Source organism: Notamacropus eugenii, chromosome 6, assembly GCF_028372415.1.
Source record: "Notamacropus eugenii isolate mMacEug1 chromosome 6, mMacEug1.pri_v2, whole genome shotgun sequence".
NCBI classification, from domain to species: Eukaryota; Metazoa; Chordata; class Mammalia; order Diprotodontia; family Macropodidae; genus Notamacropus; species Notamacropus eugenii.
Window position 1 is genome coordinate 229362819 of NC_092877.1, and position 72089 is coordinate 229434907.

The 72089-nt window shown below is 37.8% G+C and overlaps 1 protein-coding gene across 1 annotated transcript; it reads right to left on the minus strand.

Moving 5' to 3' along the window:
• Window positions 1-4078: 4078 nt before the first annotated feature.
• Window positions 4079-35681, minus strand: RAP2A (RAP2A, member of RAS oncogene family). The gene is made up of 2 exons (XM_072622084.1): window positions 35248-35681; window positions 4079-5470 (listed from the first exon to the last, which is right to left on the minus strand). The coding sequence occupies exons 1-2, from the start codon at window positions 35559-35561 to the stop codon at window positions 5233-5235; spliced, it is 552 nt and encodes a 183-aa protein (XP_072478185.1). The 5' UTR covers window positions 35562-35681; the 3' UTR covers window positions 4079-5232.
• Between the last annotated feature and the right edge of the window lie 36408 nt (window positions 35682-72089).

A 72089-nucleotide genomic window follows, 5' to 3' on the forward strand; every position in this document is an offset into this window, starting at 1 on the left:
AGAGGTTTTTGGCCTGAATACTTTTGGCCACACCATCTCTTGAAGAACCATCTATTAAGGTGGAAAGATGATGTCAATTATTCCAGTGGAGAAAACACCTGTATGTGGATCTTTTGAAGTCTTTTCCTATGAATTAGATTGCTTAGGACAAATGAGGAAAACAGACTGTGTTACTATAAAAGAGGATTAAAATAATTAGGCTATTGTGAAATTTCCAGAGTTTCACACATGGGTGCAAAATATCAACTTTTATAAGTTATGTTGTAGGTTTTATGAAAGGTTTCAGATTGAATGGAAAAGTCCTTATTAAATAATTTTGTGTGCCAAATACCGTGCTGGAAATACAAATAGATGCTTTTAAAATTGCCTTGAAATTATTCATCTGATCAATACTTTTTGAGCCTTCTAAGAGCCTGGCATTGTTCTTTGTTAGGATTTGTCTGCCAACCTCTTTGAGATTGTTTTTCATTTAAACAAGCAAATTAAGTGAAGTTCATTAATTTGCTCCCTTCCCTCCCTTAACTATTCCCTTAACTTACTGCTGCACGAGCCTTGGGGGTCAGTTGGCACTCATTCTAATCCAACGCTAAACTGAGTGAAGTCACCTCCTCCTGTTCCTTCTGCTGCTAATGTTTCCTCCTGTAGTTGCTTATACATGCCTCTGTAATTCACCAAAAGTTACTGAGCATTACATCTGAAGTTATTTGTAAGTTGGGTGAGTTCCAAAACATTCTTAGTCTCAAAACCTTCCATTCAGCACAACTTGACACGGTATACTCAAGTATTTTTAAACACCTGAAATAATATGAAGCTAACCAACTTTAAAAATACTTAATATTGCATTAAAATATTTATAGTTGCATTTTTGCTGTAAATACCCTAAAGTTTTTCTATAGTGCTTCTGTTACATCCTTGCAATTATTCTCTTATACACTAAAACAATGAAACTACTAAACTAGTGGAATTTTGCCAAGAGCTTTCAACATAGTCCAATGGCCACATAACCAAAAGGCACAGTTTAAATTGGTTTACAGAATGAATGAGCTAGTTATCAGTGTCTAGAGCAGCTGAAGGCTGGGTACAATTAACAGCATTTGTCAACATTCACAGAATCCTCTATAGAACAAGCAGTCCCTACAGAGGACCAGCCTCCAGCTTCTGGCACCTTAAGATCCACATGACCTGGAAACAAAAAGCCAGCCTGAAGTCCATCACCAAGGAGCACAATGGTGCATTTTAGTGGTATTGGCATGACTATAATGCAACCTCTAATCAATGTCAATTATCTAGAACAATCCTGTTAACATGAGCATCATGAATGTTCAAGCTATCACTGCTAGGATGTATAATCAGGCTTCTTTGGAACACTGACATTTTCCAATTCAAAACCTTAAAAACATTACAATTTTAGGATGTTGATATGAAAAAGCCTGGTTTGTTTCATTTTGAAATCTAAAAAGTTAAAGTACATTGGAATCTGTTCTTTTGTTATTTGAACATATATCCAGTACTAACCACAAGCACTTTTAAATAGGCAGGTTGTTTAGAAACTAACTCAACAATTTCTTCACGGAAATAGAACTCATGTATACGTCAAACAACTGCACAGCCCATGCAAGTTCATTTTGGGATGCTGATAGTACAAAAGAAATCCAAAGGAAGTTTCATTAAATAAATTTATTTGTTAAAATAATTTAACTCCAAATACAACTGTTGAATTTGCATTGAGTTCTATGTACAATTCTTGTTTTATCCCAAACAGTGAGGTTTAACAACTGACATTGTTACAAAACAATAAACCGTTGTTCAATTTTAAGTGGTCAGTTGTATTAGAGCTCAACAATTAACTGTGAACTATATTTAATTAATCTCTGGGGAAACCCCAAATCAATAATGTTAAGTCTGTTTCCAAAACCCACTGCAGTCACTCTTGAAACCCTGATCAAGATTTAATGTATGCACAATGACACAGATAAACAGAAAACAAAAACTCCCATCATCTTTTAACGTCTGATTGGTTAGGGAGTTTCACAATTAAAGCCTAATCAGAGCCAAGGCAGGACACTGATCAGAACAAAATAATAACAGTAATAAAAATCCACATACATACACACATGCACACATCATCTCACGTACATACAATCCTCTGAAAAACAAATGGCAGACATCTTTAGGCAACATTCTTTACACAGGAGAGCAGATACCAGTAGTTTTCCCAAAAATAAGTGATGGCAACTGTGGTACTACCAGTCGGAAAAGCTAATTCTAATTGTATAAACCAAAGAAAAAAGTAACCAAAGCACCTTTCAAACGTTTAAGAAAGACTCTTGTGTAACACTTTTGAGCAGATGCTGGCTTGTTTCGCACAGGCTGAACAAAATGAAAGGCAACAGTTACCATCACTATTACAGCTCACAAGAATTAAAGTTGCAACATTGAAAGGAAAAAAATCAGTAAAACAAAAAAAAAAATGCTGCTTTTGTAAGAAAGTACAAAACCCTACAATAACAGCTAAAGTAAAAGTGGGTCTTTGGATCAAACCATAATATTTTTAAGGCATGTTAGAAAAATTTCCATTGACAAGAATTGCTAGTCTGATCAGGGTACAAAACAGAGTGAGCCAAGGTACTAACCTTTGCAGAAAGAGGTGGCCACCAAATTCTTTCATGTGGCCCTTCAAGGTTAGTCTTCCTGTTCTCAAACTTTTTGCCAACATTTCAACAAATGTAACTATCATTCAATCAAGTATGTTTTCACCAGATGAAATACCAGGAAAGCATCAGAATTTGAGAACCACAAGACAGAGAGCACAACAGCATTTACATTTTTTTGTGACAATAGGTGTTGCTTTGTCACTAAAACATGTAGAACTGTGATGAAACACACAACCAGGTGGCCAATTCACTGATTACTAGGATGTACACATTAAAAAGCCCATCTGACTGTTTTACGTAACAAATTCTTAACTACATGATTGAAAATCTTTGATAAGAGTTTGCAAGACTTTTGCCCATTTCTATTGTCTGCATAGCAATCCATGGCATAAAACTGTAGGATCTTTAACAATGCACACTTAAATGCATTCTGAACTATCAATGCTAGCTGAAAATCTGAATCTGGAAATATGTAAGAGGGAAATTTTAGAAAGTTATAGGATGTGAAATCTAATTCACTGACAGATATTTCTATTGCAGGAGACAAGTAGTATTCTTTACACCTTCAATTCTCCTGGATACTGAGGTCTTAAAATTGGGTTTAGCATAAAGGGCTGAAATTTTATATGAACAAGGTGCTTCAGAATGGAGGATGATCAAAACTACATGAAAGAAAGCAATTTGCGACTAAAAGTTCAGAAAGACTGATTAGACCTAAATACTGATTTTGACACATGCATCTCCTCTTCCATTTTCTGAGAAGAGAGGAAGTCTAACTGAGAATAGTCTGACCAGGTCTTTTCTATCTGCTGAATTTTGGCCAGTCACTGAACACTCTGATATAAATTAATTACATGAAACATGGGAGTATTTTTATTCAAAAATGTTCTAAAATATTTTAAGAAATAAAATTAATATAGTCCTTGAGACAAATCTAAAAAACAGATTTTTAGAAGACACTAGTGTCCTTTGTGTCCAATTTTGGAAGGCAAATAATATACATATGCACGCATACAAGCACACATCCTCTCAATTACCCAACAGAAAACTAGTTACTGCATGAGATTGTGACACCAATGAAATGCAGAGTGGCATGCAGACCACAGGCTCAGTGATTTTGCAGTTTTGAAGGCCAAATTTCTCTACAGAGGGCCAACTCAAGATAATCTCTTCAGCATTTAGAACTCTGAAGTTTAAATTGAAAAATCACTTATACTTGATTGTAAAACTTTGAATAGGTATTTCTGTGCCATTAGTCATGCAAATGATAAATACTTCACGGCTATGAAAACTAAAAATGTCAGAGCTTGAGCACCTTTTCAAAACAAAATATTCACTCCCATTCTATTTGCCACTTCAGTAATCAGGGCAAAACTGATGCAGGAGAACCTTGGTAGCGTATATCAGGAACTGGAGATAAAAGGTTTTTCGTCCCTTGCTCGTTATCCTATAACTTATATATCCTACCTTTAAGCCAGAATTGTTTCATATGGTCATTCAATTTTTTTAAATGTCAACATTAAAGCTCTGAAATAGCAAACTTGATTTTGAAAGAAAGTTAGCTTGGGATCACACCAAAAACCATAGCCCTTCAAGGCAAAAAGGAATTTGTTGTCTTAACAAACTTAAAAATGCAGAATGTTTGTACTGTCCCATGAGGTTTCTGCAAATGGGAACATCTGGATGCAACATGGCTTCATTTTCCTTACAAGATGGTACTAGTTAATCTACTAAAATGCTCCTTGTTAGTAAGGCTAAGCAATTTCTTTTCATCATAGTTGCTTCCTCCATGTTCAGTAAAGTGATAAAAATATTTCCTGCTTTGTAAACAGAGGTTTGTTTGCTTATTTTTTTGTTTGAACAAAACATGAAGATATCTTCCATTTTCAGTAGCAAAGCAGATGAATTAACACATTATAAAACCAGACTGCATTTTCCACAACCTGTTCAGATCTCTTCATTTTCAAGGATTGGTGCAATGAGTTCCATGTCAGAAACTAGGATAAAATATACAACTAACAGCATAGATTTTGCAAACAAGAAATAATGACAGCCTTGTAGAGAATGTCCCCTGTAATGCTGTTAGCAGTATGGTTGATCCTGCTTTAACTTGACTGAGTTAACTGGCCAGAAGCACTATTACAAGTCCTAAAATTCTGTATTTGTGTATGATTTCTCTCTTAATTAAAAAAAAAAAGAACAAATATTTTAATTGTGAATCATCATTGCAGGTCTTCTCAATCTCCCTCAAGAATAATTGCAATTTATGCAACAGTTGCTGCTGTCTGGGACAATGCCAACATATCTTTCAAATGAAATCACCCTGTAGATTAATTGGCTATGCCATTGAGTTGCAGGTGCATAAGGGAGACTGAGGATGGTAGTGAAAAATGTAGTTACTGAACCCAAATGTATTCAGAGACACTGACTGACAATCACTGCTTAACTCTGAATAAGTACTGTAACTTCACTGTAGATTCATTCCACACATCCTTGCAAACTGGGCAGTAAGCAGACAAGATTTTACCACCTACAAAAGTTGAGTAAACTGTGTCCAAGATATGTCCATTTTTAAATGCTATTGTATGTTACAGGCAGAACAGCATGGATCATCTTTGTCTGGCTGAGCGGCATAGTTCATTTGTCTAACAATTTCAGCAAAGAGCTCATCCACCATTGTTTTACTTTTAGCAGACGTCTCCATAAAGGGACAACCCCATTCTTCAGCCAAGGCTCTTCCCTCATTTGAAGATACTTCTCTCTCACTTTCCAGGTCTACTTTGTTCCCAACCAAGATCACCGGAACCTTCTCATACCTATGAAAAAAACAAAGAAACATACACCATGAATTAATAAAAAGTTACACAGAAAAAGTAGGTTTTATTTTTTTCCTGCTTCAAATTAACCCTCTTAACTACACTTAACAAATATCTTCGAAAAAAATGTGTGGAATCAGGTTCTTCCAAAACCTTGATTTAGTGAATATCTGCAAGTTGCTTTATAGTAAAATTTATGAAACCTATTGCTATTTAAACAATGAACACCTAAAATCAGCCGTTTGTTACACTTCCAATGTACAATAAAAATTCTCAAATCCTATTATAAACTAATTTCCCCTCAACCTAGAAGTAGCCAGCTCAAAACATAAAAAGTTAAACATCTCCGCTCATCATGAATCAAATGTGTCATATGTAACTGGTCCTTTACAGCTGACTAGTGTTAGCTGATATTCTTCACAGAAGCTTACTGCTTGTTACTTGAATATAGCTCCAAAAAACTCCTAGTACCAATTCTTATTACAACGTAGAAGTGACTGGATTTTCCAAGGCTACGGAAGTAGAATGAAAATCTTGACAAGTTTTAGCAAATTGAGCTGAGTTTGGCCACTGTGACAGATCGTTATTCAAGAACCACCCTAGTTTAAATGGTAAGAGGTTCATTTAACAGCAAGTTAGCTATTGGGTGACAAATGTTTTGACCATGACATAGAATAGTAACATTACTATTATAGAATTAATTTGATGGATCTTCATCCATTCCATTGAGTTGCTACGGAGAGATACAAAAGTATGTGTTACTCCAATAATACAATTCAGCAAACAGTAAGTACCTATTATGTGTGGGGCCGAGAGTAAGATGACAAAAAAAAAAGGTCTCTGGCCTCAATTACCATTCTGCTAGAAGGCCATAACACGTACAATGCATGTTTAAGACAATACTAAAAAGTGAAGAAAGTGGGGACATCAGGAAGGGTCCAAAAGAGAAAAGGGGGTTGGGGAGGGGGAAGCAGAACCTGAGCTGAGCAGCAGACCTACACAGGGAGGGCCTTCTGAGAATAAATACATCTTGTATTAGAGATAGAATGCCAACTTCAGAGACAGTAAAGAGGGATAGCAGGCTAACCTGTCTATTACAAAGAGTGAATGACGTCATGTAAAATATTTGGAAAGGTAAGTTAGAGCCAAAATGTGGAAAGCATGAAATACCAAGTTGGTAAGTTTTGTAATTTATCCTGGAGAAAAAAGTGAAATATGGGAGGGTTGTTTTTCTTTTTTTAAAAACAAGGGTGTGATCTGGTCAGATCTAGGCTACAGGAAGATTACTTTGACAGCTATGTGAAAGATGTATTTGAGAGAGGAGAGAATCAAAGTAAGAATACCAATGATAAGGCTATTTTAATGGTCCAGTCTAGAGGTGATGAGCGGTGATTGAGGTAAAAGTGAGGTACCTCAATCTAAGATCCTATGTTAAGGAAGTAAATAATTATGTGAAAGAATCATTAGGAATGACATCAAAATTATGAATGAGTGATAAACAGGGAAATTCAGAGGAAGAGCGCATTCTGGGGACAGGGTTAAGAATTTCTGCTGGCCAGGTTCACTCTGAGAGGCTGGTGGAGATGCTGAGGTGTAGCTATCATGCATGCAGTTGGTGACAAAGGGACTGAATTCGAGATTAGGGCTGGACATACAGATTTGGGAGTCAACTACACAGAAATGATCAATGAGTCCTTGGGAGTTAATAAAACCACAAAAGAAAGTGTGAAGTCTTAGGGTACCTCAGATAGGAGGGGCAGGAGACGGATGACGAAACACCAAAGAAAATAGTGAGACAGGTAGGAGCAACAATACCGGTCCGAGGAATCATGAAAGTAAACTAGAATGCAAGATGTTTAGAAGTGAATGGGAGAGGAAGAAGCAGTGGTAGCAATAATAGATGGTTCTCTATACAAGACTACAGAAAGTTAGCCCAAGGGGATGGCAGGATCAAATGAAGGGTTTTTTAAGAATGAGACAGGACTAGCTATGTTTGTAGGAAGCAAACAATGAGAAGAAAATAAAGATGGGGTCATGAGGTCATGATAAAACACTTTAATATCTAGTCTAAGCAAAGCACTATGTTATGGATATAGGAGAAAGAGATAGAAGAATCCTGCTTTCTAGAACATTACACTGATCAAACTAAGACATACACATACAAAAGAAGGAGACAGCTGCCACTGACTGTACCTAGGATGCATGGGCATATAGAGATTTAATAATGGTATTCTGAATAATAACCAGGCCAAAGACAGATCACAAAAATAATTACTGCATGAAACTGAATAATATTGTGTCATAAGAAAAGATAATGAGAATTCAGAAGCATTAAGAAGACTCAGATGAACTCAAGTAGGAAAAGAAAAGCAGAAACAGAAAAACAATATACATGACAATAGAATGTTAATGTAAAAAAAAACTCCACAAAATGAGACTTAAAACTGTAATTACAATTACCAAACTTAGCTATGGAGAAGAGTTAAGAAAATGTACCAATTTCTACCTTTTTTTAAAGGTGAGGACCAAAAGAATGGATCAGAAAAAATGTGCAGATAGATTGTTTATTTTTGCTGAACTGCTTTCTTTTTCTCCCTTAAAAAAAAATTCTTTGTTACAGGGAATGGCCTGCTGGGAAGGAGCTGGAGGAAGGTCTTTACTTGGAAATGAAGGTGATATAAAAACAAGATATCTTTACATTAAAATAAATAAAGTGAAGTGTGAGGGAGGAAGCAAATAACTGGAAATCAAGCAGGTACCTACTGATCACACATAGTTACACAAATCAAAGTATATGAAATGACTGTGCTATAAGAAAGGACACATATAATTCAGAGAAACATGGTAAGACTTGGATGGACTGATAGAATAAAATAAGCAGAATCAGAAATACACAGCATCATAAATGAAAAGAATAAGATGAAACTCAAAAGACTATATAATTAGGATGACCAAACTTTGAACCAGAGAAAAGCTGAGAAAATGAGCTCTCCTTCTCCTTTAGAGGTAGACTATGGGTGTGGAACATTATATATACTTTCTGACATGAGCATTATATTAGCTAGTTTTACTAACCTATTTTCCTTTCTTTTTTTTTTTAAATGAGGGATGAGGAAAATGGGGTGGGGGCAAGAAGGTATATTCTTGAAAAGAAAGGTGATGTAAAAAAATTGATGTTTTTTAAAAAAAGTATTACGTTCTCTGAAAAACTTAACTAAAATTTTTATAAACTGGCATATAACAGGTTTTGTAAGCAAGCAATAGAAGAGAAATCCAGTTTTAATAATAAGTATAGCATAACTCTGAAAAAACAACTTGTGGCCATTGGTTGATGATACAGATCCTTCCATGATGTACACACTGGTCAATCCTTGGATTTCATGATTCATTTGCCTTAATGTGTAAGATGGCTTTACAAACTTAAAGGTGTATTACTATTATCAAGGTTAGGAGCCTGTAGCAGATGACTTTTTGAGGTGCCTCCACAACTAGAATGAATGTTACAATAACACTTATAAAGCATATTAGCAAAAATTGCATATGGCTTTATCTCCAAAAACCCAGAATGATCCTACTGCTATACAAAAAGTAACTTACTCTCTGTTTATATATGTATATGTTGGTGTATGTACACATGACATACTATTTTCTGGGAAAATCTAAGTGCTTACTTTATTCAACAATAATGCTGAAAAGCTTTTATGTATGTAACATTTCAGCATTATTATTTCCTTGCTTTGATATCACTAACACTCTCAAACACATTAATATTTTGGTGTTGATCTCTGTTTTGTCTAGTTTTTGTTTAAAATGCTATCCTTAAAGACTTAAGTTATATGAATGAGAAGTTCTCATTACTTAAAGACTAAGGAATATACGTGGGTCCCATTTAGCATTTTGAAATTTTTCTTTTTATAAAGTATTTTACTTTATAGGGTTCAAAATGTTTTATCCATATTTTATCTTCACAAGACAGACAAAACGCAGGCTTCGAAAATAAATGTCAGTCAATCAACCAGTCAGCATTTGCTAAGCACCTACTATGTACCACAGTGCTAGGGGTTGGCTACAAAAAACCAAAATGAAAAGAATATCCACACTTTCAAGGAACTTGCCTTATAATAAATTAAAACAAAAAACAAAAAACCTGTGTAATATCAGACTTGAGTTAATGGAGACTTCCGATTTTATAGCACAAATCCACTTCAGGAATGCTAACAAGCTGTTTCCCCCACACCAGTGTGCTATTGTTATTGTGCTTTACTTTTCACCACCTAATTTAATGTCTTTAACACAGTCATTTTTCCTATATTATTGCACTGGTTATATTTATACATACACCTATTTGTGACGAGTTTATGAAATTAATTTAAAGAGGCTGGCTTAACAGAAAAAAAGTTACAGCACAAATAAGCTTATGGAAACAGAAGTCCTGTTTTATAAATGTATGTAAAAAATTAAAATGAATTGTGAAAAGGAAACTTAAAATGTGATTGTTTAAAAAAATCTACTTTGGCAGCGAAGGACTTTGCTTGCTGGAATATCCTTAAAGTTTTTGTTTTGTGACATGTCACTTTTTCCCCTTAGATTAAAGCTTCTGAAACTTGAAAAAAAAGTTAAGGCTGTTGGTTGGTTAAATCATTAACACTGGGGAGAACACATCAGAGTAGGAGCTCAAGCCAATGGCATTAGAAAAAGAGATCTCCAGTCCCCTTAAGGCTACCCTTGTTCCCTGAGGGAAAAATGTAGCCCAGAGAACACAACTTGCTAGTGTGTATGCATGCAGGCTGGGAGAGATCTGGACTAGACAACCTTAAAAAGACCTTTTCCAACTTTAATTCAAAGATCCTCTGTACTTACAAAAGTACTCAACAAATTTAAGCTAGAGAAAATTTAACCAAATTTCTATAGACAAAAGGGGTGCTGAATGCCAGACTCCTTGGACATACTTTCTAAATCTAATATCTGTACTTCCTTCTTCATTTTTTCCTTCCCAATCCCTTGAAACCTGCTTTGTCTCAACCATCCAAATGGAACTGTTTAATCAAGGGTTCCAACAACATCTTTAAATTCCATGTCCCCCAGCCCTCTTCTGATCTCCCTTGATACTTCTGCATCTGTAATGACTACTTTTCACCATCTTTTTTACATTCTTCTCTTCGTTGGCTTTTAAGACACCACACTCACTGAATCACAGAATTTCTAAAGTTGGAAAAGATCCTAATGGCCATCTAGTTCAATCCACATGAAAAGAAATTTCCAAAATAGCACACTTGACAAGTGGTCATCCCGCTAGAATCAGATAATTTGAACACTGAAAAGAACCTCAAGCAGCCATCTAGTTCAAAGTATGCTCAAAACAGGCTTTCCCATGACAATATCACGGACTTCCACTGAAGAACTAATTACTACCCTCCTGAGACAAGCACATTTTGACTAAAAGGTTAAACTAAATCTTCAGAAGTCTTTTCTGATTTCAAGTTTAAATTTGTCTCATATAAAATGCTCTTCAAATTTTAAGGTGCCTTGTAAATATCAGTTATTATCATTATCTATTTGGTGCTAAAAGTCACTCAAATTATTAGGAGTCACAAAATTTTATTTTGTTAAATCAATCACCAAGTGCTAAGTGAACACTTGCAAAAAGCTGAGTACTTTGGGAAAACAACAAAACACCCTAAATTATGACGACTTGATCTCTATGTGTAGAATTCTAGTTGGAGAGAAAAATTTAGAGGCAGTGGGGTAGTACAAGTACTTATTTTGTAGTCAAAGGGTCTACATTCAATACCTGTGTCACCATGGACAAGTCAGATCAACTCTTTGCGGCTTAGTTTCTTCATCTGAATATCTTAATCTATATATAGACTTTGTACTCTTTATATCACAGATCTGTTTGTGAGGAAATTACTTTATTGACTATTTAACTTAAGTGCAATTTACTTTTTTTTTTTTAAAGATCTATACCTTTCATTGGTGATAGGAAGTCCATATGTGAAAACGTCCTCTGCATGACTTAAAAGTTACATAGAGAGCTGCTGAGGGCACTTAGAAATTAAATGACTTGCTGCCTATGGATCTCAAAGAAGGTAGCCTTCCTCTCCTGGCTCAGCCCCCTCCATTCATTTTTCAGTTCCATTTATGTGACTCCTAAGGGTTAGGATTATCTTCCTTTTTGTTTGTATCTGAATCCTCAGCTCTCAGCACAAGCCTAGTAAATGCTTGGTAAAAGTTTGTTGATTTTGTCAGCCTTGGAGTCAGGAAGATGTGGGTCCAATTTCTGCCTGTGACACATACTACCTACCATGCTACTTTTCCTGTTCAAGACTACACATGCTCTACAGGTCAGAAAAGGGAGCAATCAATACTGTGACCACAGAGTGGTAAAGACTTGTCTAAGGTCACACAGATCAGAGCTGCCATGAGAACCAAGATCTGACTCCTAGTCTGGTGTCTACTGCAGTGCTTCCTCTCATGTAGAATTGGAATAAGCCTAGAAACATGGGTGTGATCTGTATATAGGAGTTTCAGCAAAACAAAAGCAGAAAATTAGGGAATATTGAGAATAACTTGGTTCACCTACAAAGTGTATCTGAGTCATCACTAAACATCCAGCACTGGAAAGATGTGCCCTTATTCTGACATTCTAGACAGGTTTCACAATTTGAGCACTGCTTAGAAGAAGCAACTGAAAGGTGAAGTCCCTTTCAGTGCTAGGAGTCTATAACTAGAGTGCTAACTATTTTGAAATATTATTTATATTAATTTATGTTGAACTATTCCTTTATCAGTAAAAATATAGGTCCAGTAAAAAAAAAAAACCAAAAAACTATTGTCCTATTTGAGAAGGTAATGGTTCTTATCTACACATTGTTATTAAGTTCAAATTTTACTAAAATTCTTTTTGAACGCAGGTACGGGGAGGGGGTGGAGGCCCTGTGATTTATGTGGCGTAAGAAATTTCCAATGACAATACAGACTGGCATCTGCAATTACAGTTTTAGAGGTGAGTGGGGTGACTTGGTATGGGAGAAAGTGACTTGTTCAGTGTCAAAGAGCCTGTGGGGTGAGGAATGAATTTAGGTCTTCCTTTGACTACAAAGCCAATTCTCTATTATTAACACCATTAACAAACACTATAATTAAAATCTAAAGAGTTCCAAAGACTAGCCAATGACCCAACTGTTAAATCATACAATATTTGATTCAACAAATGTCAGTATAATACTAGAATTTCAACAGTCCCTTGGAGTTTTTCCTAATGGAATCTCAGAGGTAGCAATCTTTGTCTTCTGAACTTTCATTCTCCATTAGTGACAAGCACCCTAAATACAGGCAGTCAATTCATTATGAAAGCCATTTGGCCTCAGGGAGGGCAAGTCTCAGCATGAATGGTACTCCATCACAAAGTACCACATATGAGCTATTTTACTAGCAAGACCTACTGAAAAACTGAACACAAGAGAAATATGGCATGGGAAATAACACTGTCAATAGTGTCAAGTCAGACAACTCTAGCTACTGATTTATGTTCCACTAGCAAGGATATAATTGCATTTTATTTGTCTAATGAGAGCAGTACACTTCACATACAATGTACTTAAAACGTCCTGTTGTGCAGGTGAAATGAATTACAAACCTAAATACAATAAGGTTGATTTTAGTAGTTGATTTCTGGGATTCAAGTAAACGACTAACTTCAATCTGTTTAAATGATTAAAAATTGGCTTTCAGCAGGAAAGGAAAATTTCTAAATTATAATTTCAGAATTTAGGATCGAAAAGAATCTTAAGGATCCTTTTCTAGACCAACCCCTTGTTTTACACCCAAGGAAAAAGCCCCTGAGATGACTTATCTAAGGCTTAGTGACAATTAAGACTTGCTACATCAGGTCTCATAAATCCCAGTCTATTCCTCAATTCCATTACATCATGTTGCCAACCTACCTCCCCAAAACAGTTACTTTCAACAGTTTCTAGGATGGAGAGGTGGGGAATAATACACAAACTAGGGAATACTCCTCAATAGTGGCTCCCAACTACCCTCCAATTCTTATCACACATCTTATTTATCCTTTCATTTATCCCTTTGAATGCACACATATACAGATATTCTTGGGGGGAGGGGTTGAGGGTCTCATATTGTCTTCTTTCACTTTCCCCAACTACAGTTTCTCTTGGTATGCCATATGAAACTCAGCTTTTGAGCTTAAGAATGGTATATCATACATCATAAAACCACACTTCATACCTAAAGGAGATACCCTATTAATTAAAATAAAAAATTACAAGATGAAATGTCAGCTGTTCATTTTCAATATTACCATAACAGAATTTCAAATCATTAAAATGGCATGGTTTACATGAGATACTATTAGTATGGATGGTTGCGCATGCACTTTTATAAACCTTAACAGCATCCTGTTTCTAGAAAGGGCAACTAGGCAATTGCAAATTTAGGGCCAACCATGATGGTTTTTTAACAATTCATCCTAAAGTCTTTGGCCTATGCAAGGCACCCTCTGATTGAATCCATTAAGTTTTAGGGAACTTGGCCAGACTACTGGCTCTGGTTGACAATGCCATCTCTTCTGATTTAGAGCACTTTTTTTGGAAGCAGCTGGGGTTAAGTGACTTGTCCAGAGCCACATGGCTAGTAAGTGTCTTAGGCTGCATTTAAACTCAGGTCCTGCACGCTCCAAGGGCAGTGCACCACCTAGCTGCCCCTGGAGTGCTTTAAGATCTTGAAAAAAAAATTATGTTGGTGGTTTTAGAATATTACAAAGTTTATTTTATCATTAGTTTTCAATATTGTAATATTATAGAAGCCAAGAGACATGGGTTTCCCTAACAGTATTACCAATTTCTCAAAGTAATGAAGAACAAGGACCCAGACACAGAAGTGTTGTTATTGTTGTTATCACACCTCAGACACTTGACACTCACTAGCTGTGTGACCTTGGGCAAGTCACTTAACCCCACCTGCCTCATCCTGGGTCATCTCACCATCCTGATGAATATCTGGTCACTGGGTTCAGATGGCTCTGGAGGAGAAGTGAGGCTGGTGACCTGCACAGCCCTCCCTCCCTCAAAACAAAGTCAAGTGCAAGTCATGTCATCATTTCTCTGATGGCACGGTCTTCAGTAACGAAGGATGAACACACACACATATTATTATTGTCGCTATTATTATCTCTTGCTTTGTTACCAACAAGTTGTAAATGATTTTAAGCAATTTTAGCCTCTCAGTCTTGGCACACGTGAATAGTTTTTATGAAGGTTAGGTAATAGTGATTAACACATATAACACTTTAAGATTAGCAAAGTAGTTTACAGTAAATATTATCTAATTCATCCTTTTAAGAAAGCTGGGGGGGGGTAGATGCTTTTACTATCACCCCCATTTTACAAATGAGAAAGGAACCTAAAAAAAGAGGTTGAGTGACTTGCCTAGGCTCACATAACTACTAAGTGTCTATTGTTCAGTTGTTTCAGTTGTGTTCAACTCTTTTTCTAACTCCATTTGGGGTCTTCCTGGTAAAAATACCAGAGTGGTTTGCCATTTTCTTTTCCAGCTCATTTTACAGATGGGGAAACCGAGGTGAACAGGGTTATGTGATTTGTCCAGGGACACATAGCTAATAACTGTCTGAGGTCAGATCTGAATTCAGAAAAATGAGTTTTCCTGATTTGAGGTCCAGTGTTCTATCCTTGCAGCCTTTAATGTCTCAGATGAGACTAAATGAAATTAAGAGGCGAAAACAGTTTGAAAAGTACAGGTCACAGTGTCTAGAGTGCTAGAGCAGGAGTCAAGAAGATTTCAGTTCAAATCTCCATCTCTTGACTGAACATTTTTACTGGCTACGTGCCTCTCATGCTTCCAATATTCTCTCTCCGCATCTCTGCCTCCCAAAATTCCTGGTTTCCTTCTAGAGTCAGCAGAAGCCCTGCTTCTTTAAGAAACCTTTCCCAGTCTTCCGTAATCTTAGTGCCTTCCCTCTGAGTCTTCCTCCAATTGATTCTGTATATTCATTATTTGTATGTAGTTATTTTACTGTCTCCCCCATTAGATTGTAAGCTCCTTGAGAACAGGAACTGTCTTTTGCCCTTTTTTGTACTTCACTTATCACAGTGTTTGGTATGTAGTAGGCACTTAGTAATTGCTACTCTGACTGTAATATACTATAATACATGGTGGAATTATCCTCAAGGGTGAGATTCCAACTTCAAATGGATACATTACCTAAATATAAAGTCACACAGACAAATCAGAAAGAAAAGAGAGATGAACTTTCACAATTACACATGGGGTGAATTCTTAAAATAAGGTATAGTAATGATCATAAAAGTAAAAGATACTTTCAGCTACACAAAGATCAGACAAAAAAGTCTAATATCTAAGACATACAGGGTGTCCCAAAAGTCTTGATGAAGTTCTAGGCTATTAAAACTTGACTCAGGATAAAAGCTAGTAAGTGTCTCAGATGAGATCAAACTATTAAAACTTCAATTGTACTAAGATTTTGGGGAAAGTATAGAGACGATATAAATGCATAAGAATAAGAGTCATTCCCCACTAAGTAAGTAATTTCTTAAAGGACATGTTCAGACGGTTTTCAAAAGAAGGAATGCAACTATCAACAAGTATACGAAAACAATTCTGTAAGTCACTAATAATGAAAGGCATGCAGATAAAAACAAATCTGAGGTTTTGCCTGATTCCCATAAATTTGGCAAAGGGTATTAATAATTGGTGTTGATTGTGGAAAGCCTGACACATTGATAGAACTGTGAACCGGTCCAATCATTCTGGAAAGCAGTTTTGAATTATGCCAACAAAGTTATTAAATTGCTTATACTCGTTTGAGCCCAATATTCTACAGCTGGGCATGTACTCCAAAGCAGTCAGTGACAAAAAGAAAAGTTCCATATAAACAGAATCAGATGCCCTGATGCTTATCAATTGGGGAAGGTCTAAGCAAGTTATGGTATATGTATATGTATATATGTATATATATGTATATATACACACACATACACATACACATAAAGTTTTACTTTTTCACTCAGTAAAATTTTAAAATATACTCGTGTGTGAAAAAAAGTCCCTGAAGTTAAAAAACCCTTAAGTTCCACCTCACCATCACCATGAACTAGACTGACAAAAATGACAAAAGAGGAAAATGGCAAGACATACAGACCACTGCTCTGCCAGAAGAGCTATTAACTGGAACAATCATTCTGGAAAGTCATTTAGATCTAGAACTCAATTTCTCTAGTCAATAAATAGTACCTACTTTGATCCAGCAACATCATTGATAGTTATACATCCCAAAGAGGTCAAGGACAAAAGGAAAGGATCCAAATATACCCACGTATCTATGGCAGCACTTTTTGTTGCAGAGAACAACTGAAAACAAAGTGAGTACACATTCACTGGAAGATGGCTGAACAAATTATGGTACAGGAATGTAATGGAATATTATTTCACTGTAAGAAATTATAAACCTGGTAGATTCAGAGAAACATGAGATGTAGAAGAACTGATGGAGAGTAAAGTGACCAGAACCAGGGAAACAAAACAATATTAACCGTGATAATATAAAGGAAAACAACTCTGAAAGACTTCAGAATGCTCAGTGCAGTGACCATCAAGACTTTAGAAAACTGATGGTGAAGCATGCTTCTCACCAGTGCAAAATGAGACCTACATTTTTGGACATGGACAACGTGTTGATTTATTTTGCTTAATTGTAATTACTTGATAAAAGGAGGATGTTTCTAGTTTCAGAGAACTTCAGGGAAGTTGGTGGGTAGTGACCATAAGGATAAAAAGGCATCAACGAAACATGAAAAATTACACAGAACAGAAGGAAGTTCAAAAGGGAGCACATGTAGGGCAATTCTGCCACTAGTGTGTTAAACTAAATACACACTAACAGAAGTGATTATAGTTCCATTAATAAATCAAGAAGAATTCCTTAAGCACTTACCATGTGCAAGCCACTAAGATGGAAAGAAACAAGCATTTAAGTGCCTACTATGCGCCAGGAACTGTGCTAGAAGTTTTACAAACATCACATTTGAACTTCACAATAACCAAGGAAGGTAGGTGCTGTTATTAACCCATTTTATAGGTGAGGAATCTAAGGCAGAGAGGTTAAATGACTTGCCCAAGATCACACAGCTAGTAAGCGTAAGAGGACAAATCTGTACCCATAGTTTCCTGAATCTAGGCCTAAAGCTCTATCCGCTGTAATCTCCTGGCTGCTTTTTGCCAGCTGGGAATACAGATACAAAAAAGAAGCTACCAAATAATCTTTTCTGGCCTTTTGTGTAAAATATAAAGGTTCATGTTTGTTGATATCTAAGTTCATCACTTTATAATAATAAGAACTAGACTGGTGAGTGATTTCAATGGTATAAGTAACTCCACAGTAGGGAAACACCCCCCCCCCCCCCTCCACCCCCACACACTTGAATATCTCCTCTGAAACTTAGAGCCTTAGAGAGTTGCCTAGAACATTGAGAAGTTAAGTGACTTGCCCAGGGTCACAAAGGCAGTATGTATCAAAGGCAGAAGAATATGAACTCAGGTCTTCCTGATTTTAAAGTCAGCAGTCTATCCACAATGGCTTGTTTCAGCAATCACCAAAAAACCTGAAAGACTAGAAACACACATAAGATTTTTTATAGTATGATGAAAACTATTCAGTGACAAACATAAGATACCATAAGATAAGGTGACACTCCAGGACATGGTAAGCATGTGGAGCCAGGTATGACCCAGAGCAGGCTCATGATGTGCACCATCAAGACTCTTTTACAGACAATGGTTCCATTTCTGACACTTATTATTGGGGTCTCTTTCATCTGTCATTTAACTTCTCTAGGCTCATTGTTTTCCCCTTTGGATTCTCATATCTTTTTATTGATGCTCAAAATATTGATTATTCTTTATTGAGCTGTCTATTGGTATTCCTCCTTCAAGTTCTTGGTATCATAATTAAGTGATTATTAATCCTCTGCTGCCACTCCAATCTCTTATTTCTGCTGATTCACTCTTTCTCCAGTGCTGTACATTTTATGCAAGTCTATGTATCTTTATAAATTGCTTTTGTAAATTGTAAAATTAATCAAACATTTCAATATACAAAGAATAAGAAAGACTGCAGAAGTAACTGTGGACTGCTGAATTTTTTAAAAACTATTTTAAACAAAATATATTTTAGCATATATTAAACAAAATACTAACAAAATTGTTCTGTTGTATCTCCTGGCGCATTTTTTTTTTTTAATTTTTATTGATACTGGGATTTTTGACATACTCTTAACTATCCAGAAAACTATCACTTTCCCTCCTTAATTCCCAACAGAAGCCCTGCCTTGTAACATATGCATAGTTCAACAAACCAAATCACCGTAGTCACATCTGAGAATGCATATCTCATTCTACAACCATCACTATGTCGATCATTCATATTAACCAATGAAGAGTGAAATGGACTCACTTATCTCACCTGTAAAATTACATAAAAGTAAATGAATGCATTATAAATACAAATATATGCAGTCATACCTTCCATTTGTAAAGCAAAAATAAAAACAAATATTCATGAAGTGACTAGCTAGCAGGCCCTGCTATGTGTTAAGTGTTTATGGATTATAGGAAAAAACATAAGATACAATCTTTAACCTCAAGAGTTTATAGTCCAGATGGGTATTTATAAAATGAAGATATCCTAACAAAATGCAATGATTCAGATCTTATTTCAATTCTTGAAGAAGTCAAAATTCTGTATATATCCATTGAGGGAATTTTTTTTATTTACTACACTTATTTCTTGGAAATTTTTTTTCCTTTTTCTTTTCCACTCCTCCCCCTTTGGATGGGAGGTAGGAATGAAAGGAAATAGATTTTTTTTTTAAGTGGAAAGAGATACGGTATGGTGTGGTGTGTGTGTGTGACATGTTAAATATTTCATCCATTTTCAGATGATATCATTATTGTTAGTTTTACTTTGTTACAGGAGACCACTTGTGAAGTAGGAGAAATCTGTAAACGTAAATGTAAAAACAAAATAATAAAACTCTTCTAGAATGCCAAAATGCTGAATAACAAAGCCCGTAGGTCTGATGGCATAACTTTTCAAATTTCTTGGATACGTAATATTTATTGAGTCCTTACTGGTATGTTTATCTATGTCTCTGTGAGAGTTTAAGCATGTGGATAACTGATGTTTTAATACTAATTTTAAGGTTCAATGATTTCATTAGGGTAGGTACTCTCTCCATTGTTGAAGACTATACTTCCACAACATGGGCAGTATTTGTGAGTGATATGGGTGAAAAAAACTATCATCCCAACTGGCTTAGTATTTTTATGATAAGTCTCTTCAAACTTAACTAGTCTGCCTGGTCCTCAGATGATAGAACACCATAGTTAATCCATCATGGAACCTGTGCTCAAAACTATAGGAGCCTCTGACTTTGTGCTCTATATAGAGTTTTCTAGAAACCAAGCTTTCTTTCCATTGTTACACCTCACTGCAACCTAGTGTACTGGAGGACGAGTCACTGTTTGAAAAATACCATCAGAACATATTTTCTCTTTCCCCAGAAGGGACTGACGGGCAGGGTTTTTATACACTGGTTTCATATTAAGAAATTTCTGAGCACACATCATCATCATCATCATTACCACCTCTAGCATTCATATAGTGCCTACTTATGTGCTAGGTGCTATGCTAAGCACTTTATAAGTATTATCTCCTTTGGTCTCAAGAACCCTGGGAGGGAGGGAAGGAAATAGGGAAGGAAGGGGGAAGGAGTTGTTATTAACTTTATTTTTATAGTTGAGAAAACTGAGGCCAACAGAAGTTAAGCAACTTGGTCAAGGTCATACAGCTGGTGTCTGAGGTGGGATCTGAACCAAGGTCTTCATGATTTTAGGCCTAGTGCTCTATCAACTACTCCTAGTTGCCTCCTCTTGTTAAATGAAGTAAAACAGTGACAAAATGGATGGATTCAAATCTACGGAAACATTTGTTAATGATAATTAACAACCATAATACCCAATAACAATAGTTAGCATTTGTATAGAGCTTTAAGGTTTGCAAAGCAACTTCACCTACTTTTTTGTCACAGGATCTTCACAACAAACCTGTGAGGTAGGTAAGATTATTACCCTTATTTTACAGATAAGATATTGCAGCCAAGATGGTTAAATGACTTGCTCAAGGTTATACTACTAATTAAACTTTAAAATTAAACTTCCTAAATGAAAAAAGCCTAGACAGGGCTTTTTCCTTCATCCTAGACAGGGAAAAATTAAAACTTTTTAGAAAAAAGAAGGCTGAACAACACAATCAAATAAAAAAATTATAAATCCAGAAGATTAAGCATCAAGCCATACTTTGTACCCATCTACTGTATTTCCTTGTCTTAAAGCAATAAAGGGTCAAATTTCAGTTGGCTTGGCAAATTACCTACTTGGCTGAAATACTTTCTTCATACAATCAGGATATTAATTTACTTTTAACCCAGCAAACCCTTAAAGAGGAGAGCCCTTTAAGCCAAAATAATTGACTCTTGCACAGAACAATTAGGGAGACTACAGTTAATGTGTACTTTCTCCCTGTGTTTAATGTAGTGGTAAGCAGAAGAGGAACTCAAAAGGCCCTAAAATGGGAAAAGAGGGAGACTTTCCAAGTTGTCTTTTACTATATAAATGCCCAAGAGAAGTACCAACAAAATGCTTTGAAAACTCAGGGAGCAGAGGTTTCTGGGAGGTACAATGTCAGCTAAGTTTTAAAAGATACATAGAAATGTACCAGTTTAGAAAGAGTAGGAATGATGAGAGAAGCCACTTTCATTGAGAATCTGGGGAAAGTATAGTGCTAGAACTACAATGGGTTGTATGCAAATTACTTCCTGGCCCAGAACTGGGACTGAGGTTTCAAGGAAAGTTATGCCCAGTTTGTTTTGGAATACAAAAGGGAAAGATACTAAATAGAGGCCTAGAAGTAGCCACATCCTTTTAAGATGGAATGGGATTTTTCCAGCTCATCACTGTGGTCTTGTCTACCACCACTCAGAGGTTTCTGATTTTAATTCAACAAATGTGTACTAAATGCCAACTGTGGGAAGAACAACGTGCCAGTATTAAAGTGAATTAAGTGGTCCTCTTCCACAATCGTGCTGGTAATCTAGAGAAGGAGAAAAGCATTTGACAACTCAGCTCTCCTGGAAGAGCTCCTCTCAACCTGGCCTAAACCAGATGCTGCAGAATCAGTGTAACTCCTAACAGTTTGAGAGCTTCATTCCTCTTGTTTACGTTCATGCTCCACCCCCTTTTGCAAATATCCAAGTTAAAATTACATATTTTAAAATTAATGAGAATTGAATGCAATCCTTTTTGGAGAATTATACAATAACTTTAGAGAAGTAGAAACAAAACCAGAGTTGGGAATCACCATCCTAAAATATCTTCTCTTTGTTCTCTCTCACTTACAGGCATAATGGAAAGAGCAGCAGGTCTGGAGTCCCTTGGAAAAGTCACAACCACTGAAGGTCTCAATCTCAAGTGGAAAATGAGAGCACTGAACTACATGATCTCTAAATCCTAGGACTTTAGTTAGTAAGTAAATACAACTAATAGGCATTTCTGCCAGCACCTTTCCTTACAGCTATGGGATACCATTATCTAAACTTGGGCACATACATGGGAACACACAGCTTTCATCTTTCAAAGGCTGTGGACTGTCTGTATGTGAAAAAGCATTGGCCACATGGGTTCTGGTTCACATAAAAGCCAAAAGCTGTACATCAGAGAACTCAACTAACCAATACATTAAGAGACTTTTTGAGCCAGATGGTCAGAAATATGTACATGAATTAAATTATCCAACTTTAATCTGAAAATATAATAAAACTATCTTCCTGGTATACTCTATCATAGGAATTCTTGGCAAAAACTACTAAAAAATTTAACAAAAATACATTTGATATACACTTTATAATAAATTAGTACAAGCATCACTAAGTTTTAAAGTACATTTTTATGCTAATGATGGTTTTACAATGCTTTCTCAGTTAAAATTCATTTGCCAAGAACTTAATTATAATTAAAACACTTTTAAAATCTGGTAAAATTTTTTCTTTCTTTAGTTAAGAAATCTGGTATCTTGGAATACTCCTGATTTACTACAGTGAATGGGCAGGATGAATCTAAACCTTACCCTAACCTCCCCGCCTCCCCAACAAAGGGACCCCAATATTACATCTACAATGATATGCCATGCCTTCAAAACTTTCCAGCATGAATAAGTAGGACTATTTAATTCCACTAGATTCTAGTCTAATTTACATTCCCTAGATTCTAGGGCAAAGCTGGTCTCTAAGAAAGGACAACCTAAGAATCCAGTGTCCCACAGCTCATCAAAGCACTGTTTTGGTCCCACCCTTACCTAGTCTGATTCTAGTAATGAAGCCCTTGCCTTTTCTCCTACGAGCAATCCTTCCTAGTACACAAGTTTTCCAATAACTAGTTCCCTACTTATTATCCCCATATTGGAGGAGCTGCTGAATAATCCATTTCCTCTGGAACTTGGGTCCTATCTTGTCTATTCCTGATTCTCTCAGAGACTAGAATCCTACCCCTGAACTCTAGTTCTTATGACCAGGTCTTTATTATTTTCCCAAAGGATATTCATGGGCTAACTCAATTTACAACAGTCTTAATCAGATTACGTGCTACAACTAATCAACATCCAACATCCAACACAATAAGCATTTGCTAAGCACCTTCCTAGGTGAGGCACAGTGCTAAATGCTGGGGACAAAGAAAAGAGAGGCTTTGCCTCCAACAAGCTGACAATGGAATAGGGGAAGACAGCATGCAAAAGGAAGCTTAAGAACAGGGAAGGCCAGGGCACAGAGATAATGGAATGGAATTAGGCAGACAGCTGAGGAGAAATGAAGAGTTCCCTGGGATTTGGAGCTCTCTTTAGGTGGAGGCTCTGGGAGGGGTGTGCACTTGTCCCTACCTAGCACTGTCTATTCCTTAGAGTCAAGAGCTCACTTTATGGATTTCTTCTATGGCTGGCTGCTGAGATGTTCCTTCCCGTGGTGAATCTTACTAGACCTTTAGGCATCAGCCAACTCTTGTCTGGCTTGTCCCACCACCAACTAAGGTCCTGACAACAGCTAGTGCTCTGTGAGTGGTCTATTTTCTACAAAGGAAAAAGAAAGTCCTCTGAACAGACCCATGTTATCTATACATTGGATTAATCTTTTTTGTGAATAAAAGCTGAAAAGGGGTAGGAGAAAGAATGTCTGAGAAGGAAGAAAACCAGAAACAAATGGAAAGAAAGAAGAGACAGAAAAAGTGACCAGAAGGACAGTGACCAGAGAGATCAGAAGATCCAACAGTTGGCCACAGATATTTCCTCAGTGTAACAGAAAGCCAGTGATGAAAGCATAAGAATAATTATGTATTTTAGCAAACTGCCACAAGAACCACATCAGCGCCATAAGCCTGCTGGCCTCAATGGGATGTGCTAAAGACAGGGGCACCTAGCCTTCTGACCTAAAGCTTAAAATTTGCATATGCAACTTCCAACCAATGTTCCCAATCCTACTCTCTCCCGTATGACAGACCTTTAAAGATCTGAACTATCTATCCCTTATGATTTTTCTCTTCTCCAAGCTTCTTTTTTTTTTTTTTTTTGGTCTGTTTCCTCAACTAGTCTTCATATGAAGACTCAAATTCTACCTTCTACAAGAGGCTTTCCTGCACTTTCCAGCTGCTCTGGTGTCCTCCCTCAGAGATCACTTTCTGTCTTGTATGTGCATAGCTATTTACATGCTGTCCTTCCCATTTGAATGTTTCCCTTGAGGGAAGGGACGATGTTTTTGCCTTTCTTTGTACACTCAGCACTTAGCACTGGTGCCTGGCACATACTAAGTGTTAAATAAACTCTTGTTGATTGAAAGACCAAGGATGAATATTACCCTTGATAGATGGTGGGCTACCTCAGTTTTAAACCTCCTGAGGAAATGTTTATTCAAACCCCAAGTGGCAAAATGTTTTAGCACTGTAATACCTTTAAAATCGAGTATATTTTTCTACTTATCTAACTTGAGTATCTAGTACAACATCCTTTTCCTCTGTTTTTGTTCACAATAGACAGGAGAGATATACTGTTTATTTGTACCAAGAATGTTATAAAAAGTATGCATTCATCTTTCTAATATTCACCACATTAAAGGATACTTTACTAAATTACATTTAAAAATAAATATTCTCAGGGTATGTTCTGCTCAACAACTAAATACCACTTCTCTGTAATAGGCATAGCCTTTACTAACCATCTTTTCTAATGATCTATTTCAGTAGTCACTGCAGTTCTGAATCAGTTTCGAAAGGGCTTAGAGGTTAAAGAGAAAAAAAAAGAGGAAGGAATCAAAACATTTTGAAAATAAATAATTCCGCCTGAGCCTTTTAAATGAGTGTTTCTTTTACTCTTAATAACAAGTACTAAACAGATGATCAGTTATCTGTCATATAAACTGTAAAACGGGAAGAAAACTATAATTTGAGAGCTACTTAGCACAAATATAATAGACAGCACTAATTCTTGGAAATGAAAGATTTCAAATAAACACATTTGCCATCAAAAAACCCAAGTTACCTTTTGGTGAGTTAAAACTTTAAAGCATACTAAAGAAAACACAATATATAATTGTATATATTCAATTTTACCACTGAACTCAAGTCAGCATTTTGAATGAAAAAGGATGCCTAATTTAAAAGTATACTTAATTTACATGTTGTAATCTATTTAAAACAACTTATTCAGATAGAGTTTTCAGCAATGCATGATTGGAGTTATATTTTTAACGGGCTTAATTATCATTAAGTAACTAAATACATCAAAATTTCCAAGACTTAAGATGCTGATTTCACAATTACTGTACTTCCCCAGCAATGACGTCAGTATAATATGGAGATAATAATGGTACAGTTAACTAGAATAACAAATTCCAAGAAGTTCATTTTAAATCTTTATCTAATGACAATTAAAATTGAGGACAATAATAAGTAAGGCTATTCTCAAAAGATTACCAACACAAGAAAAATCAAATAATTCAGGATTTTTAAAGGTTACTTTTCCTACAAGATAAGTAGCCTTAAAATAGTAGTATCAGGTACAGATGTTTTTAGTCCAAATAGTAACAGAAGTGATAGGTACAATTTTTCAAAAGGAATTTCAATTACACAAACATAAAGCTAAACCACATAGTAGGTAACCAGTCTTCTTCAAGAGTAAATTCTCAAGTCCACACGACAGGCCCACTCTTAGGTCTCATCACACTCTGAAGGTGACCCTGACTTCTCAGAGAATGTACCAACAGCAAACACACTGGTAGTCTTACTCAAATGGAAAAGCTCTGAGAGCCAGACTGGTAATGAACTCCATCTTTCCTACAAGATAAATTCGGTGAGAGCTTTACTGCCAGGCTGGCATTGTGGTGATGAATTTTTTGGCTAAAGCAATTCTTGCAACTGTCCACTAAGTAGAAGAGGAATTGCAATTGATTTTCCATACTGTGAACATCTATACAAACCAGTTTTTCACATACTGAAGGAAAAAAGCTCTTAACACATTTATGCACACACACGTTAGTCATTCTTACTGAAATGTTTTTCATTATATCATTACCATGGTTAGCATCATTAAGCCTTAGTTTGATACTGTAAAGCACAAAAGTATCCTTAAGAAACTTGATTTTTTCTCATTAGATTGGAAAAATACTTTGAGCAGAACATAGTCTAACACATCTATCAAAAGAAACAAAGACAGGCTTCTCCATACCAGTATAATTTCATGATATAGCTAAATTTTTTCCTAAGGAATGTTTCTTAATCTTCATTTTCAAATGTAATTAGTTTCTATTAGTCATACTGGTATCTATGAAAAGCTACTGGAGCTCATTGTGAATCTTAGGCTGGCATGTTCAGGTCTTGAATTGTGGTAAAGCTCTTTTAAGTATGTAGAAGAATATATATCCTTTCTATATTTAACCTTGAGAGAACTGAACTTTGAGTCAGGAAGATGTGAGTTCAAATCCTACCTTAAGACACTTACTCGCTCTGCTACTCTGGGCAAGACACTTAGCCTGCTTGCCTCAGTTTCTTCATCTATAAAGTGGGGATGATAATAAGAGCACCTACTTCCCAGGACAGCTGTGAGGATCAAATGAGATAAAAATTGTAAAACACTTAACCACATTGCCTGGCACAAAGTAAACAACATATAAATGTTAACACTATTATCAGCCATTATTATATTAGGTCTTACTTATTTAGAGGCTAGACACAGCTTTAGAGATTCTTGGAGTCAGAATAAAGTGTAACAATATCTAATCTATTTTTTAGGAGCAAGGAGGCAAGGCCAGCGTCTAAAATGTAAAGGGTTTAGTAGTGCTATGGTAAGTTACAAAGGAGTTAAAAAATATGGCAGATTTGTATTCAATGATTTTTTTCTGGATCCTCAAATTTGTGCATTCAACACTGTTGACCTGCTCTCAGTCCCCTTGCTGTAACTTACCTACCTCTTTAACTTTCCTTGGGTCAAAGAATAAGAGGAAAGGATAGTGATCTTTTGCGATCTGTTCATTTCAGTCTTACCGTCAGGCTTGATCCATTGGCAGGTTTTCAACCATCACTGCTCACAGATGATTTCCAAATCTGTTTCAGCTATGACTCCTCTCTCAAATTCTAGCCCCACATTTACAATTATCTGCCCAACAATGTTCTCCTTTAGTATTAGCTATCTTGAACATATCACTCTGCCTTTAAGAGTCTCAGTTTCCTTATACGTAAAATAAAGTTGGGGATCGGGGTGGGAGGGGCTGGAAAGGGGAGAGGAGTAGTAGATTAGATTACCTCTCATTACCATTGCAATTCTAGTATATACAGTCTAATCTCAAATAGCTCTTTGCAATTCTCTAATATTCTTGTTAGATAATATTATGTACTATAGCTATATGTCTGTATTTTAGACCTGTAACTATAAGCTTCATGAACATACTCTCTCTTAAATTTGGTGCATGATAAGCACACAGTAAATGAATTGAATAATAATTTTAAAACTTTTTTGTTAAAGAAGTAAACATTGAAACTAGATATTAACTCAGATTTTTCTTCCATAATGTTTCATGTATCCTTTCTTTCCTTTCTATTTCTACTGATATTATTACCATGGTCCTTAACTGGTCTCACGTCAGCCCTACACCCACCAATCTCTCCCAGCAACTGATCCTTTGAACTGATAACACAGTAATCTTCTTTAAACTCTGAAATGCAAACTCAGACAACCACAGAGCTAAGCAGTACTTCTGAAGCTCAATCCTCTCTCTACAATATTCTCACCTATTATTTATACAGTCTTTGCTTGAAGACCTCCAATAATGGGAAATCTATTATCTTTCAAAGCAGAATTGGACAGGTCTAATTGTTTTCAAGCTTTTTTCCCTTAAATCAAGCTTAAATCTCCTTTTCTGCAATTTCAACCCATATTCCTGCTTCTTCTTTCTTGAATACAGCAGAACAAATCTAATCCAATTTCTACATTACAGCCTTTCAAATATCTGAAGACCATTACCATATCTCTAAAGTCTTTTATTCACTAGACTAAACATCTCTGATTCCTTTAACTGATCCTTGTATGGCAGGATGTCCAGTCTCCCTATCATCCTTGTACCTTTCCAGCTTGTCAATATCCTTCCTAAAATACAGTCCCTAACAAAGAACCAAAAACAAGTTTTGTTACATGCTGTGACATGTAGACCACAATAGGCCTTATCAGGTCTCTCCACTGGGACACTGTCTCTATAAGAGCATTATCTTTTTTCCCTGCACCATAGTCTAACACAATCCCCCGATCTCTCCCACCTCAACATCACCAGCCTTAGCTCTCTTATCTATAATAAGTTTACTTGAAGTTTCTATTTGAAAATGTAGGGCTTTACTGTCAGCTCTAGTAAATTCCATCGTATTGAGATTCAATTTCATCATTCTAACTGGTTGATTTTTTTTGGCCAGAAACCCTAAGGATCTTCCCCTCCCAGATCTATTTTTTTAGAGGCCATTCTTTGCCTTTTTTTTTTTTTTAAATTAAGCCTTAATCGCTGAATGGGGGCTGCCTCAGTCAAACTGAGACCTGTTAAAAACCTTAGCTTGAAAAGGCCAAGGTCCCCCACAGCATCTTGGGCCATCTCCAGTTGTCCTGATCTGTAGATGGTCACAGACCCAGATGGCTGTGGAGGAGAAAGTGAGGCTGGTGATTTTATACAGTCCTCCCTTACTTAAATGCAATTCACTTGCATGTCATGGCATCACTTCCCTGATGTCATGGTCCTCTTCCAGAACAAAGGGCAAATAGTAAGCAGGACCTTATTCTTTAGGTAAAGCAATCAATTCCAAATGCACTGAAAGGTACTTACTAACATCTAACTTTGATTATCAACAGGTGCGTGCTAGGAGGTGGTGGTACATGTACAAAGAATAAAACAATGCCTACTCACAAATGAACTTATTCATGTCCCCTGTACTCAAACCCCTTCAATTGCTCCCCACTGCCTATAAGATGAAGTCTAGCACTCGAAAGCTTCCAAAATATGACTTCCAAACATCTTTCTCACTTTGCTATTCTGCTTCCCTTCACCCCCAGGGCAGCCACTTTAGGTTACTATTGTTCAATACGTTTCAATTGTGTCTGGCTCCTCATGGCAGCACTCAGGTTTTCTTGGCAAAGATTGCAGTGGTTTGCCATTTCCTTCTCCAGCTCATTTTACAGATGAGGAAACTGAGGTAAACATAGTAGGGTCACACAGCTCGGAAGTGTCTGTCCCTGACACTGAATTCAGGAAGATGAAGTTCTATCACCCAGTAGTCATCTAGAAAAAGAATGCCCATGCTGTTTTCTTTCATCTAGAATGTCACACTGCTTTCCTTTGTACCCTAAATCCTTCCTATCCTTCAATTCCCAGGCAAAATCTACCTTTTAGATTAATCCTTTTATCACTACCCTACCTGGAACTGATCTCAAAGGCTTCCGGTTATAGTAGAAAGCAGATTGATTCTGGATTCAGGGCTGGATTCAAGTTCTTTCTCTAGGGCAAATCATTTAATCTTGCAAGGCCTCAATTTCTTTATCCATAAAATGAGGAAGCAGGTTGGACTGGATGGTCCCAGAGATGCCTATGGTTACAGTCCTATGAGGTTACTAGGTTAGAGATTATCTACTGGAATTATCTCATTTTACAGATAAAGAAACTGAGGAAAGATTAAGTGGCTTCTGTAGTACAGTAACTACTTGTTAGTATAGTATGTGTTCTCAACAAGACTGCACAGGTCTAGAAAACAGAACTTAAGACATACATACTGTGTAATTAAAAAAAAGTGAGGTGAGGAGGGAGAAGAAGAGTTTTTCTTTAACTCCCACATAGTGCCTACCATAGTAACTTGACATTCAGAAGTCAGGATAAAGAAGGGAATTACAGGGAAAAGAATGATCCTAATGATGTTGCAAATGCATATTAGAACTTCAGTTTTAATCTGACTAAAACCTCCTGTGTCTAATTCCTAACTATATGTGTGAGATCACATTGAGTCAATTTTTAAAAAATAAATTGAGAAATGTATAGTCATTTCCAATGGATCCAAATTACTTTGGTCTGTTAAAGTAAAAAATATAAAACAATTCCAATCAATAAAACAATATTGCATTGATTAGGGACACTAAAATTCCTAAAATATGAAGCATCTGAGGGATATAATCCAAGTTGAGGAAACATTCAAATCCTAATGGGTTGCTGCTTTCCTAGTCACCCTGCTCAATGAGCATTTATTAGGTACCCAGCATGTGCCAGAAAGACTGCGAGACATTGAGGATACAAAAATGAAATAATCCTTATTCTCATGGGACTTTAATTCTATTGGAGGAGGTAATATAAGCATATATAAATATGTATATAAAGAAAATACTAGACAAATGCAATAAATACGACACAGGGAGAAGAGGGCACTGGGTAGGTGGGGCCATCTTCACGCAGAAGGTGGGGCTTCAGCTATTTCTTACAGAACAGAGCAGAGGAAGAATGAGTTCCATACTGCATCAAGGCAGTGTTTGTCTAAAACTGGAAGAGTGGCAAATGCACCCCCCTCCCCAAATTAAATACTCAAGACTATGGTCCTAAGAAACTGTTCAGGATAATAGTCAAAACATCAATTCCTCATTTATCTAGCATTAATCAAGATTAAGCTGTTCCACATATAATCAAGTCCCACATTTAAATCACTCTTTATAGTTCATATAACTCTCATTAGTGAGTGAAAGTATTATTACCCGTTTTATAAATGAGGAAAGTGAGACTTAGGAATGTTACATGAATTTGCCAAGGTCACAAGGTCCGAGTCAGAGCAGAGACACAAATTGTGGCGTTCTGACTCTGAGAGCTTCTGGTAACTACATGATACTGTTTCTCATGAAATGGAGCGAGTTCATTTGTGAAATTTACCTAAGTACCTAAACTTTTCTTATTTTAACCATTTTTGATAGAAAATACTAAAAGATGTATTACATGATCCTGGCTTTCCTAAGACTAAACAACATAACGTACATTTTTCTTAATTACATGGGGTCAACATTATAAACTTATTCTGCTTAACTCCAGAGGAAAAAGAAGCAAATTCATTTCTGAAAAATCCTTATGGATCCTAGGTAAGCCCATGTGACATTGGAAGCAGATTTTTCTCCCGGGGGGTTAAAAGTTAACAAATACAGACAACACAAATTAACTGTACTAGCGGCAAATTTAAGCTCAATATGGGGCAGAACTTCTTAACAATTAGAGATGTTCCAAAGTATAAAAGGTTGTTTCAGGTAGTACTAGATAGGAATTCGTTTTGGGGCATAGGTTATGCTTTTTTGGGTATAAATATGGCCACTGGAGATCTCTTTCAACTCTAAAATCTTGTGATTTCTGGGACCAAACTGTGTTATATGACATATTAACGGACTCAGGAAACTGAGGGTTGTCTTTGCCCCAAACATATCCCTCATTAAAACCTCTCTGTTTCTGTTGAGGACATGACCATAACTTTCAGACCTCTAGGCCTGATGTAGCTCCTCAGCCCCCCTTCCCTCACATATCCAAGCACTTTCCACACCTTGTGATTTCTACCTTCATAGTATTTCTCACATCTGACCACTTCTCTCTACTCCTTTGTCGACCACCCTAGGTCAGGCCCTCATTAACCCTTGCCAAACGGTCCTGCAAAAGCGATTTTCCTTAAGCATGGGTCTGACCAAGTCATTCCCTTACTCAAAAAATTCTAGTCGTTCCCTATTACTTCTAGGATTTGATATTTAAAGATCTTCATAACCTGGCCCTAACCTACTGTTGTGGAGTATATACGTAAAACATATTACCACACGCAGCTAGGTGGCCCAGTGGATAGAGTGCCAGGCCTGGGTTCAAGAAGACTTATCATCCTAAATTCAAATCTGGCCTCAAACACTTACTAGCTTACGTGACCCTGGGCAAGTCACTTAACCTTGTTTGCCTCAATTTCTCATCTGTAAAATGAGTGGGGGAAGGACATGGGAAACCATTCCAGTATCTTCACCAAAAAACCCCCAAATAGGATCCCAGAAAGTCAGATGTGACTGAACAACATTTCACCACACCTTTCTTCACTGTATAATCCAAATTGGCTTTCTTCCTGTTCTTCACATGACACTCCCCCATGCCTCTGCACTGGCTACACTTCCATGCCTATAATCTATTTCTTCCTTCCTCTGCCTGGCAGAATCACTATCCTCTTCAAGACTAATCAAGGATTGCCTTTGGCATGATTTCCCAGATCCTCACAGTGACTTCTCCAAATTACCTTGAATTAATTACATGTACATGTACACACACATGCACATCCTATGAGGCAAGCTCCCTGAAGACAGGAACTGTTTCACTTTTGTCTTGGTATCCTGGAACCTAGCATAGCCCTCAATGAATGCTTGGTGACTAAGTTGTATTTCCTTCCTGTCTCCTTTACTACCAAGTGTCACTTGCTGCTTCAGTGTACCTCCCTTTAAAAGCTCTTCCATTTCTCTGTCAATGAATTTATATACCAGATAATGAAAACTTACTAACATTACAACTTAAAAATAGAAGTAAATAAGCTGTGAGTGAAGGTCTAAGGGCTTTTTTTGATTAAGTTGAAGGCCTAATGTGTTGACTTTGTGACATCTAGGCCTGCTGATCAGAGGCCTTTTTTCGCTCAAAGACCTTTAATGGCTTCTGTTACCTAAACAGTAAAGTGAAACTCCTTGGTTCTTCTTCCATGGTCTATTATCATTCTACCTTCCCAGATTCATTTTATACAACTTACTCTTCTTCATATATTTTGTTTCTGCCAACTTTGAATTTCCTGTTCTCCACTCAAATATACCCGTTTTTGCACTTTCCCACTTCCATGACTTTGCTCAGTTTTTCCCAAGGCTAGAATTTCCTTCCCCTACAGCCTTGGCCTACCTTACTGAATTCTTACAGGCCATTTCCCCCTTAAATCCCGTCCTGATTCTACCCCTTAATAAAGACCTTACCCAGGCTCTGCTTTCACAAGCCAATGTGTGTACCCCTCTTGCATTATTATTTATTACTTTTCATGAGTTATTTGTGTATATGTCATTTCCCCTCTGCAAGGTCTACAAGGTAAATTATCTGTGGTCAGGTTCAACCAATGCTCCTGTATACTAGGCAGTTAGCTACTAGATTGGGGGATAATAAGAAAAGTTCATTGAATGAATGACTTGGGAATATCAAGTCACTACATAAATACAGGCAATTTCATCAGAAAACCTTGTTCTCGAAACTAGTTTAAGCCATTGTCCTGTGTTTTAACAATGTGAATCCTTACAGATTATACAAACTAACACTAAAGTATACCACAGAAATTAATGATATAGCCTCCACAAGAAGCGAAGTGATCATCTGAAAGATAAAGAATAAGGAAGAGGAAGAAAGGGGGAAAAAACAATCAGAATCAAATCTTGCAGTTATGAATGAAACTGAAAAGACAATTTGGTTTTTAGTTTGTTATTCTTTAAGAAATTTAAAAATTTTAATCCAGCCACTGAGTATACTAAGTATGTTCCTGAAAAAAAAAACTACTTTTACTTTAGTACTCTCACAAATTGCATTAAAGATAATCTCATTTTCATTTGACATCTCTGAGCACTCACTGAATAGAGGACACTTGGCTTTGGCCCATTCAAAGTAGTTACAGAACTCAACAGAGGATAAAATAGACAGATTTATTACTTTCTTTAAAATAGATGGTGTCTCTGAGTATATCCATACGGGCTATAGGGGGCTGGGGGGATATTAGGTTGAACTAGTTGGCACGGTAAATAAAAAGGAAAATTAGTGACCAAGCTACCAAGTTATAACCAAGTTACAGATTGTACATCAACACATTTATCAGCAAATCTTAAGATTCAAGAATCTTAATGACTGATAAGAATCAGAAGAAATGAATTGACTGCAGATGCCAAAAATAAAGTGGCAGATATTGTAACGACACAAACTTTTGTTTAATGAGCAAGTTTGCCATTGAGATCATTAAGTATGTTAGAATATCTTACAGCAGAGGTTTTTCAAACTGCCTGAAATGGCCCACAATAAAGAAGAAATAAAAAGGAATTCAAATCAATTCACCAAGCATTTATTAAGCACCTACTATATGCTAGGCACCGAGAAGAGTATCGGGGATAAAAGTCAGCCAACTAGCCATTTATTAAGCACCTACTCTACAAAGATCAAAGCAAAATGAAAGGAGATAATCCCCATTTCAGGAAAACAAACTGGTACTGAAACTTCCCTTGCAAGTCTTAGAAAAATGAATTTGCTTTTTTGCTAAGGATTCGGGAAAGAAAAATCTTGTTTGTAAGTTTAATAGAAGCAGTCCCCTCCATCTCTTCGGGTTCTCTCACCTTTTTTACGTGCCCACACGCTAATTCAGGCTGTATACTGGTACACCCGCGGGGCCTGCACAAAGCCACCGTACCCTCACCCGGTCCAGAATTCGCTATTCATCCGGAACACTATAAAAGCGAAATGGCCAGAGGGAAAGCAGCTTCAAGGCTCTGCCCTTTCCCCTAACAAGCCTGCGGTATCCTGCCGTGAAACACGGCCAAAGGAGTTGCCTATTCTTTACCCAAATCCCGAGCCTGAAAACAAAAAACAAAACGCAACTCTTCTTCCCCCGCACCCTCCCCTCTTCCCTTCGGAAAGTCTTTCAACTTGGGTCTCCCTTTCGGACTCCGTGCCAGCTCCATCGCTCACAGGGCTGGCGACAATCGTAGTGGGCGAAACAAAGCGCCAGGCAAACTTGAAAGCCTCCCCCAGCCCACGACAAGCGGGCGCGCGCGCACCGCACGCAGACAGACACAGACACAGACAGACACACCGCACACAGACACGCACACAGACACACACACTCGGTTCTCGGCGAGCGCCCGCGGCCACCCCTCCCCGGGCTCCTCTCTCAGCGGGGGCCACCCCTCCCCGGGCTCCTCTCTCAGCGGGGGCCACCCCTCCCCGGGCTCCTCTCTCAGCGGGGGGCCGCCCCTCCCCTCCCCATTTCCGACCCGCACTCGGACCGCAGGACCCCCCTCCCCCTTCACCGCCCGGCTCCCCGCACCTTACCGCTTGACTCGGATGATCTGGTCCCGCATGGGCTTGATGTCCTGGAAGCTCTGCTGGTTGACCAGGCTGTAGACCAGGATGAAGCCCTGGCCGTTCTTGATGTACAGGTCCCGCATGGAGGCGAACTGCTCGGTGCCCGCCGTGTCCAGGATCTCCAGCACGGACGGGGACGAGTCCACCTCAATCTCCTTGCGGTAGAAGTCCTCGATGGTGGGGTCGTATTTCTCGATGAAGGTGCCGGTCACAAACTGCACGGTGAGGGCGGACTTGCCCACCCCGCCCGAGCCCAGCACCACCACTTTGTACTCGCGCATCGTCCCCCGCCGCCGCCGCCGCCTCGGCCGCCGACATAGACTTACGCCCGCCGAGCCGGGGCCCCCGAACGCTCCTCGGGCGGCTGCTGCTGCCGCCGCCGCTGCCGCCGCCCCCACCACCGCCTCGCGGCCGCGGCAGCCCCCTGGGCGGCGGCAGCGGCAGCAGCAGCGGCGCTAGCGGCGGCCCTGGGCATGGACCGCGCTCGGCGGACGGGCGGCCCCGCGGACGCCGCCGGGGGCGAAGCGAGGGGCGGAAGCAGGAGCCGTGTCCGGGCCGCAGGGCCGGTGCCGCCGCCGTCGCCGCTCCCCGCCCTCCTTCCTCTGCCGCTTCCTCCCCGGCGGCCCGGCGGCGGGCGGCGCGCGAGCTCCCGAGCTGCAGTGCTGCCGGGGGCGGGGCGGGGCGGGGCGGGGCGGGGCCGGCGCCCGGACGGGCGCTAGCTCCGCCCTCCTTCCTCCGTCACCTAGGCAACCCCGGGGCGCCCGCTCCGGGCAGCCTGTGGAGCGCCGGAGCTTCCGACCCGAGCACCAGCCAACCCTCCTCGGCCCCGCTCCGCAGTCCCGCACCCGCAACGTAAGCCGGGACCGGTGGAAACGTGTGGCGTCTGCTCGGCCAGGTTTTAGTGTTTGTCCTAGAAAACGAGCGGGATGGGGGGGAAGCGCCTCCCGGGCAGCGGGAACCCCACTTCCCTCCCCCTCGGGAGCTCTCCAGCCGTGTCTGTATGCTTGTTTTTAAACATGGGATACTGCGGCGGCGCGTGCCCATCACTCGCGTCCCACAGCTGGGGAAGAGGCGCCTCCGCCAGCTGCTGCAGAGGGGAAAGCCAAAGGTCACGCCCGCCCCCAGGCTTGGCCACTTTGCTCCCGCCACATCCCGTCCTCTTAATCGCCCGCGATGCTTATCAAGGGCTTCACCCCCTGTTTTTCCCCCGCCCCTAGGGTCGGGAGTCGCTAAAGCCCGGAGAATCGGATTATCCAGGTACTCCTAGCTAAACTGAGCATGCCTCTTAGCAACAGCCGGTTTGAACGGCATCTCGTCGAAACCTGAATCCGCACCAGCCAATCAGCGCAAGTCTCGGCGTCACGTGGTGCCGCTTGCTACCAACCGGAGGGCTGTCGAGTACCACGTGACGACACCATCTCCCGGAGACAGTCAACCCTTCAGCGCTAGAGGCTGACTGGAAGCTTGGGACTAGCCAGTCCTGGATGGAGCTGGGGTGTGACGGAGGTGTGTCCTCGACCAATCCGAGAAGAGCTTCCATCGGCAGCCCAGCAGTTGTGTTCCCCTGATGCTGTGGTCGGGCGTGGGCTTTGGGGCGGTGGTCAGGGAAGGAAAAGTCACTGTGACCTATTCTGGCAGAAGGAGCAAGATTCATGGAACTCTGCGAAAAAGCCTTCCCTGGATGGGACTGGGCGTAAACGATGTATTGTTAGCTGTTGAGGCCAGAGATCGCAGAAAGCGGTCCTTTCCCCAAGGTGAGAGCCCTGCTGGCGGGCAGGGAGTAGGAGAGAAAAGCCCGAGGCTTCCTCAGCGGGGCTCACCCTCCCTCCTTTGTGCTCCTGCAGTCCATTACGGAGGGCTCCCGTGTGACCGAACACATCGTGCAGTCTGAGAGCCGGGCAGCGCCCGAGTCAGGATTCACACCCAGTTCTTCTGATCCCCAAGTTCAGTCTCCTTTCACCAGGCTGTTTCAAGCATCCCTAGCTTGGTGCAGTTCTGGTATGCATTGATGAACACTTCTTGAATTTGTTTCGTGAACTACCGCTTACCATTTCTTGGGAAAACAAGTTACATAATTTTACTCCCCTATTAAATCTACCACTAAATTCTTCTATCGCCTCCTCCCCTTAGGAAGCTGACCTTGAAGGCTGGGTCAAAATCCTGTCCCACGGAAAGGCTTTGAGTACCGGCACAGTTATGTATTGCTTGTTTTTTGAGGTCCGTTATAAGAAGCACAGGGCGGGGAATCAGCATTAAGTTAGCTGTATTGTGAGGAATTTGTTGGCCACAGCAGTTCTGGAGCACCATTTAGTAAGACCTTTAGGTATCGCCTTGTCCTGTGCCTGGATCATAGCACATGCTTAATAAATGTTTGTGGACTGATTGATGGAGGAAGTAGCCATACCAACCAGGGAAATCACAGATTGCACTGTTACAAAGTAATCATTAAATGTTACTTTCTTTCTATTCTATTTCTGTATAGTCCCCCTCCTAGAGTCATCATGGTGATAAGAGGTTAGAGAAAATGGTGTGAAAAGACGTGTTTCCCTTTAAAAATAAAAGCCATTGCAAATCATTCCACAATCTGCTGCACATTTATAGAATTTAGATTTGGATGGAACCATAGAAAGGATCTAGTCTAACTCCCGCATTTTACAGATGTGACAATTTAGGGCAGAGGAGCCCAGTTAAATGCCCAAGGTCATAGGTAGTAAATTTCACAGCAAAGGTTCTAAGCCGTGCTATTTGATTCTGGAGGCAGATACAAAAGGTATCACTTCTCACAGAACGCCTAATGGGAACTCAAGCCATACCTGCAAAAGAATCCTTTCTTGGTAATTCTCAAAAGGCTTGAAGACTAAATCCTTTATTCAATAGATGAGGTCTGTAAGATCCACAAAGATCAGGAGATTTGCTGAAGGACGCAGCTAGTTTGAGGCAAAAATATCTTTGAAATACCAGAGAACTAGGGGGTATATGCTATAGGCTGCAACCATAACCACATAACCCACAAATTTATGACTTACTTTAAGAGAACTCTCACCCCAACTTAATATATACATATCCAAAAATGATTGGCAATTCTGGAAATTTAGACGCTCATTACTGAGCTACTTTGGGCAAGGGTGTTCTGATTGAAGGAACTATTAAATATAAATACCTAATTTTATGGAACTTTGTACCAGTATTGATTCATAATGTAAAGCTAATGTATTTATTTAGAAGCTCCTTAAGCTTTCTGTTTTCACTTAATTCAACTCTCTTTTCCCCAAGAACCTTCTTTTTGAAGGTTCTGACTTGCTGAAGATCAGTCACTCAATTTTTTAAAAAATTAAAAAAAGTGAATATAAGAGAAAGGCAAATCCTATATATAGCCTTCCACATTGCAATAGGTGAGGGTAAATGATGGGGCTGGTAGTTAGAGATCTACTTATATTGCAAATTTTAAAAGGAGTTTCTTTTTTTTTTTTTAATTTTTTTATGTTTAACAATCACTGCCATACAATTGTGATTTTATCCCCCCCACCTACCCCCCACTCCCTCCCCACGACTGCATACAATTCTGTATAGATTCTACATATACTTTCCTATTGAGTATATTTTCACTACAGTCATGCTATGTAGTCAGACTAAGATAAATGAAAGAAATCGTATAACAAATCAGAACATGATACACAAACACATACACATACACAAACATGATCTGTTACATTATGTGAATGACTTCCATATTTCTCTCTCTGAGTGTGGAAGGCATTTTGCCTTGAGAACCACCATTGGGATTTTTTTTTTTTTTGTAAGAAGTTCTTGTGTTATTACAAAAATCTAAGTCTACCAGAAAAAACTCTCACACACTGTGGTCGTTGCTGTGCATAAAGTTCTCCTGGTTCTGCTCCTTTCACTCAGCATCAGGTCATATAAGTCCTTCCAGGCCTCTCTGAAGTCTTCTTGTTCATCATTTCTTATGGCACAATAGTACTCCATTACATTCATATACCATAATTTATTCAGCCATTCCCCAATTGATGGACATCCCCTTGACTTCCAGTTTTTGGCAACTACATAGAGTGCTGCTATAAATATTTTTGTACATGTGGGACCCTTTCCCATTTTTATGATCTCTTGGGGATATAGTCCTAGTAGCGATATTGCTGGGTCAAAGGGTATGCACATTTTTGTAGCCCTTTGGGCATAGTTCCAAATTGCTCTCCAGAATGGTTGGATGCGCTCGCAGCTCCACCAACAATGAATTAGTGTTCCAACTCTCCCACATCCTCTCCAGCATTTATCATTTTCTTGTTCTGTCATGTTTGCCAATCTTATAGGTGTGATGTGGTACCTCAGAGTTGTTTTGATTTGCATCTCTCTAACCAATAGTGATTTAGAGCATTTTTTCATATGATTATAGATAGCTTTAATTTCTTCCTCTGAAAATTGCCTGTTCATATCCTTTGACCATTTATCAATTGGGGAATGACTTGTATGATTATACATTTGGGTCAGTTCTCTATATATTCTAGAAATGAGGCTTTTATCCCCGAGCTTAGCTGTAAAAATTCTTTCCCAATTTACTACATCCCTCTGGATTTTGGTTGCATTGGGTTTGGTTGTGCAAAAACTTCTCAGTTTAATGTAATCAAAGTTATCCATTTTGCATTTCATAATGCTTTCTATCTCTAAAAGGAGTTTCTTTTGTACTTTGTATTATTTTTGATCTTGGGGTTTAGGAAGGCTCAGAATTTAACCTTAAGAAACCATTTGTCACAGGCCTTTGAGGGAGCACTGGGGCACAATTCATCTAATAAATTAGTTATTACAAAAGATGATAAGCAAAGTCTATAGCCTAGTCATTGTCACCTCTTCTAGAATTCCAGTTAGCCTGGGAGTAGGAATGACCCAATCTATTTTACCTAGCCCGCCATCTTATTGACTTCTGAATGAGGAAATTGGAGAGATTGGTCAGATGAAATAGAATCTGGGATCTTGTAAAAGAAAATTATGAGTAAAGTAAGGGCCAGCCTAGGTTTAGTTTAAAAAAAAAAGTCATTGACCTTTATGCTAAATGACTTGGAGTCTAGTTATGACTTTGTTTTATAACCTTTAGTAAATCACTTTCCTTATTTGAACAATAAGGGGTATAGACTAAGGTTCATTCAAGCCCTAAAATTAATCAAAATGTATTTTCTGTGATTCTGTAACCTTACAGGGGACTATGGATTAATTGCAAATGTGGGAGAGTACCTTATTAAAAATTTTGTAATTGCTTGTCCTAATGGTTAGGTTTTTCAATATTCTAATCAGAGGCATCAAAGAAGAGTTTCTATCATTAAGAAACAACAGGAAAAGAAAGAGTAAGCATCCTATTCCATATTTACTGCTGTTTCAATCACATTTGTTGTTGTTTGGTTGATCAGTCGTGCCTGACTCTTCATGACTCCATTTTGGGGTTTTTTCTTGACAAAGATGGTGAAATGGTTTACCATTTCCTTCTCCAGCTCATTTTAAGGTGAGGAAACAGGGTGAAGTGATTTGCCCAGGGTTACACATATGCAAAGAGCAAACATGGCCAGGGAAACTCACTCTCAGGGCTAGAAGGCTGCCAGGATAATCTGGTGATGAATGGAATTTTACTTTCTGCTGGTACAATATTTCTCCTTAGTGAGCTGTCTCTATACTTGTCATCAAATCTCTTTTTTGTGTGATGCTGGTTGCTGAGTTTCTCTCTGCTTCCATCTTCTGGGCTTCACCTCTTTAAGGCCATCTGCTAGGCGTCTCAATCCCTTCTGTTAAGGTTCAGTGACTGGAAAACCTTTTCCTGTCAAGGATAGGTTGCCTGTGTTTAGTGCTGATTGAAAGTCCATAGTTCCAGGTGATTAGCTGATTTAGGATTAGAAAATTCCTTACAACTTCTGTTTAAATCATAGCTGGTATCTTATGCCCACTAAATCTCTTTTAGATACTCTGTAGGAAAAAAAAAAGACGATAGGAGCTATGTGGATTCTGAGGTTATGAAGCCCATTTTGTTCCCCAAATCCTCCCGGATTGTCATGCCTTTAAAGTTGAGCAATAGCAAAAGCTAAGGTAAAAGGACAAATCCACACCACACCACCACTCCATCCTCCTGGTCCACATTCTTACACATGCACATGTATAATGTTACATATTATATGTATATCTGCCAGCAACAAAACCTCCTTGGCTTTGGCACAATATTATGGCCTGTTCAAAACATAAATGTTTCCTTACAAATATTTTTAAATAAAAATCTTGCCAATCTCTTCTTATGCCTCCATTCACTTCTTTAAAGAAGTAATGGTAAATAATATTGAATTTCTGCCATCACTTCAAAATCAGCAAGATGAATAAATTCTTAGCTATGTACACTGACTCAACAGGGTCTCTTTAGTTGCTTGAGCATGAATGAGAAAAGTTCATACTCTTTTGCCATCAAACTAAGGAAACAGTTGCATTTATTCATCTATGCCCAACTGACCTCAACCATTATTGTATGTTGTTATGGAAACACAGCTCTTGCCATCCTCTCTCTTCTCTAGCTAATAGTAATGGAAAAGATGATGTCACTTGGAAAATATGGAACAGTGTTCTAGGTCAGTGGTGTCAAATTCAGATAGGAACAGAGGTCATTATACTGTATAGAAGGATCCCTGGAGGCCACATACTGACTTTGAAAACCACTATGTTTATGTATTTCTTTTTGTATTGTTATATCAGGACACTAAAATCAGATAGGAACTACATTTTAATCTGGTTCTAGCCACACTTGGGATTGTTGTGGGCTGCATATTTGATACCTTTCTTCTCAGTCATCCTGATATTCCACTTTTAGTAACTAAGTCTCGGATTTAATTTGGTTTCTTGCCTTTTATTTCAAATCTTGTCTTCTTCCTTGCTCTCTAGCCCCAAGGCCTTAAAGACATCATAATCCTTCCCCTTAATTTCATTCTTTATGGCAATGTCTGCCATTTTTTGTCACTGGGCCTCCTTAAGGTCAACTGCTTGCTCCCCTGCCTGGACTTTTTTTTCATTTTATTTTATTGCAAAGTTTTATTGATACTTTTTCCTTTTACAAAGCAGTCATTTCCCCATGTGCTTTCTACTCCCAGAGCATCTCTTGTAAATTGGAAAAAGTCAAGTAAAACCAAGAGATGTTGACCAAACAGTGGACAGTATATGCGATATTTTTCCCCTATGATTCCTCACCTCTTGGTTTAGCAAAGTGAAATGTATCTTATTATTTACCAAAGTTAAATCTAAATTTGTTCTGAATTCAGATGCCTTTTATTATTATTTTCATTTACATACCTGAAGTATTGTATATATTGTTTTATTTTCTTTGCTCTCTATATATATCAGTTCATGCAAGTTGTTTTTCATGTTTCTCTGAATTTTACATATTCATAATTTCTTATGGTAACATTTTATTCCATTACATTCATATACAATGTGTGTGTGTGTGTATGTGTATTTAATCATTCCCCAGTGCCATCCTCTTTGTTTCCAGGTTTTTTGCTACGACGTATATGAGAACTTCAGATATTTTATGTATCTGACATCTTTCTGTCTTTATCCTCTTTTGAAGGTATATACCCATTTGTATGGTCACTTATTCAACAGGTTAAGATTCCAAATTGCATTCAGTAGCAGTCAGACCAAATCACATCTCCATAGCAATGTATTAGTATGCCTGTGTTCCCAGGGTCCCTACAGCATTAAATATTTCTGTCTTTTGTTGTATTTTGCGACTTTGTTGGCTGTGAGATGAAATCGTGGAGTTATCCTAATTTGCATTTTTCTTATAATTAGAGGTTTAGATGAAAATTTCAATGTGTGGTTACTTAAAATTTGCATTCTTTTGTGTGTTTGTATTTTGAGAAATATATTCTTTAAAACTTAAAAAAATGAGATGTTTTCTTTCTATATCTCTTTAATTTCTGAATATATGTATATATTATATATATATGTATATATATATATATATCTTTGCTCCTTACCCAACAAGCCACTTGTTGTAACAAAGGTGGGGGGAGTGAGGGAAAGCAAATAAAAACAATTCAGCAAAACTAACATACTTGCTGAATTTAATCATATTCTCAATGTTCTATACCCTGAGAATCTTGCTTCTGTAAAGAAAAGAGGAGGGTGCATTTAAAAAAGATGTCATGTGCCCAGCTTTGGTCATTGTAATGACCTCATTGTAATGAGCCTTCTGGGTCTCCCCCCCCCATTCTTTCTAGTGTCCTTATTTTACTCATTGTGTGTATTGTTTTCCTAGTTTCCTTCACTTTGAATCAGTTTATTTAAGTGTTCCCATGTTTCCCTGTGTTTTTCATATTTGTCAGTAACAGAGAAATGATGGTTCATTACATTCATGTGCATGTTTGTTTCATCATGCCTCAATCATTCTTTGCTACCACAAAAACTGCTACCATGAAATTGTTGGTTTTATTGAACCATTCTTTCTGTCTTCCACCTCTTTGGGACATAAGCCTAGCAGTGAAATCTCTGGATTAAATGATATAAAATTTTAGTCACTTTTCCCCAATACAATTTCAAATTACTTTCCACAGTAGTCATACCAATTCACAGTGGCACCGACAGTGTGTTTTGCTGGTGGTTTTTTTTTTTTTTTTTGATAGCCCTTCCAAAATTGATTATCTCAGAATCTTTTCAGAATTTCTGGTCATTATAATGCCTTGTTTGGTTAAGAATATCCTTAAGTGCCTGGCTCGATTTTTGTCATTGTAGATGCTTAAATTTTCTAAAGGGATATTGGCATGTACCAGGCCACCTACATAAACTCATGGGGTAGAGAATTAGCCCCTGATAGTTTTTTAAATTTCCTTTCCCTTAGGCCTGATGCTTCCCATCCCCCAACTTGTTGCCCTAAGCTCTATAAGTAATTCCTCTTCTGTCCTGCAAAAGTTTATTTTTTATTATTCAAATTCAGTACGTGTTTGTATGTATTTATTTGTATTTCAAATCTCATTTTTCAAACAGTTTACTTGTTTTCTGCCTTATTTTTGTTTTAGATTTATCCATCTCTGAAGAATATTAAAATCTCTACAATTATTGTGTTATTATTAATGTGTCATTTTTTTCAATTCTCTTATGTTTACCTTTGAGAACTGGGATCTATGCCACTTGGTGCATACATATTTGATAATAATATTTCATTGACCTGGTACCTCTAAGCATAATGTACTTTACAGTAATTTCTCTCTTAATATTGTCATATTTTATTGTTGCCCTCCCTGAAACCATTATTGCAACTTCTGGGATTTTGTTATGGAGATTTGGAGGGAATTACTTAAAACATAGGAAAGTTGTTCCAACCCTTCATTTTCACTCAGAATTTATTTTTGTGTTTTAAATGTTTCTAGTATGTAACAAACTTCTAGATCTTATTTTTTTTTCCATTCACGAGATCTTAGAATTAATGCTAGAATGAAACTCAGAGGCAAATGAGTCCAGTATCTTTATTTTGCATATGAGGAAACTAGGATACATATTAAGTGACTTGCCTAGGAACACACATTTGATGAGCTTCTGAGTCAAGATTTGAACACTCCTTTCAGACACAAGTCCACGGCCCTATTCCTGTATTTCTTCATATGTGAACAATTTAACAGTTATTCTTCACTCTCACCACAAGATCATCCAATCTTATTTTTTGTCCTTATGTGTCTTGATGGCATCCCTTTTTGGTATTCTGAACATCTTTTAATAAACTGTGGGATGCTAACACTGTGTTTTCTGTGTAATGTCATTTGCATCGAATTACCTATTTCTTACTAATTCCTTCATTGAGAATATTCTTGGTTCATGTATAGAGTCTTTCCATAAGAATTTTATATACATGGGAAACTAGGTATAGAGGTTGGGAGTTGTTGATCTCTCAGCTACTTTTCTGTATTAATACTTTTTCTATGCCTTTGGTATCTTAACCTTCCTGAAACACTTTCTGGATACATCCCTCAAAAGCTTCACAAATATGTTTCCCCTTTTATAAATCCCCCTATATGTTAGCTAGTCTAATCCAGCTTCTCTTCCCATCTGTTTTCCTTATTGTCATTTCTGCCTCTGTAAATATATCTGACACTATGATATTGGAATTCCAAGTGGTGAAAATAGTTTTCTGTGCAAATACTTTCTATTTTTCTTCTGCCTGTTGTCCTCCTCTCATTTTCATCTTTAGATACCCCTGGATGACTTTGCTTGTTTAGATTTCTTACCAAGGTGTTTTTAAACTGGTTTTACCTTATACTGTTTCTTTGTTTTATGAGTCAATATTGTTCATTATTTTCCATCATCTTTTTCCATTAACATTTTAAAATGAGATGGTGGAGCCAAGATGATGGAGTAGAAAGATGCATATACTCTAGCTCTTCCCCCACAGCCCATAAAATACCTGTAAAAAATGACTCTAAACAAATTGTAGAGCAGCAGAAGCCACAAAATGACAGAGTGAAAGAGATTTCTAGCCCAAGGTAGCCTGGAAAGTCGACAGGAAAGGTCTGTCGCATAAGGCGCAGAGCTGAGTGCAGCCCAGCCTTGGACGCATGGCCCCAGGAGGAACAGGACGGGCACAGGCCTCGAGGTGGAATCCCCAACAGCAGCTGCAATTCTCAGATGCTTCAATCCACAAATGCCAAAGAAAGCTTCAAAGATCAGTGAGAAAACTTTTCCATCTGTGAAAGGGAACTCAGTCTGTCCTGCCAGCAGAAGCCATTGCAGCGCAATCGTCCATTTTTAGAGCCCTCCGCCTAAAGCCCCTGGGGAAATTGAACAGCTGATTTCAATCACAGCCCTGAGCATGGCCCTGGGGTGAGGAGGAATGCTGGTGTGGTGGACCTGGAGACCATGGAGAGGGAATTCTACTCTCAGATTCTGGGAAGAAAAGTTTTTGGTTACTTCCAGACCAGTGCACAGGCCAGGAGAGGAGTTAACTCCTCTCCCTTGATTGTGCCACCTTGGAGAAACTTACAGGTCCCCAGAGTATACCCTCTTCTTGTCACAGGATTCAAAAGTCAAGTAACTGGCTAGGAAAATGCCCCCAAAAGGGAAAAAGAATAAGACTATAGAAGGTTACTTTCTTGGTGAGCAGGTATTTTCTTCCATCCTTTCAGAGGAGGAGGAGCAATGCATGCCATCAGAGGAAGACCTAGCGGTAATGGCCTCTGCTTCCAAAACCTCCAAAGTGGATGTGCAGTGGTCTCAGGTCATGGAAGAGCTCAAAAAGGATTTTGAAAATCAAGTAAGAGAAGTGGAGGAAAAAATGAGAAGAGAGATGAGAGCAATGGAAGAAAATCATGAAAAATGAGTTAACAGCTTGTTAAAGGAGCAGAAAAAAAGCTGAAGAAAATAACACCTTTAAAAATAGGCTAAATCAATTGGCAAAAGAGGTCCAAAAAGCCAATGAGAAGAATGCTTTAAAAAGCAGAATTAGCCAAATGGAAAAGGAGGTTCAAAAGCTCACTGAAGAAAATAGTTCTTTCAAAATTGGAATGGAGCAGATGGAAGCTAACGACTTTATGAGAAACCAAGAGATTACAAAACAAAATCAAAAGGATGAAAAAATAGAAGACAATGTGAAATATCTTGTTGGAAAAACAACTGACCTGGAAAATAGATCCAGGAGAGAAAATTTAAAAATTATGGGGCTACCTGAAAGCCATGATCAAAAAAAGAGCCTAGACATCATCTTTCATGAAATTATCAAGGAAAACTGCCCTGATATTCTAGAACCAGAGGGCAAAATAAATATTGAAAGAATCCACTGATCACCTCCTGAGAAGAGATCTGAAAAGAGAAACTCCTAGGAATATTGTAGCCAAATTCCAGAGTTCCCAGGCCAAGGAGAAAATATTGCAAGCAGCTAGAAAGAAACAATTTGAATGTTGTGGAAATACAATCAGGATAACACAAGGTCTAGCAGCTTCTACATTAAGGGATAAAAGGGCTTGGAACATGATATTCCAGAAGTCTAAGGAACTAGGAACTATCCAACAAAACTAAGTATAATACTTCAAGGGAAAAAATGGTCATTCAATGAAATAGAGGACTTTCAAGCATTCTTGATGAAAAGATCAGAACTGAATAGAAAATTTGACCTCCAAACGTAAGAATCAAGAGAAGCATGAAAAGGTAAACAGGACAGAGAAATCATAAAGGACTTACTAAAGTTGAACTGTTTACATTCCTACATGGAAAGACAATATTTGTATCTCTTGAACATTTTAAAAACTGTGTGATTCTTAATAATTTGTTGAGTAATATATGGGTGGATGGTATTGTAGTACTTGGGCTTTGGCAAGATATTGTTATTCGAAGAACAAGGGAGGGCTTAGGTATCCAAGAGTAGAGGGCAGAGTAATGCTTTACGGATTAATTAGAGTGTCAAAAATGAGAAGGGAAAAAATGTGAAGCTAAAGCAGATGGATAACCTAGGAGAGGACTGAGAGTAGACAGACTAGAATTCAAAGTGAGAACAAAGAATAGGTTGAGGAAAAGTAAGACAATGGAAGAATGAGATGATAGTATGTTTAGGTGATTGAAAGAATTTCAGAGTTTTGATAATGGAAGTAAATCATTGTGAATGATGATCAAGAGTGCAACAGTCCCTGTGTGTTGCTGTGATGTAGTGAAGGAATTGGTAAAGGGAGTGTATTTCCAAGGCAATATTCATAGCACTAGTGGTGACTATGAATATGCTAGCATAGTTCTCAATCACCAATTATAAAAGACTCTCCATATAGAAGACAGAAGAAAAACATTTATTTAAACACCAGAAAGCCAAATCCCAGAACCAGTAAGCCAAATCCATCATGGTGACCAAAAAGTTAATAAGCATGATCACAGCAGGGGGCAAAGCCATTCTCAAACCTTCCCTCCCTCAGGCAGGGCCTTCTCACTATCAACTGTCACACAGTGTCAGTTAACCTGTATCAGTTGGCCTGCATTCATTCTATCCCCCTCTGACCTGACCCCACTCTCTCACTTCCTTCTGATTCTGCTCCACCCTTCCTGTTCTGCCTCTTCAGCAAATTCCTCCTACCACATGTGACTTAGGCTTCCTGGTGATTTAAGCAGATCATATGGATCTATTAATTAATGAGAAAGATCTTTCCATTTAAATTACTATTACATTCGGCCCCAAGATCTTTCATATTCATTACATAGTTTGGTGGGGCAACTTTACAACAATATAATGGGGATCCCACAAAATGAGTGGGGCTTGAGCACAAGCACCCTATCATTCCCCCTCAACAAATGGTGCCTGAAATCTTGGAGTAAGGGGCGAAGGTCTCTTCTTCCACAACTACTTCCTGCTGAGATTAGATGTAGAGCTGTCCCTGCCCCAAGATGTCCCATTTGAGAGCTGGCAACTGGAGTTTAGTCGACTTCAGGTCCAGAGATGACACATCACCTTCATGGATAGGAGGTGACATCCAACATAAGTGATCAGGCATCTGCAGGTGATGGGGGCTAAGCCTATAGGAAACAAATCTAGCAAACAAGTTTAACAGATGAAAAGCCAAAACCAAACAAACAAAAAACCAAGGAAACAATAACCAGAAGTAGGGTAGATACAGTGTCAGCTGTGGTTCTGGAGTCCATGAACCCACTATCACAGCCTCATTCATGGTGGAATATATGAGTTAAAGGTATAATTTGGTAATCATCCTCTCCTGAATAAACAGCAGTTAAGTATTATGTTTCCCATGTGTTATAATTTCTGCAGCCTTTGGAACAACGTCTGGTTTCTGTTTTACCCATACTTCAGCTCCTGATTTTATTCTCTCAGCAGAACCCAATCCTTCAGTTCCTCTGTTAGTTATTTCAGAAGGAGGGTAAGTTTTCCCAAGTGGTCTTGTTTTACAAGGAATACTAATCACTTGAACTATTCTATCGTTTTTACAAAACTGTATGGGTTCATCACCTAAATTTTGGAATGTTAAAATAATTTCTCCTTGATAATTAGGATCTATCACTCCAGCCAATACATGTATTCCTCAAGTTGCTAATCTTCGTCTGAGCTGGAGTTTGTCCAACTTGCAATTCTCCCTGAAGGTTCAACAAATTTGATGCAAGTGTTCAGCAGGATCTGTAGGGACAGTTCTTCTCTATTTTGTCTAGTATCAAGACCCTTTTCTCATTACATTCTGTATGTTCATTAGTTGGAATATCATCTATGCTTCTAAAATCTACCCCTGATCTCAATAGAGAAGTAAACAATTCTCTCCTTGTCAATTTATTCTGATTTTGAATCCACTGGCTATTTTCTCTCTCTAGCAATGCTGTCTTTTCCCCAGTCTCCTAAGTCACCTAACTGTGAAATTTTGTCCAGCACCTCTGAAAGAGGGTGCCCTATTTCCCCAATTATTAGAGCCAAAATCAAGTACTTGTAAGTTGGAGGAGCTGTCGTTACTGTTATATTCCTATGGTAAACTGCAAAGGGAATATCATAGTATGCATCTGCATTTCCAGTCATTATGGCAGTCTTCATTACCTCTTCCTTTAACTTTCTTATACAGTCTCTAAATCAATACCAGGCCTTGTCTCCATTAGGTCACAGAGAGTCAGTAGGATATTGCCTGCTGCAGCCTTCTGCAACCAAAGCTAACAGATTAGTTGTATTCTCCTTGCATATTGTAATCTCTAAAAGTTTGCTGTACAAAAGGATTCTGACTAATACTATAAATTTCAGGCAGTCAATGGGATCTATAGATATTCCTCCAGTTCCTTCATCACTGATTCTCCTGTCCTTTGGGTGAATTTATTCAAAATTTGTGTGACCTTGCTGAATAAAATCCTCAATTATTTCCCTAAACACTGAGTTACCTCCTTGGTTCTCTTGTTTCCATGTCACTATTGGGCATGCTTCTGACTGTTAAACTTCTCCCTCTAAAATTATTTCACTTCCTTTGTCACTGGCAGCTAGGCTGGGTCTGTGCAAAGGGCAGATGTGCATTTCTTTTGTTAGCCTTCACCTTCTTCTGAGCTAAATGAACAGCCTTTCCTTCCACCTGAGACCCTCCCCAGACTGTTCCTGTAAAATAGACATCGAAGGATGAGAATTCCCATGCAAACTTGCTCTTTTTCCATCTGAATTTTTTCCTTAAGCAGCTCATCTCTGCTTCTATACATAATATAGTAGGTTGTTAGTAAAATCCAGCCTCTCCTACTTACCCCTGCCAACTCCTTCCCTGGTCATATTGGTATTCCTTGCAAACACCTTTCCAAATCTTCAGGTTCCCCCTTCTGTAACCTTGCTTCCCAGTTTTCACAGGGTCCAGTGCTTTTAGCTCATTCCCTTGCTAGCAAGGAATACGATAAATCCTCCCATCCTGGAATATCAATGTCTTCCTCTAAATTGTTTCTGCCTCCAAATAGAGTTTTTACTTTGCAATCCTATTTGTGATACCAAATGAATCATCAAGGCATTATTCACAGCCCTGGTGGTGACTATGACTATGCCAGCATAGTTCTCTGTTGCCAACTCTAAAAGACTCTCCATATAGAAGCCAGAAGAAAAACGTTTATTTAGACACCAGGAAGCCAAATCCCAGAACCAGAAAGCAAAATCCGTCATGATGACCAAGAAGTTAATAAGCATGATCACAGCAGGGGGCAAAGCCATTCTCAAACCTCCCCTCCCTCAGCCAGGGACTTCTCACTATCAACTGTCACACAGTGTCAGTTAGCTTGTATCAGTTGGCCTGCATTCTATCCCCTCTGACCTGACCCCACTCATTCACTTCCTGCTGGTTCTGCTCTACCTTTCCTGTTCCGCCTCTTCAGCAAGCTCCTTCTACCATATGTGACTTAGGCTTCCAGGTGATTTAAGCAGATCATATGGGCCTATTAATTGATGAGAAAGATCTTTCCATTTAAATTGCTATTACAGGGAGTTGAAGAAGCTGGGAAACAATTAGGAAAGAGAACACAGATTGATGATTCCTTGGATAAGGTGAGGGTTGGGGTGCAAAGGAAGACTGAGCCAGGTATTGAAATCCTTATGAGAAGAGGGAGAATCAATTGTGGATAACAATCACTAGACTCTGCATTGGGTCATACATTTGGAAAGAATGAACCTCAGGAGAAGAGAGGTTGCTGATTAAAGGCAGTAGATGGAAGGTCTGGAAGTGGAAATAGGAAGCAAGAAACATATTGACTTTTCTAGATCACTATGGCAGGGAACATAAAAGATGATGCATCCACTGCAAAGGACAGCCAGGAATAAATACAGTGTAGTACGGGAGTGAGGTCTTAGTAAGTGAAGAATGCCACAAGATGGGAATACCATGAGAGGAAGAGGTCTAAAGTGAAAGGAAGTTGTTAAATATAGAATGAGTATTTAGAGGGTACAATAGAAAATAAAACATGCTCACTTAAAAGAACAAAAGAAAATTGCAAAGCAAAAACATGACATAATGTGATTTTTATAAGTGCTCAGTAGAAAAAGCAAAGAGAATATGAGAAGCAGGATAAAATTACTCAGGGAGGTCTTGGAGCACATCCATTCATTCTGGAAGAAAGTTCAAGGTATACTTGGAGAGTGAGAAGGGAGGAAGCCATTCCAGGAAAGAACAATTGAATGAGTAAAGCTAAGAGAACAGGAATGAAGAAATGTTGATGTGGGGAAAAAACAGAAACAATTGATGGTTAGACACTCTCTGGCAATAGCCTCCTGGGAGCAGACAATGTCAGAAACATCTAAGGTTCTGAACATACAGAAAGATTATAGAAACTACAAAATAATGGAGAGGAGAATCAATATATTTTGGAATTAAGGCACAATGTAGTCACAATAATGAATAATTTAGCAGTGAAATAGAAATGATAAAAGAACTGTCACAGAGTAATTATGGACCTGAGGCCAGCAGGAAGAAAAGAGGAAAAGCAAATTTCACTAACAAAAAGTAGGAGGAAAAACAAAGAACAAAGAAAGTGAAGAAGTAGGTGAAAAAATATTTACTTCAGTGATTTTTATGTTTGTTTTTGCTGAATGGGATGTGGGAAAATAAATGGAATCTGACTGAAAAGGAAAACTGTCAATAGACTAGGAATGTCTTTTTGTTTTGTAAATAATGTAGCTTAAAATGTTTTGTTCGCAGTTCCCTTTTTATTTTTTCCCTAGAAAAAAATCCCCTTTTTGTTTTGTCCCTAGAAAAATCTTTTCAATCCAAATCTTTAAGTAATGATAGTAATAAAATGGGGAAGCACTCTGGAAATATAGAGCTACCGAAGTATTGAATGTAACAATAAGAATCATCATAAATATTTCTAATGTAATTCAAGAGTTTGTCTGAGATTATGTGATGTCTAGAATCTCATACTCTGTATATAGTAGAATCTGCATTAACTTTTCTAATTTTATTGGTTAAAACTTCCGAGCACATTTTATAAGTCAGGCAGTTTCAAAAGATACAAAAAATCCCTATGACAAGAAACTACATGCAATAAGCAAGTTTAAATGATTTATTAAATTCAGTTTACTTATATGCTGCCTTCAGATCTAAATAACTCAATAAAAGCAACAGTCAGTCAGCATTATCTGTCCTTGAAACGTTTACATTTAAGTTAGGAGACTAAGTTCCACAGAGGAGGAAGACTTTAATCAACCTATCAGTAAAAGCTAATCTGCTTCTTATTTCTGGAGACAACTTTTTTCAGATCTTCAGGAATTTTGTTTGACTTTGTCCCTACACTTCTCTTAGTTTCTTCACCCACCCATGTCCTGGCAGCTGTGATGGTTTTTCTCAAGTTTCACTGCAGACTTATTTCAGGAAGACTTTTCGTGTTAATTCCACCTGCTTCATCACTCTGTCCAATCTGCTATCTCTCATCATCTTTGTGGGAACAAATATTCTTCATGCCTTAATGTTGTGTTGCACATCCATGCTGGTAGTTGTCTCTCAAACTCTATTGCAAGCTCCTTGTGGCCCTGGATCATGTAATTCATTTCATTTGTGCCTTATTGTCATACCTGCTACAAGGGGACAAAGTGCTGTTGAATGAATATACTTTAGTATGAAGTGTAGGTTGACAAGCACCACCTGAAGAGAAGTGAACACAATTGGGTGATGTTTAAGAATATCACTAAATTTTGGTGTATAAAAAAACATATGATGGTACTCAACATTAAATAACCTCCCTGAGCCTTAGTTTCCTCATCTGTAAAATAAGGCATTGGGTTTAATGACCTCATTGTATAGAAGAAGAGACTGAGGAAACATTAAGTAGCTTCTGTAGTACAGTAATTATTTGTCCTTTCATCTCTGTGAGCCTATGATCATATCTTGAGTTCATGCATGAGTTCTGCTGCTCTTAACTCAAACATATGAACGTATCATACAATCAATTGATCTTTGTCATATTTGCTTTACGTATAGACAGTTGAAGATATTTTCCTATAAAATTAAGCTGTTCCTTCCTATTTATTCCTATTTTTTAATTTTGGTATACTTTAGCCATCAGTAGATTGCTTAGTGCTGATATGTTGCCAAGTGTTATGCCTTCAAATTTAATTTCAACTTTATCTGAAATCATGATTATGACTTCTGATTTTTCTGGAGTCAGATGATGCATAACACTTTCTTCCCCACCCCACCCCCTAGATTCCCATTTTAAATCTCTATATGTCCTTCTATATTAGGTATATTGTTCAGTCTTGTCAATTTATCTAAACGGTATCCTATTTGCTTTTATTAATGGAATTCTAGGCTATAATTTTTTAAATTTGTTCCTTTATCATAGCCATCCACATCATTCGTCTATTTGTCTTGTCCATTAAAACTATAATCTGTCTTAGTTCACCAGCTATTTCAATACTGGTCTTAAATCCAGCTGGTGACTCAGATCCAGATCCCTAAAACTAAAGAGAATTCTCCTGCCAGTATTTTAAATATACAGCCCTTCTCCTGCCACCTGTCTGCAGCACTCCTCACAGCTCTTGTTCTTTCTATTATCTCGATGAGAATTTTCATATTTCATGGGAACGTTTCTTTAAGACTACTCATTGTTGCTGCCTCATTTATTCACTATTTGTAACAACCACATTCGAGTAATTCCTCTTTTTGATCATTCTTTCTTTATTGTTTTGTTGCATTATGTAGGATAGAAATTTTATATTCAATTACTCTTCACTCACCCCAAACTCATTTGTGACCTTTCATTGTCTATCAAAATGGCCTTGCTGTTGGGCATTTATTAATCCTGTCAAAACCTTAATTACCTTAATGTTTTCTCTATAATGGCTCTGATATGGGCTTCACATTAACATTTGTGCATTTTTAATGTTTCTTCTTGAATCTATCCTCACACTTCTTGAGACTATTGCAGATAACAGCCTTGCTGGTGTTTTGTTAGTCCTGTATCGCATTGAAATTCCCTCCTATTTACAGAATGATCCTGACTTACAATCCTTGAGACAATTTCAGATTGTAAGAGCTCACTGTTGTTTTGCCTGCCCTGTGCAGGATTTACTTGAACATTCCATTATAGATTCAGAATTTTGAAGCTTATCCAGCCTTTCCAGCAGTTCTCCCCTGATTTGCATATTAAAGGCCCCTAAGGGCTAAGTCTCTAAGAATTACCTGAAATTTTGTTTCTGGGCAGGTTTGCGTATCAAAGCCCTAAAGGTAAGGTTTACCTTTTCCTGTAGGAAGCCTTGGAAAAATTGTGGAGAATCAAAAACATGTTTTCTACCTTAAAATATCATTGCTGAATTATCTGAGTAGTAGACTCTGGGATGAAGCTCAATTTTTCCTTGACATTAAATAAAATATGCTATGGCTTTTTTTCTGGCTTTTCTCTGTGGTTAGTTGAAATTGAACGAGAGATGGTCAGAGAGTGGGATACACTGACCAAATCTCTCGAAGCAGAACAGGAGGGAATTCTCTTGTGGGTACAAAGTCACAAGCCTTAGGGTCAGTTTGTGATCCTAGTCTGTGCAAGGAGACTGGTTGGGGAGGCATGCTGATGTCACAGCCTATGCATATGGGAGTCCATGGAAATGTTCCATCAGCAAAATGCCACCAAGCCATCACCATGAGGTATAAGGAGACATTCTAGGAGGAGGGAGGATGTCAGAATTCACAGCGTGGTCACTTTTAGCAGAATTTTGAGAAGAAGGGGATGGCTAGCAGAGTTCCCCAATACCATGTGTTTCCTCAGTCTACCTCACCTGAAAGAATTTGTCATTAGTTGATGCCTTGTGCTTCCATGGTGTTTCATGTTTTTGACCCTGCTCTATGTTGACCTCTCTGTCTATTTCTCTCTAACACACACATACATACACACACAGAGTCCAGACCCCCCAGGTTTGGACCTGCTCAGAACACAAATTCTTGTCCAGCCCCTTGGGTATATTATCTCATAGAATCCTGTTTTTGAACTTGGGACTGCTTGTTGGTAATTTTCTTAGCTCCCTGGAGCTGGACATTTTACTTGAATCACTCCTTTACCTTTGCTTACTTTTTAACTACTTATTAAGAAGCCCATGTGAAGAGACAATACTGTATAATGGAAGGGAAAGGATTTCGAGTGATAGGAGATCTGAGTTCAAACCTGAGTTGGCTTCTGACTACAAGCCCTTGGATCACAGAATTTGAATACCAGTCTACTATTTACTTTTACTCTACTACTTATCATTTAATTTCCTTTGGTCTATATTACTGTGGACAAATCTTGAACTCAACTAGATATAAGGGAAAAGCTTTTTAATTCCTCTGGGTTCCAGTTTCATTATCTGGAAAATGAGGGAGTCATTATCTTGTAACAGAACCTGGCATCCCCCCTCCACCTTTCCTGTGGGGATGAAAAGTGTAATTCAATTAGTTATGATCTTTATTCTTCACTGTCGCTTTTTTTTTTTTGGTCAAAAAATATAGGTGGAGGCAGGGTATGTATTTTTTAAACTTTAGGTAAAACCTGCTTAGAATATATTTCTGATTTATCTGCTCTCACCTTTTTCCTTCCCCCTATTTGTGTCTTTACACATTTCTTGCCATGATCCTGAGAATAATTAGATTAAGGGGTTCTGTCTTTTTTTTTTAAGGTTTATCTGTTCTTCAGGTTGGCCATTCTACTGACTTTTTTGTTTTGTTTTGTTTTGCTGGATATTAAAACGCTGTACCTTTCTAAATACATACTTTGTTAGGGAATTATTCAGATTTTCTGTTTTAACTATGTATACATAATACATGGTTGGTTGGTTGTTGTCCTTTATCTTTGAAAAGGACTAAAATGACTTCACCATTGTAAAGTGAAATTTCAGTGTGTCCAACTGTGGCTGATCAGACCAATATGAGCTCAGAATGATCTACCACAGGTTGGGCACAGATAGTTCATATAAATATTTGGGATGGATATCCCAAATTTGTGCATCCTGCATTTACTTTGTGCCATCTCAATTCTGCTTTGCTCAAAGAGCACAGCACCTTTTCTTATGTGGGCACACCATGCTGAGCAGTCCTGTGCCAGTGTCTCCCATGTTGCACGTCAAATCCAGAGTTCTTGAGAGAGACCTTGAGAGTGTCCTTGTATTGTTTCTTCTGGCTGCCACGTGATCGCCTGCCCCATGCATAATACATAATAACTATGTATTAAAGAGAGACTGTAATTACTTAATGAAATGTTTAGATCAATAATCCTAATTTTAACACCAGAAAAGGCACCCATAACAGGAAAGGAGGGAAATTTCCTCAAGGAAAAGTCACATGAATATAATGTAAAAGTTTATAATATAATGAAGCTTGGGATAACCGCTTCAAATCCATTTTAGTTCTAAAATCATATGTCCATGAGTAATAGGTAGAACAAGTGATTGTTTTTATAGTATAACTTTAGGGGTTCTAGCAAAAATTCTCAGTCCCACAAAATACTGTTTCTTCTGTTCATTGCTACCTTTAATTCTGTGATAAGGGATTTATTCCTTTGGTTTTCTTTTGGTTAATTCTCCCCTGTTTATTCTATTTTCTTTTTCCTTCACACTGTCCCTCCTCAAAAGTGTTTTGCTTCTGACTACCTCCTCCCCCAATCTGCCCTCTCTTCTATCATACCCTCCCTTCCCCTTCTACTTTCTATACCCCATTGAGTGTGTATCTTATTCCCTCTTTGAGCCAATTCTGATGAGAGTAAGGTTCACTCACTCCCCCTTACCTCCCCCCTCTTCCCCTCCATCGTAAAAATATTTTCTTGCTTCTTTTATGAGATAATTTACTCCATTGTACCTCTCCCTTTCTCTTTCTCCCAGTACATTCCTCTCTGTCATCCCTTAATTTTATTTTTTAGATATCATTCCTTCATATTCAACTCACATTGTCTATATATACTCCTTGTAACTACCCTGATGATGAGAAAAGTCTTATGAATTAGGAATATTATCTTTCCTTGCAGAAATGTAAACAATTTAATCTTATTAAGTCCCTTATGATTTCCCTTTCCAGTTTTACCTTTTTATGCTTTTCTAGAATCTTATATTTGAAAGTCATATTTTCTTCTCAACATTGCTCTTTTCACCAAGAATGCTTGAAAGTACTCTATCTCATTGAACGTCCATTTTTTCCCCTCATGGATCATAGTCAATCTTGCTGGGCAGGTGATTCTTGGTTGTAATCCTAGCTCCTTTGCCCTCTAGAATATCATATTCCAAGTCTTTAATCCTCTAATGCAGAAGCTGCCAAATCTTGTGTTATCCTGACTGTGGCTCCACAATACTTGAATTGTTTCTTTCTGGCTGCATACAACATTTTCTCCTTGACCTGAGAACTCTGGAATTTGACTATAAAATTCCTGGCGGTTTTCATTTTGGGATCTCATTCAGGAGGTGATCAGTGAATTCTTTCAATTTCTATTTTACCCTCTAGATCTAGAATATCAGGGAAGTTTTCCCTGATAATTTCCTGAAAGATGATATCTAGGCTCCTTTTTTTTAATTATGGCTTTCAGGTACTCCAGTAATTTTTAAATTATCTCTCCTGGACTTATTTTCTAGATTGGTTCTTTTTCCAATAAGGTATTTCACATTGTTTTCTAGTTTTTCATTCTTTTGTCTTTGTTTTACTGCTTTCTCTTTAAGTCATTAGCTTCCATTTGCATCATTCTAATTTTTAAGCAATTATTTTCTTCCGTGAGCTTTTTGGGTCTCCTTTTCCATTTGGACAATTCTGCTTTTTCATGCATTCTTCCACTCATTGGCTTTTTGGACCTCTTTTTCCATTTAGCCTAGTTTGTTTTTAAGGCGTTATTTTCTTCAATATTTTTATGTGTCTCTTTCACCAAGCTGTTGACTGTTTTCTCATGATTTTCTTGCATCACTCTCAATTCTCTTCCCTATTTTTCCACTACCTCTCTTACTTGATTTTCAAAATCCTTTTTGAGCTCCTCCCTGTCCTGAGACCAATTGATCTTTTTCTTTGAGGCTTTGGATGTAGGAACTTTAACTTTGTTTTCTTCTGAGTGTGTTTTTGTCACTATAAATTTTTCTGTTGTTTGCTCATTTTCCCAGCCTATTAACTTGACTTTTAACTGTTTGTTATAGTAGGGTTCTGCTTCCAGGATGGAGGGTGCACTGTCCCAAGCTTAAGAGATTTTGTGCAGCTGTTTTCAGAGATACTTCTAGGGACCTCTGTGTTTTCAGTTCTTCCAAAGTGATATAATCTGAGAGGTGTTTTCTATTCTCCTGGCCTAGGCTCTGGCTGATGAGCAGCCACAATCACTCTTTTCTGCCCTCCATTGCTTCTGCAAGCTCTGCTATGCTTGTGCTCCTCTCTGCCCCAGGACTACCACCTAGGACTATGACTCAAATCCAAGTATGGGCAAGCAACAGAGTCCTGCCCAGTGCTAGCAAAAAGGCCCCCGTAATCTCCTTCTGACCAGTTGCTTGACCCCCTTCCCATCTGTGGGCTGAGAGCTCTGGAAGCAGCTGCTGCCCCTGCCACTTCTGATTCATTTGCTCCCTAGGCCTGTTCCTGATTTGCTGTGGCTTGAGCTGTGCTGTCATGGCTTGTGCTGGGCTATGCTCCTTTCTTCCCAAGGTGTGACAGACCTTTTCTGCTGACCTTCTAAGTTGTCTTTGGTATTTGTGGGCTAAGAGTCTGGAAAATGCCACATATGCTAAGAGTCTGCAAACTGCCACTGCTGCCAGTGATTCAGTTGCCATAAGGCCTGCTTCAGGTTTGCTGGGGTCCAGTTTACATTGGCACAGCCTGTGCTGGACTGAACTCCTCTTTCAGCCAGGTGCAAAAGACCTTTCCTACAGACCTTGTATGTTGTCTTGGGCTAGAAATTTGTTTCATTTCTTCTTTTTATGGGTTCTGCTGCTCTAGAATTTGTTTAGAGTCATTTTTTTAAAGGTATTTGGAGGGTTATATAGGAGAGCTCAGGCAAGTTGCTGCCTTTATTCCGTCATCTTGTCAAAACCCTTTAAAAAGCCTTCTTAAGATTACAAATTGCAGAGAATTTACCTGTCTGCATTGGTAAAGGGAATTTCCTCACTCTACTAATATCTTAAATTGCTGTCCCTACATTTAAGATATTAGTAGATTTTTGAGGAAAATAAAAAAATAACATTAAAAGTAATATTCAAGAAAACCTGTATTTAAAACAACTAATAGGTTATATGTGAAAGTGAAATATTTTGTAGCATTCTGCATTTATGATCCATTTCCAGATCTTTGATTTGTTAAATTCTTCCCTCATATTTAAGATGTTATTTCTTTTTACATGACATTTTTGAAGCATCAGTATTTGTTAAACTCTGAATTTAACTTACCATTAGTTAGATTTGTAGCATATGAACAATTTTTGAAGAGCATTAGATGATGAACTCTTTGAAGGTGGGGACTATCTTTTAACCTCTTTCTGTGTCCCCAGTACTTACCACAGTGCCTGGCACATAGTAGGTTCTTATAAATGCTCATTGACTGACTGACAATAGAATTTGTTTCATTCACATGTCATGTTCTAAGAAACACAGTGGGGTCTGGGAACAATTATTCTTGGGCTACTGAACCTTATGTAATCATTTGTTAAAGATTTCTGACCTAATTCCAAAACTTAAAGATCAAATTTCAGAATTTGACAAGAGTAGCAAGCTACATAACAGCTCGATGTCTATCTTCTTCAATTCTTTACAAAATTTCTTTATAATTAAAAAAATCAGAAATTTGACAGACATCAACAAATGAGATCATTTCCATATTCAAAGAAAAGAAAAATTGCATGTAAAACTATGCATCTTAATTATGTACAGCTTGTCTGTATCTATTTCTTAACTTCCTTCTGTTGTCTTCCGTGTATTTTATGTTTCATCAACACTTTTATTACTGTTTTTTTTTTTTTTGGCACAACTATTACTCTCCATCTCCTTATTATTCCTCCTCATTTCAACAAACAAAAAATAAATGCTTTTTTTAAACAAAAAAGTATAGCCAAGTAAAAAAGATTGACACATTAGCCATATCAAAAAATAAATGTCTGTCTCATTCTGTATCTCTAGCTCATCACCTCTCTGTCAAGAAGTGAGAGGTGTCTTCATCATCAGTCTTCTGGAGTTGTGACTATTCCTTGTATATCTTTCATAGTTGTTTTCTTTTACAGTCTTGTAATTGTATAATTTGTTTTCCTAGTTCTACTTATTTCACACTGAATCAATTCATACAAACTTTCCCAGGTTTCTATGAATGTTTAAACCTTTAATTATTTTTTATTGTACAGTAATATGCCATTACATTAACAAGCAATAGGTTGCTCAGCCATCCTTGCCCAGTAATCACTACTTTTGTTTCAAGACATGCTATAGTACTATAAATCGTTTCATACATATGGAGCCTTTCTCTTTTTTGCTAATCTTTTTTGGGTATCAGCCTAATAGTAGTATCACTGAATCAAAGGTTATGAAGAGTTTAGTGACTTTTTAGATATAGTTCCAAATTGCTTGGACAAAATGGTTGTACCAATTCACAGTTCCACAAATAGCATATTACTGTGCTTGTTTACTCAATTCCTATAATTGTTATTTTCCTTTCTTTAGAGAATTGACTACCAATATCCTTTGACCATTTATCAATTGGGGAATGGCTCTTGCTCTTATATCTTTGAGTCTATTCCCTTCGTATCTTGGATACAATATCTTTATCAGAAAAGTTTATTGCCAATATTGTTTTCCTAGTTGACTATTTATCTTCAAATTTTAACTTAATTGATCTTGCTTGTACAAAACCTTTTGATTTTAGAAAATCAACATTGTCCATTACATCTTGTTCTTCATGACCCCAAGGAGGTAGAACTGGGAGCAATTAGTGAGAGTTGCAAAGAGGCAAATTTGGATTCAGTATGAGGATAAACTTCCTAACAACCAGAACTGAGTGGTGGAACTGATTGCCTCAAGGATAATAGGCTTTTCTTCACTGGGCCTTCAACCAGAGGTTAGATAACAATTCCCAGGATATGTTGTATAAGGGAATCCTTATTCAAGTCTGGACAGAACTAGGTAGTCTCTGAGGTCCCTTTCAACATTCTGTGATTCTTTGAGGTGTAATTGCTCAAAAATGTGAATTCTTTTTTACTAGAGATCAATGTAACAGGACTAACTAGTCCTTCTTCTAGTCACCTATTAAAAAGAAGATACACCTGCACTTGATTCCAGGAGGAAAAGAAAGCCAAAGAAACAAACACTTTGCATGTCCTATTTATTACGCATATTCCCAAATATCACTTGCTAGCAATGTGACCTCAGACAATGCAATTAACCTCTCTGAACCTTATTTTCTTTATCTTTAAGGTAAGGATTTTATTTTTGAATTATCTACTTCACAAGGCTGTGACAAGGATCAAACATAATAATGTATCCAAACCATTTGCAATAGTAAAAGTACATATTTCTAAGTTATTACTATTAGAGAATAATAAAAATGTATAGATATTTTAAGAAGGCTGGATGGAATGTTGCATGGCATAATTAAGGTGTACATAATGCCAGGTGTATTTGAAAGAAGATAAAAGATATGATTGTCCACTATTGGAGAGAGACAATACAACAACACAGGAGTAATAGTCTTTTCTGTTTATATGAAAAATAACCATAGCATGAAATACCATGTCCAGAAGCTGGAAATTACAGTGTAACAGATGTTTTGGAAAGAGCACAAGACTTGGAGTTAGAAGATCTGGGTTTGAATCTTAGTTTCAACTTTTAATAACTGTGTGATGCTAATTAAGACACTTGATATATCTGAGCCTCAATTTCATTATTTGTAATGGCATTATAAGAATACTTACCCTGCCTGTCTTAGGGAGTTACTTTAAGCATACAAACAAGTAATGCACATGAAAGAGCTTTATCTGTTAAGACTGCTATGTAAATGTGAAGTGTTATTGTTATATATAATGGGAATAATATTTGTACTACCTACCCTTATAAACTGAAGGAAAAAAAATTGTAAAACAGACTTATATAAATGTATTATAATACTGTTAAAAAAAAATAGAATTCTTTCCCAACGTCACAGTGAATATCTTATGTTTTTCTTTTTATGTTTGCTTATTCACTGCTATGAAAAGGATTTTTTTTCTTCTGTGCATCTTCATTTAATCAGCCAGTTTGCTAAAAACTTTTTTTTTAATTGGATGACTTGGTTCTTTTCAGCCTCTGTGAGATTTCATTGGAAATTGACAGCATACTCCTGGCTCTCTTCCAGTGTTAGTCATTATTTTCTAGGCATCTTTTAGACTTCAATCTCTTGCTCTCTCTAATACTTGAGAAAGTCATCACTAGTACTGATGAATTATGGTCTTACCTTAAGGTTCTGACTCTACTTCCCTAGAGACTATAATTTGTTCTTTCTATGCAAATATTTAGAAACATTTACCTCGCTGATGCAGGCTTAATAATAAAAATGCAATACGTAGATTTCTGGCCATGGCTAAGTGTGGATAGTCAAAGTGAAGCAGAGAATTAGAGTTGTTCCTCCAGATATTCAAGCTGAAATAATTTTCCACCAAAATCTTTGGGTTTTACCTAATTTTGGAATGTTCTTTTTCTCTTCTGAATTAACTTAAAATTCAAAATATGTGAAAATTATACAGTTCTGTTAGACCTGTCTCTTAGGAAATAAACTGACTTTTCCCTGCAAATATCTCCGAATTCCCCACATTTGTCATTTCTTATGGCTATAATATTCTTTAACATTTAAATATATAATTTTTTCAATGATATCCCAATCAACGAGTACCTATTTTGTTCTCAATTTTTGTTACTCCAAAAGTTGTTGCTATGAAGATTTTGGTTTATATAGAACAATATTTTTGGTTTATATAGTCTGTTGTTGACTTTCTTGGGATGTATTTTTAGTAATGGAATCACTGGATTAAAGGATATGAGCAGCTTAGTAACTTTTTACGTATACTTCCAAATTATTTTTCAGTAAGGTAGAACTATTTCATACTTTTGCCAAAAATGTATTATTAAGCATGTCTTCCCATAGTGCTTGCTGCTATAGTAGCCCATCAAATATTGTTCATTTTTCTATTTTGTCATCCTTACCAGTTTTGGGAGAATAGAAGGAAACTTCAGTCCTTTTTTTAATTTTCATTTCCTTCATTTTTAGTGATTTGGTACTTATTTTTTAGGTGTTTGTCAATAGTTTGCATTTATGGCTTTGACAATTATGTATTGGGAAAACTCTTGCTATTGTGCTGTTATGTGTTTGTCTCTATTCCTATTAGATACTTTTGATGTGAAAATAATAGCTTCTAAGAAGCTAGATAGCTACTTTTCTTATTCTAGTTGCATTGATTTTGTTTGTGCAAAAGTGTCTTAATTTTACGTAAATGAAATTGTCAGTGTTACGTTTTGTGATCTTCTTTGCCATTATTTTGTTATGAATTTTCACCCTACCCATAGCTGTGAAAGGATTAATTTTCCATTCTCCTCTAAATTTTTACATGTAACTTGATTATCTATTTGGAGCTTTTTGTGGGCTAAAATATAAGGTCCTGGTTTAAACCCATTTTCTGCCAAATGACTCCCTCCTCCACCCCTTCCCCAACCATTCTAGATAAATAGGGAATTCTTATCACTGTAGTTTCTGTTGTTGAAGTTGTTGAATATTGGGATCCCATTTATTGCTTTTAGTTCTTACTTATCTAATCTATTCTGCTTATCCAGATTTCTGTTTTTCAAATCTCTAGTGCTTCTTGGGGTAACTCAATTTGTATTGATTACCTAATGTTCATTTGTAAGAGATAATTATCATTATAAAAGAAATAAAATCTATCTTTAAAATAAAGTTCTAATTTTCCTCTAACCAACCATTATACCCATATCCTGAAAAGCTTGAGCATTTTTACCAGCATTTTGATAGTAAGTTTTAGAATCAATGGAGCAATGGTGAGAAACTTGTTTTATCTGCTCTGTAGTTTATAGTCTTAGCTTCCTAGGGGCAGAGAAAGGTGAAATGACTTTCCCAATGCCCCAGAATTTGAGTGTTATAAGTGAGACATGAAACTAGAACTTCTTGACTCCAAAGACAGCTCTATCCACTCTACCATGCTTCCTCTCAGAAGTACTTAGGAATAGAAAGCATCACCATTCTAATGTTCACTTCAGGGTATTTTGCACTTTGGAAGGAAGCAAGACAGCAAATTCAGCTGGAAAAACTATACAGGGACCTCCAGATTAGACATGAAATATAGTTTCACAGTCTCTCAGTGCTCCTTGTTCTGGTATAAGCTGTTTTAAGATTCGGAAGCAGCACAATCACAATATCCTGGATCCATACAGATATCCCACATCACAATGGTTATATGCAGGTTTAAAACCGGGGAATGTGGCCACCTCAGCCTCACTATTGGATAAAGACAGCTGACCACCCAGTCTCTTCATTTGCTCATGGGAACTAGATTGATCAGTGCTATACTCCACCTCTATTCTCTCCATGTTACTCCCTTAAATACCCCTAGTTAATTGCAGGGTGGGGAGAGGGCAGAGGACAGAGGGAGAATTCTAATGTAATCTACCTGTACCTTACTCTAGCAGGTTTTAACAGCTCTGACAGCCAAGAGTATTCCAGAAAAACATCTAGGAACTTTTAATGTTGCCTCCCATTATACTTTTCTTGGCCTCCAAGCAGTCTTTTTTTTTTTTCTTTTCCTGAAAGTGAAGCCAATACTTAGCTACTAGGGATGCAAACAGAAGACTTGGAGTCAGAAGATCTGGGTTTGAATCCCAGCCTTGCCACTTACTAGTTGTGGGACCCTAGATATGGTGATTTACCATTCGGGACCTCACGTTTTTTTTATCTTTAAAATCATCTCTAAGCTTCCCTCTGGCTTAGAAATACCATGATTGTGTCAGACAACCATGGTTAAAATTGGCATCTGCAGAAGGAAAGCAAAGTATGAAACACTGACGGAGAAAACAAGCTAGTAGACATTTACTCAACACTGGACAGTGTCTACAGAGCAAATCTTTCTTAATTAGCCATTTGTCCAAAACTTGTGTTCTACAGTTTCTAAGGAAGCATCAATAGCTTAGGACCTATAGCAAAGTGGTACAGTTTGACCTATGGACAATTCCTATTGAATCAAAGATGGCAGTCGATGGATAAATACTACCAAAAGCATAAAGTGACTTGTAGCTGTTATTTTTTTTTCCAACAATATGGAAGAGATTATTTCAAAAATCAGTAGTAGAATCACATCTGAATACTGCTTTTTTCTTTTACAAGATATGGGGAAAATCTGGTTCTTTCCTTAATGTGTTTTTTTTTAAAGCTGGGTGAAATTTTAAGAGAATGCCCAAGCAAGTAGATTACTCTGTGATTTGGGGGAAATAAGATTTCCCTTTTTGAAGATGAAGTAGATTCCATTTTAGAGCCATGCTGAGAAATGCATACGTATAGAATTTATGTAAGGAATGATCAGACTTCACATTGGCATAGTATTTTATACTTTTCAAAAACCATTTCACATACTTCCTTGGATCTTCATAATAGCCCTATGAGTTAGGCAAACCAGGGGGAGCTCAGCACTTAGGACAAGTTATAAGAATTCTCATGGTAATATATCACTTTTTGTGCATTTTAATTTTTATGTGATTCATCAGTCATTCTTGAGTAGATTCAATTACTGGCTCTTAGCTAGTGAGACCTAGGACTCTCCATATCTTGTTAAATACACAAAATATGGAGATGCTGCTAGTAGTTGAGTGAAAGTAGCCTGTTAACCCCATTAGCAGAAATTGGTTTTTATGTCGCCTCTTGGAAAAACCATGATACAAGCAACATTGTGCCCAAATTTGTATTCATTGTTGTGACTGGCTGTTGAGACCAAAGCTAGCTTTTTAAGACGATGAATTGTCTTTGAAAATTTCTAAAGTTAATAATTTTTTGGAGTTGCTTCATACAATTTCCATTATGATAAAATAATATTTAAAAAAATAAAAAAATTTCCATAGTGTTATTGTCTTGATAACTTTGGCATTTTTTTTTTTGATGGGGGTTTGGGAGGTGAAGTGTGGTTCTGGCTCTTTTTATCAAACCCATAGATAGAATGCCATTTGTCTGCTTCTCCAGGAAAGATGCCATTAAGGCTAGTTTGAGCATATGCACTCTTTGTTATCTATAGTTAAAGGGGGCCTTCTGTCAAAAGGCAATTTGAATGGTGTGCTGAAGGATCCATAGACCTCAGGAGATTAATTAAGAAATTCCAAAGATGCCTACTCAGCCTTAATCTTGTTATTCCCTGAATATTATATTTCTAATTGTGTCATAAATTAAACTCACAATTTCAGTCAGAGATAACACAAGTTCAAAATAAGTATGAAGAAAGAATTTAATCTTAATACAATCTTTAGGGTAGAAGCTAGAAAAGGTTAATTAGTAAATAATCAATAATGATGGTCCCTTGGTGAGAGATATAAACATAATTGCTCAAAAGCAAGGGTTCTCAGCCTTTCTTGGTCTCAGTACCTCATAGCTTTTAGTAAAACCTCTATACTCTCTATTCAACATGAAATATGAAAGCAAATCAATTCTAGAGTTTACCGTCAATACGCATATAAACACACTAGATTAATTTTTCACAAAGAACTCTATTTTTTATGTAACATGTTCACACCATGAAGATTTCTTTCACTACCACTACCGTTTTTGGAATGTTTCCACAGAAAAATGTAATTATTTAGCAAATATTTACCATGCTCCTTTGACAAGCCTATAGAGCTAATCATATGCCAGGTTGGGAACCTTTGCTCCATGGTTTATCCTAGGCACAAAGGAAAAATTTCTGGAGCTGAGGTTCAAATCATGCCTTCTTTACCACATTGTGAACTTGGGTAAAATACCAGAGAACTGTAAGATTCCCTATCCCCCAAATTTATGCTACCATAACTATTCCCTTTGTTATACCTAGGTGATTGGGCACCAGTGAGGTCAGAGAAAGGGTCCTTGTCCTGGGGTCCATGGAACCATGAATAGCAGTTTTCAAGGGATCCATGACCTATGATGGGAAAAACACATTTATTTTCACTAACTTTTGGTTTCCCTTATAATCCTGTGTGTTTTTTTAATGCATCTAAAAACATTATTCTGAGGAGTTCGTAGGCTTCACCAGACTACCAAAGGCATCCATGACACAAAAAAGATTAAGGACCCTAGGAGTAGAGGATTAATTTTATTTACTCAGGACCTCATAGCAAGCCAGTGACAGAAGCCGGAATTTTAAAACTTCTCACATTATAGTAATTTCTTCTTTGGGAAGGTGGGAGAGGAGGAAACCTAACCTAAAAGATTTCAGACTTGAAAACAATCTCCAAACTTTAAAAACTGATTGCAGAAGTGACTGGAGCTTTTAACCTTTTGATTAATGATAGATATTTGTTCTTGAGGAATGAACATAGAGCATTAGTATCAAATGGTACCTATTAAAAACATCCCCCGTATATAATACTGCACCACCAAGTGCACTGATACAATTCCCACCCTCTCAGCTCTTGGAGACGGGCATATGGGACACAGATGTATGAAGGTATGCTGCCCAGTGAGCCATGATGTTCCTGCTTCTCTAATGCAGTAGTCTTTGAGTAAGTTCTCTATATAATGTTAAAAACTGTGGTACTTGGAACATATAAGGCACTTTGCAAACCTTCAAGAACTGTATAAATGTGAGCTATTATCGATAGCTTAACTATGTCCTCTGATTGCATGTTTCCCCAGATGGTTGTCAAAGTAGCCTATTTTCCTCAACTTATCTTCTCACAAAAGATTGTTCTTTTTTTTTCTCTTACCCTTACCTCTCAGACTTAGTTCATTTTGAGACTGTCCTTCAATGGTACCCTGAATCAAGCAGGTCTAATCTCGTCAGGGACTGATGAGGATGAAGGTAGGAGATGTGCCCAGACTGACACCATTTTCTCTTCCTGTTGGTATTTTAACAGTGTCTGATTCTGTTGTGAACAAATGTATAGGAAAATGTTATTAAAGTAAAGGCCTCTTTCTGACCACTGTCTAAGTTACAAAATAGGTCTTCACAGGTCTGGCAAACGTAGTCTGGACAAGCCTTGGGCTATGACGTTTAACTGATTATTTGAAAGAGCCTCGAAGTCATTTTTCAGGCTCAGCGGGTCAGTTTTTCTGTTCTTCAACTCACACCAATGTTGTGAGGAAGACCTAGGGAGAGGTGAGGTAGTTGTCAGACACCCCCACTTCCTTTCACCTCTTCTTGACCAGTACAATATTGTTATAAAGGGAAGCCTATTGTCAACAGGTACCATTAATGCTCCAGACAATGGCCCACCGTTCATGGTTCTGTTCTTTGGGAAAAGGTATATGAAATGATGCCGACCAATGAAAGCGGAGCCAAAAGAAGAATATGCAGAATTACTACAACCATATAAATGAAGGCAACAAAATTATAATAATTTACAGCAGTTGATGTTAGTAATGTATTGCCAAGGTTAAAGGACACATCCTTTCTGTCTGTTGATTAATCAAACTCTTTTCTTTGGCTTTGTTGTTGTGCTTTGAAAAGGGGTTTGAGTGTTTGTTGGGAAGCAGGTATTGTGCCAAGACAAAATGTATAGAGTGTATTTTTTTAAAGATTGGGAACTGAATGGATCAGTCAGGTCAGGGTAAAAATATCGTGTCTTTCATATTAGCAGGTGCCAAAGCTGGGACAAGTCATTGGTGCACTCTCAATAAAATCTGAAAATTATCCCCTTTTGTCCTTTCATCTATAATAGAAATATAAGAATAATTTTACCTCTGCACATCTCTGTTAAAATCTTTCTCCAGTCCCTCAAAACTCAGTTTAGGTGCTATCTCTTCCACATATTCTTTCCATACACCTCCAGCTAGTAAGTCCTTCCTGATATCCTCCCTCCCTAATCTTTATCTTTCTCCATTGACTCTCTTACATGCTGCTTTCACATTCTTAATTGTTTATAATCATTTCTGTGCCCCCTATCACTTTATAAGATTGAGAGGTCAAGAGTCCTGTCTTCTTTCATCTTTATATTCCTAGCAAACAAGCATTTATTAAGCTCCTACTATTTGCCAGGAACTGTGTTAAGTGCCAACACCTAGCCTAGTTCAAAGCACTTTTTTTAAAAACGGGATGAGTTCCCAGTGAGGGACTTCTACCAGTGCAGGTCAGTACCTACTCTACAATTTAGGGTTTCACAGGGATGCCTTGTTATCCGGAAGTTTAAGTGACTTGCCCAGGGTCACATAGACACTATGTGCCAGGAAGTCAATAAGAATTGATTAATCACATACTGTGTGTCAGGCACTGTGCTAAGCTTACTGAACGTGCAGAAATGATGATAATGATGATAGAATTAAGGGGAAGGGAATAAGCATTTATATAGCACCCACTGTGTGCTAAGCACTGTGCTAGGTGCTTTGCAAATAATGTCTTATTTGTTCCTTGCAATAACCCTAGAAGGTAGGTGCTATTGTTAGAACTTTTACATTTGAGGAAACTGAGGCAAACAGTGATGAAATGACTTGCCCAGCATCACACAGCCAGTAAGTGTCTGAGGTCAGATTTGAACTCAGGTCTTCCTAACTCCAAGTGCAACATTCTATCCACTGTGTCTGGGTTTTCTTGACTTTTAGACCAGCTTTTTATCTACTGTGTCTGTATCTCTAGCTGTGCCATAAATAAAGCAGGCAGTGAATAAATGTGTATTAGATTTAATTGAACATGCCTTAATGACCATTCAATAAATACCTCTTGACTGATTGAGGTGGCCTGACACATACATCTCATAAGCACTTGAGAAATGCTTTTTACTGTCCCACATCTGAGGTCTTGTACTGCCTGTGGCCAGCTCTGCATATATTCCAGTTGTTATTAGGATTTTTAAAAGAAGACAAATTTTGATAGGAGACAACACCTACATCTGGGAGTGGTAATCTCCTGTGAAAGGCAAATTCAGGAAACATATTGCCTAAGGACTGAGAAGTGTCTGCTACCCAGCAGAGAGATAGAACTAAGGGAAACAAATCTAAGCAATGGACTCCACATTCACTTATGGTGCCCACACCAGATTCTTGTTGGTCTTCTACAGCAGAGTGACTGGGGATGGAGACACTGAAAGGGTCTCTGCCTTTTCATACTTAGCTGAGCTATTCCAATCTCAAACCCTTTCTAAGGTATGGAATGAAAGGGATTTCTTTTACATTCTGGTATCCCTGGTTTTTGCTCTGTATGACCTTTAACCTGCTCAAACTCTAAGCAGTTTACTTACTCAGTGATTCTACGATTGTCCTCTTGCCAGTGAGGGAACTGAGATGTTAAGTAATTTGCCCAGTCACCCAGCAGGGAGTGGAGAATCTGAGGCAGAACTCACACTTCTTCCATGTTTGTCCTCCAGACCCTGTTGGCTCCAGAAAAAAAAAAAGCAATTAGTTGCTAAAATTTCTTTTTCTCTTCTATTCTGCTGATCTGGGAGCATTGACTACCTACATTTCAAGCAAATAGACTTGACTAGAGAGAAGGAAAAGTATAGATACTGATTTCATCTTTTGAGAAAGTACAGATATTTAATTAAGAAACCAACAAGTCATTGATTGATAGCAGAATTTCCTTAATCTACACACTGGTCTCAATTAAGTAGTTGCTAGTTAAATATGCCTTTCTAGGACAGTCTAAGGCCAGCTGTTAATGAAACTTGTCATTTATTTCACCTACTCTAAAAAGAGAACTGCACAATTCTGCTCTTGGGTGTCTCCTTTTACTTATTTACATGAATTATTTATTTTATGTCTGAGAATTTAGTACATGCCATAGAGCTACAAATTAGGCAATCCATCTTAGGTTTTGTAGTTTGCTGTCTAAAATGAATAATCAATCTCAGCTATTAGTTGGATTTATAATCCCCAGCTGAAGAAGCAAAGGCTTGACCTCTTACTACATTAGGCTCCAGACTCTGCTCTGGTCATTTCTAAACTTCAGATGCAGGAAAACAAAAAGGAAAAACAATTTTTAGAGGAAGGTAGGTTAATGCATACATGCTGTGCCAACCTGATATGGCAGGACTGAATGAGGAGCTTAATTTATTGCCCTTGCCAAGGCAGAATTCGGAACACATTGGCCAAATAGGGGAAAACGTAGTGAAATAATGGTTTCAGAAGTGATTCAAAATCATTGAAGAATTTATCAGTGAGAATTTAAGAAAAGAGTTTCTATCCAATATACTTATCCTCAACCTTACCTTTGTGTGGGGAGAGTGTCATTACATTGCATTTCTTTATTTAATAATAAAATGAAACAGCTGG

Excerpts from the sequence above, each read along its gene's own strand:
- RAP2A (XM_072622084.1), bottom strand. The coding sequence starts at position 35,561 with ATGCGCGAGTACAAAGTGGTGGTGCTGGGCTCGGGCGGGGTGGGCAAG. Across the intron at positions 5,471-35,247 it reads CAGATCATCCGAGTCAAGCG|GTATGAGAAGGTTCCGGTGA; the intron begins GTAAGGTGCGGG and ends TTTTTTTCATAG.